At 32.4% G+C, this 72,089-nt stretch overlaps 5 protein-coding genes and 3 non-coding genes across 12 annotated transcripts; 4 read left to right on the top strand and 4 right to left on the bottom strand.

Moving 5' to 3' along the window:
- Positions 1–230: 230 nt before the first annotated feature.
- On the top strand, positions 231–14,334 carry LOC134256285 (ATP-dependent RNA helicase DHX58-like). The gene is made up of 16 exons (XM_062738945.1): positions 231–440; positions 1,914–2,048; positions 2,276–2,614; positions 2,692–2,751; positions 2,869–3,153; positions 3,240–3,394; positions 3,629–3,810; positions 3,925–4,129; positions 4,225–4,387; positions 4,576–4,671; positions 10,258–10,409; positions 10,530–10,662; positions 11,067–11,312; positions 11,464–11,631; positions 11,849–12,107; positions 13,369–14,334. Exons 1-16 carry the CDS (start codon positions 245–247, stop codon positions 13,754–13,756), a joined length of 3,162 nt encoding a protein of 1,053 aa, XP_062594929.1. The 5' UTR covers positions 231–244; the 3' UTR covers positions 13,757–14,334.
- A 5,722-nt stretch (positions 14,335–20,056) lies between these two features.
- LOC134256276 (secreted frizzled-related protein 3-like) lies at positions 20,057–26,700 on the top strand. Its single transcript, XM_062738932.1, has 6 exons — positions 20,057–20,836; positions 22,481–22,537; positions 23,042–23,110; positions 23,958–24,232; positions 24,361–24,452; positions 25,079–26,700. The coding sequence occupies exons 1-6, from the start codon at positions 20,338–20,340 to the stop codon at positions 25,092–25,094; spliced, it is 1,008 nt and encodes a 335-aa protein (XP_062594916.1). The 5' UTR covers positions 20,057–20,337; the 3' UTR covers positions 25,095–26,700.
- A 14,444-nt stretch (positions 26,701–41,144) lies between these two features.
- Positions 41,145–53,424, bottom strand: LOC134256281 (nucleosome assembly protein 1-like 1). 4 transcript variants are annotated; one of them, XM_062738940.1, is made up of 17 exons: positions 53,358–53,424; positions 50,248–50,285; positions 49,447–49,496; positions 48,886–49,006; positions 48,596–48,737; positions 47,952–48,056; positions 46,142–46,202; positions 45,723–45,799; positions 45,372–45,440; positions 44,987–45,126; positions 44,364–44,509; positions 44,133–44,158; positions 43,878–43,997; positions 43,740–43,763; positions 43,511–43,567; positions 43,163–43,182; positions 41,145–41,790 (listed from the first exon to the last, which is right to left on the bottom strand). In XM_062738940.1, exons 2-16 carry the CDS (start codon positions 50,268–50,270, stop codon positions 43,177–43,179), a joined length of 1,167 nt encoding a protein of 388 aa, XP_062594924.1. In that variant the 5' UTR covers positions 50,271–50,285; positions 53,358–53,424; the 3' UTR covers positions 41,145–41,790; positions 43,163–43,176. The 4 variants fall into 4 exon arrangements, with proteins under 4 accessions (XP_062594924.1, XP_062594923.1, XP_062594921.1 ...); XM_062738939.1 differs by having other exon boundaries at positions 43,170–43,182; XM_062738937.1 differs by lacking the exon at positions 43,163–43,182.
- Positions 45,574–45,678, bottom strand: LOC134256288 (small nucleolar RNA SNORD16). Its single transcript, XR_009989698.1, has one exon. It is a non-coding gene; the product is annotated as a small nucleolar RNA SNORD16 (small nucleolar RNA).
- Positions 45,923–46,025, bottom strand: LOC134256287 (small nucleolar RNA SNORD16). Its single transcript, XR_009989697.1, has one exon. It is a non-coding gene; the product is annotated as a small nucleolar RNA SNORD16 (small nucleolar RNA).
- Positions 48,334–48,436, bottom strand: LOC134256286 (small nucleolar RNA SNORD16). The gene has a single exon (XR_009989696.1). It is a non-coding gene; the product is annotated as a small nucleolar RNA SNORD16 (small nucleolar RNA).
- Positions 53,425–56,202: 2,778 nt separating the features above from the next.
- On the top strand, positions 56,203–57,530 carry LOC134256284 (large ribosomal subunit protein eL15-like). The gene is made up of 4 exons (XM_062738943.1): positions 56,203–56,289; positions 56,558–56,734; positions 56,870–57,006; positions 57,104–57,530. The coding sequence occupies exons 2-4, from the start codon at positions 56,563–56,565 to the stop codon at positions 57,407–57,409; spliced, it is 615 nt and encodes a 204-aa protein (XP_062594927.1). The 5' UTR covers positions 56,203–56,289; positions 56,558–56,562; the 3' UTR covers positions 57,410–57,530.
- A 4,472-nt stretch (positions 57,531–62,002) lies between these two features.
- Positions 62,003–70,094, top strand: LOC134256277 (centriolar satellite-associated tubulin polyglutamylase complex regulator 1-like). 2 transcript variants are annotated; one of them, XM_062738933.1, is made up of 11 exons: positions 62,003–62,266; positions 63,014–63,116; positions 63,365–63,495; positions 63,988–64,072; positions 64,203–64,288; positions 64,769–64,961; positions 65,114–65,223; positions 65,596–65,650; positions 66,337–66,366; positions 69,317–69,887; positions 69,918–70,094. In XM_062738933.1, exons 1-10 carry the CDS (start codon positions 62,221–62,223, stop codon positions 69,576–69,578), a joined length of 1,101 nt encoding a protein of 366 aa, XP_062594917.1. In that variant the 5' UTR covers positions 62,003–62,220; the 3' UTR covers positions 69,579–69,887; positions 69,918–70,094. The 2 variants fall into 2 exon arrangements, with proteins under 2 accessions (XP_062594917.1, XP_062594918.1); XM_062738934.1 differs by lacking the exon at positions 66,337–66,366 and having other exon boundaries at positions 62,004–62,266.
- Positions 70,095–72,089: the final 1,995 nt, after the last annotated feature.

Genomic DNA, 72,089 nt, shown 5'->3' with positions numbered 1-72,089 from the left:
GCTCAATAAAGAAGCCATTCTATACAAAACACAAATGATTTTTACCGATATTCAATTTTAGCGATCTCGGCACCCTCACTAATAATGCCAATATTAAATAGGCCTAATCCATACATTTGAATGTAAAGAGGATAACCTATCTACAAAGAACTACTTATATACATGTATTTATATATTGCACTTGTGTCTCTGTGTAAAAACCTCTATTTCTTCTCTTTTCACAGAATCAGAAGACATATATACAATGGAGGAGACGACTACAGCAGGACAGGAAAATTCGGCTTCTGGACCAGAGAGTTCTATAGATTACATGCCTAGCATCAAGTGTCGACTTGATTGTCCTGAAATACCCACACTGGTTAATCTGTACAAACCACTCATTGTTCGGGCTTTGAAAGTCAACGATTTCGTACATTATCTGCATGGCGTTATCAAAACACGTATGATAATACAATTTATCATTTTTTTCGTATTTGCTGTGATCCTAATATGCATTGTTTTAATGGACTTTTGAGCTTGAATAGTGTTCGTTATCTTTATATATTTCATTGTAATTCTTTATGGAAACTTAAATAGGGAAAACTCGATTGTGTATGAAAAACATCTCTTGTCGACGTAATAAGATGACATAAAAAGTACTTTCTAACCCCGTTTCTTAATCAGAGTTTTGTCCCCTGCTTTCACTGAAAGTGAGGGATATTCATTGAAGTTTTTCTCTCCGTCAGTCCTTCCGTCTGTCTTTCTGTCTGTGACACTTTCGTTTCTGCTTGATATCTGAAGAAGCCTAAAAGCTTCGCAAAGGAAATTTTATATCAACTCCTTATGGCCTAAAGAAGCCCCCTATTTTTATTTTTTTAGATCAAATGTCATAATTCCTCACATTCAGTTTTTCTGTAAAACTTGTTTTCGTGTGCAATTTATCTCAAAAATATTTTGAGCTATTGCAATAACACCTTATTCCAAAACTCCCTATTGCCCAGCCCGTCCATCTTAAAGTCCCCCCACCCCACCATCCCCATCTCATGCTCTTCTTTTTCCCTGGAGCGGGGGACAGATTCCCTAGGTAAGGTTGTTAAATATAGTATTTTACCCACTTTTATATATACATTTAGCTACATTATCTCCATTTGAAAGCAGGCATCATTATAATACCACTGCCTTTATACATCAAAGCTAGGTTTTCTAGGACATTCTATCTTTCCATCCTCCATATTGTTGATAAAATTCTTGATGACAATTTCTACTGCTCTGTCAAGATTAATCATGCAAACACATGAGAAAAAAAACTTTCTGATCATACAAGTAATTATATTAGAAATGTTCACGCAAATACTTGTATATATGATTTTTTTTCACACCACTATTCTTTTTAGTGTAATTTTCATCTCTGCTTTACAGAATTTATTTTGGAAAACATTCTGTGATTTCCGTAAATTTCGCCTTCCTCACTAATTTTTAGATGTTGATGACACTCTTTATTCATAAAACATTTTGTTGTTGACTTTTAAAAACAAACTTCAAAAGATATTATAAAGTAATGAAATTTGCAAACCAAGTGATTCTTTGTAACGTATGACATTTAAAATTGCAATTTTATTTAAAATTAATTAAAGTTAAGGTGACCCCCCCCCCCAAGTGTTCATCACAGATAGAGTAATAAATATAAATACCTATTTATGATTATTGTTTAATTCATGTGTGTTTATATGTAACATTATCTTTTTTTATCCAGTGGGTGAATTATGATTATTTACCATACTGGTTCTACATAATACATTATAGATCATTGTAACATCTACATTTCAGATAAATTGTAACCTATGATTGTCGAATAATAATATCCATTACACCTGTCTCTCTATTTTGTAAAATTTTCGATTTGAAGATCAAAGAAATATACATTTTTAACTTAGGACAAAAAGAAAGAATAATTCAACAGGGAGAAAATGTAGGGTCTACGACTGCCATGGGAGATCTGCTGTGTGCCATACATGCAAGCGACAATATAAATAAGTGGACGATATTTGTTAACATTGTAGAGAAAATGGGTATTTCATTTTTTTTCATTGTTGTTGTTCTTTATTTAACAATATATATTTATAAACTACTATATTTTCTTGATTCGTATATAATCTGTTCAGAAATCAAAAACTAAAAGAACACTGTAATGTTTATACATTGTATATTTCAAGAAAATGTTCGACAAAATCAATTTTCAACCATCAATTTTATGATCTATTTTATATTTACATTATTATTTTCGTTTGCTTTTAAGGTTATGAATATGTAGCCAAAGCTTTACGAGGGGAAGAAGTGAAAAGAGATGCTTATGAGAAGTTTCGAAAAATTCTGCAACCATATACAATGAAGCTTGTTGAAAACCTGGATCCTTCTGATTTGTTGCCAGACCTGGTATCCCAAGGGATCATAACGTTTTCAGATAGAGAACATATAAATACTGAATCAAATAGAAATGGAAATATGGCGGCAATAATTGTCCTTCTAGACAGGATATGGAGAAAAAAAGAAAATTGGTACCACTCATTCTTAGGTGTGCTGTGCAAACAAAACTACAAGAATATTGCAGAAGAGATTGACGAAGAGTTTGTGAAAGGTAAATGAGTTCTAATATGATGATATGCACCCGTAATATCTTTAAGGTATCAAGTTTTCCATTATTTTTTTTTACAGAATGGGAGAAAACGAAGGGGATAAGAGAAAGCACTGAAACCAGCCAACACTGTCCATTTGGTAAATAATAAATCATTGCATCCTTTTTAATAAAGAATTTACTTTATAAATTCTAACTAATTACAATATTAAAACAATAACAACCTATCGTTGCGTATATATGTTTAATTTGAACAGGTATTCCAGCACAGAGAGAGAAATACACTAAACCAGTTCAATGCGTCTCTGACAATGAAGAATATAAACTCCCACCATCGCTCGGCTTGAGCTCGCTGTTGTATGCTAGAGATTCAAAATCCATTGAAGAAATAACATCCACTGATAAAATACAAGAAAAAAATGATACAGAGGAAACAAAGGAAAAATATATTGAAATACACAATATAACGAACATCAGTAGTGAGAACGAGACCGATTTGAAAACTGTTTGTTCAAGTAAATCAGAGGCAGAGAGCACGCTAGGTAAGACTTTTTGTAGGTGAATTTGAACAAAGTTATTAATTTAAAAACCCATTTAAAAACAACCATTTGTTTTAATTTTTGTGTAGAATCGGCGTCCTTAGAAGATAAAGTAACTCTGGAGTCTTATGAAGATCGAAAGTATCAGAATGAATTAGCGGAACCTGCGCAGAAAGGAAAAAACTGCATTATCATAGCCCCAACTGGTAGTGGGAAAACTATTGTAGCAGTAAAAATTATCCAGGTACACACAGTTAACATTAACTCTACTGTTTATGTTATTCTCAGATAATTTCAACCTGTTAGAAAATACTAGTAAGCAAGATATAACATGAAATATCGTTTAATGTAATAATTTTAGAGTCATTTTACAGTAAAACTTCCTTTTGTGTTAATGAAGCGTTAGCCTATTCGACTTGTTGTTGTAATATATTGTGATTTTAAAACATTCAAATCTCATATATCATTATGGTCTTAGCATCATCTCCAAGCAACCCTGAAGCATAAAGTCAAAAAAATTGCTTTTGTTGTGGACAAAAACAACTTAGCCAAGCAACAGTCCGATGCAATTAAACGCTACGTCGCCTGCAGGTTGAAGGTTATATCAGGGGACACAATGCGTGATGAAGAATTTACAAAGCTGTCTGCCCTTCTTCCACAGTAAACTATTACATTCATATATAAATGATTATAAATCAAATGATTTTTTAAAGGTAGCGAGTGTATGCTAATAAGCCCTTATATACTTTTCTACAAGCTTTATTTATCTTTAAGGTATGACATCTTCGTGGTAACAGCTCAGATGCTCGTCAATGCAATGGATAAAGAAGATCTTAGCATTGAGTCATTTACACTTATTATTTTCGACGAATGTCACCATTGTTACGGTGGTCATGCTTTTTACAAGACTATGGTTCCTTACTTTGATAAAATGCTAGGTGGCTTGGATAACAGTAATGAACAGAAAATTCTCCCGCAGGTTCAATTTCAGTTATTTTTCTTCATATTTGATGCTATTTGTATACTTTAAACTGTAGAAAAAAAATAATATGTAATAAGAATATATTTCCACAGATCGTTGGCTTAACTGCTTCCATTGGAGTTGGCAATGCTAAAACGACCGAACAAACTGTAAATCATGTAAAATCTATGATGGCTAATTTGGACGCCGATGTCCTCGTATCTGTCCAAATATTCAAAGACGAATTGGCAGCAAAAATCAATTCTCCAGATCAGTGTAAGTGTTTGATGTTTAATTCAACATTTAAGCTGTATACATGGACAGCAAAAATTTAATGTTTCTGTTATCAGAATTACATCATAAAAAATGAACTGGATTTGTCATTTATCAGCATCAGTTTCAAATTATCTCAAATCTTTCACATTTCGATCAATGTATTCAAAATGGATCAAATTCTTTTCCAGCTATTGTTAGAGTTCCAACACGAAAGAAAGATGACTTTGGAGTAAGGATCATTTCCTTGATGACCAATACTGAGAATTATTTGAGAGAAGTGGAGGGTAATGTTACAGATTTATCATACATTGTGAATGTGCCCTCACACACACTCACCCTCTCTCTCAAACACACCCCTCACACACACACTCTCTCTCTTTCTCTCTCTCTCTCTCTCACACACACACACACCCTCTCACTCACACACACACACACACCCTCACACACACAAACACAAACACAGAGAGAGAGCTTACCGATCATTTGCCTATTGCAAATATTTCTTCATAAAATAAATCCGTCTCATACGACAAAATTATAATTAAAAATACCCAAAGGGAGTGAGAGAAATTGAGAGTAAAATGAAATAAAACGAAGGAAAACGTTGTATGTTTAAACATGTTGACTCAGGGTAGGCAAAATTTAGCTGAGAAAGTACCAAGCATTAGAGAGTTTTGTGAAAATGTAAATCTCTATAAAAGGAATGCTAGTATAAACCCGATTATAGCCCTTTTATACACTGAATGTCCGTTACAATGTATAAAAGAGAAAAGGGTTTGGAAGAACCAAACTTAAAATAAACTATCCCTTGGAAATATCCGAATAACGAAAGTGGGTTAAACTAACTGATGTGTACAAAATCAATGGCTGCGAAAAAATGAGGACAACCTTCGCCGGTGTAAAGACGAATAATGACCCCCATCGAATAATGACCGGGGGTCATTTTTCGACAGCGAAAAATGACCCCCGGTCATTATTCGACGTAGAAAAATGACCCTTTTGCCCGTAGAAAATGTGTCACTTCCCTCAAAATTTGCAGAACCCAAGTGAAGAAAAATGACCCCCGTAGAAAAATGACTCCCTGTTGATTAAAGCTGAAATTTTTAGGGGGCCAAAAAATTAGATAAAGAAGCATATTGGCCAAAATGCTCACCTGGGCTTATTTGGATTAAAATGATATGTTGATCTCATAGCATACGATAAAGGCTATATTTTAAGGTCAATGCGATGATTCAGAATCTAAAGGAGTAAAGATTTATCTAGCCTAAAGGGTTGGGTAAACATTGTTTTTCGATGATGGAAATCATCGTAGGCTCCTGTCATATATTATTATATCCTCCGCTTGAAAAGCGGGAGGGTATATAGTGATTGGGATGTCTGTCCGTCTGTTACGCTTTGGGGTATCCATCTGTTATTCGCAACTTCTCTTATAGTAATATATAAAAAGATGTATTAATTTTGTAAAACAGCTAGCGCTATGCCCCTGTATGGCAACATAGAGGGAAGATTAAACTTTTCTTAAGGTATACCTTTACTCAGATGACCAAAAATTCCACTGATAAGAACGAAAAACCACCTATTTCACATTGCACACCTTCGATTCTTGTATTAAATTTAAATTTCAAATAAATCGGGCAATGACCTACTTTTCATGCCAGTGGCCCCTGAGTATTTCTCGGGAAATACCTCAATTTTTCACGTTAAGCCCAATTTTTTTCTATACACACAAAATATTACAAGCAACTAAACTCTCTAAACAATGAAATATTATAGCAATGGAACAGCGGTGCTTCATATAATGAAACGATCGGAGTTTGGGCCATTAATGTGATAATGATTACATTCCGAATTTCCTCTGTCATATTTATATTTTTTCCCATTTTTAATCGAATATTACAAAAATCTGACTGATAAGAACTCTAAACTATTTATAGCCTCAAATTACTTTTGTTGCCCTAATTGTCATGGTATTAATATTATATGGGGTCAATGATCAAATTATTGAGATATGTTGTCTTGAATGGTTTATGTATGTATTTTTGAATTTCTTTATTTCACAGCATTTAACTATTTGAAATAATTTATGAGCTTTAACACATATAAGATTTGCAAAATGATATTAAAAAATATATTTAATCTTTACTTTGTGATTAATATTGCAAGAAATAAAATTTTTGACGTCAAAAATGAAAAATGAAAAATTTAGTCCGAAATTCATCATTATCATACATTGACTTTTGTTCCTGTGTATTTTCTTTAAATAATAAAATATTTAATTTTTAAATTGATACTGATTTAAAACTTGCTTATTTTATCCATTTAGAACAAATTTTGATTTAACATATCATACTTTAGAAATAAAATTTCCTTTTTGTTTTCTGAAACCTGAGTAAACGTCATCCTTAAAGGGAATTTGAATATAATGGTACCCAAAGTAGGGTTTTCTCACAAGAAATACAATTGCAAAATAGGAAAGCCCTAGCACCACTTGTTCAAAATTAATGGCTAAGGATAAATGTTTGAAAGGTAGGTCAACTCAAAGGTCAAAGGATCAAAGTTGATGGTTCCTGAAGAAAGGTTTAATGTAACAAGGATTACATTTGTGAAGTATGAGAGTACTAGTATCTACCGTGTAAAATTTATAGCCAAAGTAAATTAAAAATTTGGCATTTTTGTGTAAAATGGGACAAACTCCAAGGTGAAGGTCAAAAGGTCAAATTTGGTGGTACCCAAAGTAAGGTCTTGTCACAAGGAATGTACACATATTGAATATTAAAGACATAGCTACAATAAATGAAAAGATATGGTAAAGATTAAAGTTTTTGCAGAGAAACAGACCGCCAGATAGACAGACAGACATACAGACGGACACGATAAAACTATATACCCCCGAATCTTCGATTACAGGGACATAAAAAGAAATGATCTTCAATTAACTTTTCATATTATGATACAGTATAAAGAAGACGTTACAAAAAAGAAAATGTTTGTTCTGATTTTCATATTTTCTTGTCGAGAGGTTGTTGTGTATAAAAAGGGGACTAGACAGTCCCGATCTCGATTTCTTTGAATATTACCAGCATAGATAAATGACTTTAAAACCTGAATTAATCAATGAAAGCATTTTATGATTTTTTTTTCAGTCCGTTACGAATATTTAAAGCCGCTTCATCCGAAACAGGCACATATTATCTTAAACAATTAAAGTATGTCATTACATAGATAATATATAAAAATTAATTATAAAATTGATTTAATAGTTTATTACAACAATCTTTACATGGAAAACATAGACGAAAAACCTTGTTGACAAACAGCAGTTCCTGATGGGAAGTTAAGGTCTGTTTTGAAGTCACCTTTGAAAAAAATACTTTTATCGGTTACATCTAATTATGAAGAGAATTCAAACCCGAGTATTTGTTTTCCATTTGTAGAATCCTAAGGTATGATATATCTTTTAAAAATTCAGAAATTAACTGAATAAAATCCATAGTAATTTTTATATTAATATGCATATTTACAGAATAAAGGAAAAATCAGATATTTTTAAAGTTTTTTTAAAAAAGGAGTTTAGTATCGAGGGCTAGAATATTGCTAGTGTACACTTTGTTGTTGAAAAAATGCTCGGGTTTGTTCTTCAAGGGTTATACATGTAAGCGATAAATTTACTTTTTGAAGGTGATTTCACGCAATGTAAACAAAGGATAATTTTTTGTGTGACCTAACAATTTTTTTTTTTAACTTTTGAATTTTGATATCTTTAAAAAGAAAAAGACTTTGGGGATATAATTTTACAAACATTGAAATAATTTATGGATAATTATTTTTCAAGAAGAAAAACGAATATATTTTTTAGCGATAAGAATCGGACCAAGCGGCTTTAAATTGGTCGACTATTTCATTCTATTGCAAACTTTATCTTTGCATATTTGCGTACATGTATAAAAATCATTCAGTGCGTAAGTCATTGATCACTGCATTTATTAGTTACGCGTATCAATCCAAGCCATGCATTCTGAGATTATTGCAATTTAGTACAAAATACTGCTGAAAAATAGAGCCCCCTCTCTATGCATATATTCGAAAGAAATGGTAAAGAGGGAAGGCTGGGGGAAACGCTCAAATTTTATTGATTAAAAAATGCATATAATATAAGTAATGCTCTTTTTCAACTGTTTAATAAGATTTGTGCTGTCTGTCCCCTTCTGTAAACCGTTTAACGTTGGCGATGTGTATGTTGCAGCTGACCGACTTTAGCTTGGGAGAGAAGCGATCTCGGCTACTTTCTTTGATGTGTTGACAATGTGACGTAGTATTTAAACCTCTCGACAAGCAAAGCGTTAGCACGTCACAAACAGCGCAATCCGTTAGGTCTATTGAAATCAGCTTTAAATTTTCTGAAAAATATATTCAGAACTGGGTAAAATCGTGGAGTAAAACAAAAATTAAGAAATGTAATGAATAATGTGTGCTAAATCAAAAGGTTATGTCTACATGTATAGTTTTTGCATTTAAATGTGTATTTTACACTAGCCCATAGCTTTACAGAGCATATTTTTAGGTGTTATATATACCCACCCCTAGCCCTTACTTATTTAGAAGGAAGTCGATTATCAACAAAAGCAACCAAAAAAAACTACCCTACCTTTTTTTCTATAAGGAGGGACTAAAAATAAGCTGAAAATAATATACTATTCTACTAATTTTCAACTGTTACTTTGCCACAATACTTTCAAGTATACCCACACCAACATTTAAAGTATGCTTTAATCATGGCGAAGTAAATTATGATATGATAGAACTTGTGTGAAGGCTTAACTTCATTTCAATATTTTATCTAGAGCCTCTTTCAGTATTATTGAAAGGTATAGAGTTTAATTTATATTTTTGCTTTTCATTTATTTATTTTTTTTTGTTTTGTTTTGTTTTGTTTTGATTTAACGTTTTTTTTTTGTTTTTTTTTTTTTTTGGGGGGGGGGGGGTCAAAATTTCCTCCTCTTTCATTGTCAAATAGGATTTGCCAAACTTTTACAAGCTAAAAGTTGAAATGAAGGAAAAAATAATTTTTCTATTAAAGAGTATTGGAACCTGATTGTTGCATGGTTTGATTTCTAAAAACAAGTGGAATATCATTCTTTAAGCACACACTATAAGGAGGAATATTAAAAAGAAATTTTATTTACTTGACAATCAAAGAATCTCTTTTCACTTTAAAGGGTGTCATTTTTCAATGGGGGTCAATTTTTTTATAGGACTAACATATAAAATAATGACCCCTAGAACACTTTTTCTACAAAAAATGATTTTTTTCTACGGGTAGGGGGTCATTTTTTGTCGTTGAAAAATGACCCCCGGTCATTATTCGATGAGGGTCATTATTCGTCTTTACACCGGCAACAATATGTGTCTACAATACCATAACTACCTATACTATTCATTGACGACAGCAATATGTCAGGAGCACTTTGTAACTCATTCTGCAAGGGTAATGTGGCTCATATCGGCACATATAAACATTTTGTCAAAATGTAACCGACAGCCGACCATATACGCAGTGAGAGTAGGTGTGACGAAGAGGAGATGGAGGAAAATCACACAGTCACATTCTGGCAAATTTAAAAAAAAAATCTTATCAGATTTGTTGCGGACGTGATTTGACCTCACGACCTACTAATTACACAAGCTGTCTACCAGATAATCTAATGTACAATAAGAAACCATTGTTTCTAAGGAACAATTCAACTTCGTCTAAATACAAGAGGTACACATACGAAGTGTGTACAATCATTGTGCAAGTGGTATATGGTTAGAAGTCAAGAGAGAGAGAGAGAGTTATTTCTTTTTCTTTTCTCTTTATGTTTTAAATACAGATATTGAAGATAGAAATGCACTGGATCCTCCAAGAAAGAAGGGTAGTGAACAATATACCCAGTGGCTTCAAAATGTTCTTTTTAAAGCTGTGGCACAAATAACAGATACTACCCTGAGCCGTTCGCTTTACACAGCTCGGAAATACTTGGAGGTTACATTTTATCGTACTCCAAAAATATTTTACATATCAAGAAGTAATTCAAAATCCTCGTACATTGTATATGTTGTTTTATCGTTTGAATAAAATGTTTTAAATGTTGACATTTCTCAGATTTACAATAATGGCTTGATAATGCACTCGTATGTCAGGGCAAGTGATTCCCTGGATACTATCACAGGAAAAATTGAGGAATTACCAAATCCATCTTGTGAAATAGAACAACATCTCAAAGAATTATTTGAAAGTAAGCTGCTGATTTTTCATTCTTTCTGATGTAAATAAAATAAAGCCTAAATGTTTTGCCATTTTTACGATAGTCAAACTCTTTAAAGATTTTTTTAAATTCACGCAGTAGCCTTATCAGGTTAAAGTAAAAGTTTGAAATCGAAGATTAAATGGATAGTTTCGAAAACATTTTCATCAAGTGTAAAACAGTATAATACAGTCTCTTTCGAAGCAGAGGTATAAAAGTATTAAGTTTCATTTAAGATTATATTTTATATATTATTATGTAAAAAAAATTGTTAAAATGATTTTTGCTTGTAATTGATTCCATGTTTTACAGTTATGTAATCATTGTATCTTAAATGAGTATTTATAATTTATAAAGCGTCTTTGTTATAATTATGATCAGTACTTCAATTGTAGATGAAAAAAGCGACCTACAGGTAATCGCAAAAGATAGAAGAAAGACTGAAGAAAATCCCCTTTTATTGACGTTGAAAGACATCATAATAGACACATATCGGACTGAACCAAATATGAGGGGGATAATATTTGTTCGCACACGTCAGCTGTCAGAAATCCTCGTATCCTGGATGAGCACTGATGATGAACTGAAAAATATAAAGGCAAAAACATGCACAGGATCTAACGCAAAAAGGTCTGAAGGAGGTGAGATCTCATTATAGAGATTCAGTTTCAGAGATCCCAGTCATAAATATATCAAAATATACATAATCATCGTAATATTGGGAACCATAACTCTTTTCATTGAAAATCCTTAGATCTTTTACTAAAATTCAAATGAACAAATTTGGTTTAGGAATGACGAAAAATAAGCAGAAAGATACCATTGAGTTGTTCAGGAAAGGTGATTTCAAATTGATCGTGGCCACAACAATTGCTGAAGAGGGATTGGACATCAAGGAATGTAACCTTGTTGTAAGATATGATTACGCTGGAAATCCAATCTCGCAGATTCAAGCCAAAGGTATTATAGAAATCATTTGAAAATGCAAATCATAAATATTATTCGTTTTTGCCTTTTGTATTGTAGTACATTATAACTCAAAATTAGATTAAAATAATTTCATGATTGATCCACACAGATATCTGTGCTTTAGTCATTATATATTAATAGACACTTTTGATTCATAAAACTTATGATCGTTATAATTTATTCCTACTTTACTTTCACACTATCTTAGGACGCGGGCGTGCTGATAACAGCAGATTTTTTATTCTGGCCTCGGAGGATAAATGTGTCGCGGAGAGGGAGTGGGTTAATTCTGAGAAAGGACCAATGATGGATGAGGCAATGGCAATAGTTCAGAAGGAAACAGAGGCCAATAATGAAGGATTTCAACGAGGGAAAAGAGAGCTACAACGTCGGGCAAAGATGCAACGAGAAGCTGCTGCTTCCAACAACGACATAAGAGAAACCCCTAGCGGACAGCATGCACTCAGGTAGTAAGCCAATAAATTGAATATCAAAGATACTGAAAATAAGAAATTGTCCAGTCTATGTACTGAACTCCATCCTCTTAAGATCTTTGCATAGATAAACTTCTAAGACTAGTATTAGGATTAAATCCTTAGTAATACTTGTATATATGTTAATGTATTCGTCGCCCGCGTGCGCAGTGGTTAGAGGGTCTGCTCTAGAGTCTCGCAGTAAGGAGTTTATCCTTACGTCACGGGTTCGAATCCCACTGTGGGACCTGGAGACCGGTCCTTCGAGTGAGAACGTGAAAACCGAGGTCCCGTGTCGCAGTAGGTGCTGGTACGAAAAAGATTCCTCCCTGCTCAATGACCCTGAGTGCCGAGTATAGGACAAAATTTGCAGGTCTCCATCGGCAAGTGGTGGCGTCTCCATATGAGTGAATAATTCTTGAGAGGGACGTTAAACAATATAGAATCAATCAATCAATGTATAACGGCCAGATTTTGCACCTAATAAACGAATGATACGATATTTGTAATCATGGTAGCATTTTGAGGATGTTATCAAATAAAAATGCTCCACCAAAGGAATTTACAAAATGTTGATTATTGTTCAATTAATGCACCTTAAATTTTACATTGAAGTCTATGGGCAGTGCATGTTTTTATCAGATATTGTATAAAGTAATTTGAATTTTATACAAATCTCTTGGTGAAAATATGTAAAAACTCCCTCTTTATTAAAGTATGAAATAAAATAAATTATTTACCGTAGAAATTTTGAGAAATCAAAAATTTTCTTCTCTTCATTAATGGCAGATAACTCTTTAAAAAACTTTAAACTTGCAAAATGACTGTCTCCTTACATGCCATTAGTCTTGTGAATTTTGTTCATTTCACTTTTATTGCTGTCTAGCAATGCGTTTTTGACTAGTTTAAAATTATATAAAATCGTTCAAAATCCCTTCATTATACATTGAATACCTTAAGAGTGAAAACAAAAGAATGCTCTTTAAATTTGGTTTAAATCGTGATCTAACAAAATCCCTTTGCTAGCCGTTCATGAACAAAATGGAATTAAAAGTTTTTATTTATTGTCATTTTCTGTTAAATAATTATCTAATTCTATCGCAATCTTGATATCTGTTGATATTTTGTCATTGCTATTTGAACTTTAATGCTAGGAAAAAGGAGCTGATCACCATATCTATATAGCGGGAGAAACGTGCGCTTCCTCAATATATGATAAAAATTCACTTGAGTATAACTATACATTTATTTTCAGATGCATGAAATGCAAGACGTTTCTATGTCTGTCCAGCGAAATGAGAAAATTGGGTAGTCATTATGCATGCATAAATGGGGACTTCAAAAATCGAGTTTTCTGCAAGAAAAATAAAAAGGTTGGATATAAAGGAGACGATATTCAAATGGGCCTCGGAACATTGGAATGCAAGGATTGTAGGGAGAAACTTGGAGTAATTGCTCTTTACAATGAGGTGTACTTTCCCATTTTGCAAATCAAGTCCTTGAAAATTGAGGATGATATGAAGCGAGGAGACACCGTTAAAAAGTGGAAAACAGTGGAAGAAAGGTATTTCAAAGTACCTTCTATTTCTTCAGATGATTTACAGAAAATCTCAGAAAAGGGAAAGTTACTCAATTTTGAATGACATTTTGCTGAAAAACCATGACAGTTTATCATTATTAAAATAACTTATTTTTAAAATAAATGCCAGCTTCAAGTAAATGAAGAAAGATATTTCATTTATTTGTGTTAAAGAAAAATTTTAATCAACTTTAAAACATTCACCTTTATTTGTACTGGATGTCCAAATCGTTGGTTGTTGGAGCCCATGTATTGCCAGTAATACAAAACATTCTTTTTAAAAAGATATTCAGTTGCAGTTTATTTTTTCTTACTTATGGGATTATTTCTGATGCTTTTGAGCATTTACATGATTACGTTTGAAGATAGGTCTGTTACATTTTTTTTTAAATTGCATAATTTATATTGGGCACATGATCCAACATATGATGTTTGCTTTGCTCCTGATCTGTATTGTTTGAATGAATTTATAAGCTTGAATATTTTTCGTGATCTCCATTTTTCATTTGATATATAGTGTCAGACATGACTTATTTATCCAGAAGCATAAATTCGAGATAAAGCAAAATATACTTATACCTGATATTTGATTATATATTTGACTTTATTAAGAATTTAAATGTTGAGCAATTCTTTAGCTTTGGCGTGAAAGTGAAAGAGAGGGGAAAGTTATTGATGAATTGTACAATATCATTTGGACAATATAATTTCATATTAACTCAATGTTTTCGTTAAAATTGCACATTATATTAAATTCAAGAAGTAATTATACAAAAGTCAAACTGTAAGTTTTAAGATATAAACATAATATGAAGGATAAAAATACTAATATTCATATTTTCCCTCTTTGACTTGCTGCAATGTTCACATATCTTGCAAATATGATTATATCTATTTAAATATTTATATATTTATATTTGAAATGTAAATTTAAAGTATGTTTAATGTGTATATCAGTTACTTTTACTAAAATATATGTTACTGTTATGTATACGTTTAATTTGTTAAGCTGTTATTGATTTTGTTTTTGTTCAAAATTGTTTTAAAAAATCTATTTATTGTTTGATAATTTACCTTTTTTACGTACATACTTTTATCCAATGGTTTATGCTGTACGTCTTTCATGAAAGAAGAAGGTACAGTTTCAATACAAATCTTGCCCTGTGATTTTCTTAAAAATGAAAATGGTGAAAAAATGAAAACTTATGTATTCTGAATCATTGAAATTCCATGCATAAAAATTATACAAATTATTTTTCTCACATGCATTTCTAAATGCTTATTGTGACGTAATAAACATGTGCATTTTCCCTATTTTCTTAAAATGTTGTAGAAGACACCGATTTTCAATGGAATTTACTTTCAGAAAATATTGTACACAGGCATCGCCTACAAAGATTTTGAGATATGTGATTTTTCATTGTAATTGTATTTTGCACAAGATATACATATATTAAAGTGGGCGACGGCTGTGGACACTATTTTTTTTAAGGAAAATTCCCCTTGAAATGGGTCATTTTGAGGCTTTTTTCTGCACAGGTACTTGTTTCGTATTCGGGATACCCCTACTTATATTTACCACAAGTTACCTAACTCATTTTCAGGCACTCCCACTTCAAACTCGTATTTTGTTAATAAATCAATCATTAACCTACTTTAAAATGACATCGTTCGCTTCAAGGGACTTTTTACTTGTCAATAACAACGTTTTAGAAGTCTAGCTAGATCTCTGATCGAGTTTCTTTATTATAAACTACGTATTAATTCCTCCAGTTGATTTTAAGACTTTCCTTGAGGTTACTTCTAGTTCAGGTTGGGGTTACAGTTTAAGGATTCAACCAGAGACCTCGGATTGGAATACTCGGAAGCCTCTGGTCTTATCCTACATCCATAACTCCAATAGGAAATAGATGTATCTTATAAGTTGTGGATAAAGACTACCAATTGTTTTGCTATACATTCCTTCATATATAAAAAATGATTTAAAAAATTACACCAGCTCAACTCACCTGTAGCTTGGCACAGAGTAAGAAGAATCCAAGTCCAAAAATTTTTCGGACTCTCGGGAAAATTCATCGCATGAAGTTCTTGCTAAGGAATCGCAAATAACCCCTACCCTGTTTTTTTCACTTTCTCCTCGGGGAAAGGGTAAATCTTGGCCTCTTTACATCCTTTGTACTACGTGCATAAGTGCAAAATTTCACATATTATCAATTTTATATTTTACAAACCCTCTCCTTTCCAGCTATGCCCAAAAATAACATCATTCCACCCCCTAAACACCCCAAAGAATTTTTAAAAAAACCCTCTATTTTTAAACTAGAACTACTTGAGAGGTCAATGAAATAGGGGTAAAATTAGTAGTCTGTAACTTTGTCTTACTTTCTATCGAGGTACCGGTAATTTTTGAATAGAATAGAGTCTTTAGAAGCGAACGATGTAATTTTAAAGTAGATTAATGATTAATTCATGTATATTCACAAAATACGAACTTGGAGCGGGGGTGCCTGAAATTGAGTTAGGTACCTCGTGGTAAATGTAAGTAGGGGGTATCCCGTATACGAAACAAGTGCCTGTGTTTTTCTGTCTGAAATAGAGAAATGCAGCAAATTAATGACATCATATTTCCAGAATGGTACTTTTTCATGTCATATTCTTTCCCGATCTTTCACAGTAAAAAACCTCAACTAATAATACACAAGTTTAAGAACTTTTTGAAAACATAAAATTTTTAGAACACAATAAAGCCAAAATCATACCTTCTTTAATTTTTTTCATTTTCACTTATTGAAAATTTGAAAATATTACTTTTTTAACTATTCAAAGGAAAAAATATTCATGATGTTGAATTAATAAAACTGCTCATATATAACGGGCTTTTTTGTCTTTTAATTAGATTATACGTCAATTTATAAGTGAAATGGACAATTTATTTCATTGTTTGATAAGGTTTATAAGAAAACCATAGATTGGTATTTATACAAGTGAAACGTATGGAGATAACGAACAGTATTCAAGATCAAAAATCCATTAGGCTAAACCATAGAAATTGGGAGAAGAGCAAACACAGACCTCCAAAACATCAGAGGTGGTATCAAGTGAGGAGTGAGCAACCGCCGTGTGCTCCTTCTCATGATCGGGAAATAACGGGGAAAAAATCCGTCGTCAGTTCAGTGTATTAATAATGGACTAACAATTAGCATATAATTAGTATGAAAAACGTCAGTCAGCATTTGACCCAATGATAAATTGTATTTGCTGACAATGTCATTGTATCGACCATAGAATTTACGAAATGATGAATTTAAACGAGACTGTTGATATTCTTGTTTCATCAACTTGTTTGCCAATAATTTGCCTCGTTTTAGGAGTTGTTCATACGTAGAGCATGCTCTTGCGCATCGAATCAAATGAGATATATAAACTCCGTATGCCAGTGATGAAGGTATATTGATGCATAAGTAAGGGAAGTTGACTACTAAAAAGTAAAAGTTATCACGTTTACCATAGAGCTTAGTTGTTAGATTACCATAAACGTCTTTTTCATGTAAAATATCCAAATATGCAACAAATGTGTCAGACTCTGTGGTATCTTTTATCTGCTAAAACTAATATCGAAGATGTATTTTGACATTTTTTTCATAAATCAGAAAAGGGCTGCAAACATAACTGTTTCATTTTAAACAATTTTTTTAATGAGTTATCACATCAAGATTGATATCTACATTTCTTGAATTGATAACCTTACTTCATGATTTTAATTCATTATAAATGCTTATAATTTTTCATTAATTTAATACTCACTACATAGATAACATTGGCCAATTTCAAATTATGTGATTTTGATTTATAAGCTTGTCATATCTTAATGCAATATGATACAATAATCTTATGAGTTTCACATGCCATTCTAATGATCTATTTACCAAAAACTGCACAAGGCAAAAATATGTTTTACCGCCGAATCTTTTGCCGCTCTGTCAACTATTTGTTGTGCAACTCAGATTTTAAAAAAATATGTAGCATGTCAAATATACATTAAATTTATATAATTGTAATTAACATAATGTATAGTCGTAATTTGGAAAAGATATATATGATAAAGTAACCTGTATAAAGGAAAGACTACTTAAAGAATTGCTAAATACAAGAATTGTGCGTTTTAGTTATCGCTCTTTTGTTAATGTACGTCAGATCTTGCATTCCAACCTGGATGGTTTAATCACTCTATCATGGTTATTAAGTCCAAACATGGTCTTTCACAAAGTTTACTCTCAAAAAGGGATATTTTTTTTAACTCCATTATATATCATTATAATTTCTTAAAGGGAAACAAATAATAAGATACTTTATCATGAAAATTTACAATAAATTGAATAGTTTGTTGCTAAAATACAAAGTGAAATTTTATTTTTCGTTAATTTTTCAATATTTGAAGACTAGTTTGGTTTAATTTTTTGTACACAATTTGTATTAAACAGATTTTGGCTAAACACAGCTTTTGTCTTTTTGTAATAAATTACATTATGATTTCAATTAAACTTTTAGAAATTTAAATGAAATAAAAAAAAAGTGCATTATATTTTTCTCAGTTCTTGTATGAACGAACAAAACACTTGCTCCATTAAATGAAATATTTCTTGATAGGAGAAAGATATATACAGACTGCTCCCGATGTACTGGGTTCAACTCGGATCATTTGTATACTTCATTCATGTTTTTCAAGTGCGACTTAAATACCTGTGTGTAATCTACAGCCCAAGTTGATACTTTGCGGGTATCCCCAATTATCCCTTAAACTCAACACTGTAGGGATCCTGCTGAGGGTAAAATTAGGTCCATTATGGATACTGCAGGTGAAGAAAGATGACATTCAATCGCGCGGTTTCGGAGCTGGGTTTGAATAAAGCAGTAAATGTTTAGGAGACTTCAAAGGAAGGGCTTACAAAAGGACCAAAAATTGTGGCCGCACTGCACATGGTAAATACTGCTAGGTGAGCTTTAAATGTATATGAATGGAAATTTATCTGTGAGAAAATTTTCACACCTACTGTTGTTTTCTTTTTTTTTTTTTTTTTTTTTTTTTTTTTTTTGGCTGGATTTTGTTCATAACTGCTACGTATTTTTCTGAATAAAAATTTTCATTTTGATCAAGCCAGGAAAGGCTTTAAAAGTTATAGTTTTTCTGAAGTGACAGTTATTCAAGGATTGTGTTCTTGTTTTACCATTGAAAATCTTTAAGTCAAAATAGGTCATATATTCATAATCACTATGCACTATTACATTTAGTTCTCCATCTCCTACAATGATCTTGTTAATATCTTCAGCACCACTTTCACCTGACCTTTCAAAAATTGTTCTCGTTTTCCAAATTTATCTATTTATTTAGTAAGTTCTAAATTTCAATCGACAGTTCAGAAAACACATAATTCTTTCATAACTTTTGTTCATAACAGAAAAAATAACCCAGAACATTATCTTCTATTTTTAAAAGAAAACTGAAATTCTTCAAATGAATATTTCACGTGTTTTAATGCACGTTTTTTCTTAATGTACATAGCACGCCAACAATCGTTCAAAAGGTAATCAAGTTAATTTTTGTTTATGTCGGAAATACTTTGAAAGATGATAAAGGCTCGTGATTCAGAATTTTTTGAACAGATTAAGAAAATTTAATTTATTCGTTGTAAAGCTGTAAAACAAAGTTTCGTCTTTATATATATATATAGTGTTTATTTTAAATTTTCTATTTTTCTGGTTTATAAAGTTTCACTACATACCTCGACAACGTTCAAATAAGAGTAAAACAAGTCATGTGTTTTCTGAAAAAGAAAATAAAGTATTTATTGTAGAAACTAGTACACGTTTTTTGGAGAATGCTATGGAGATATAAAATGATGAGGAAAATTGATGAAGAGATCATATATGATAATTTTATAAAGAAAAGAAATATTAAAAGAATATTGTCAAAATCTCAAATTCCTCAATACAAGTTTTTATGAATTTTCTTTTAATTTTTTGACTCAATATATCACGGTCTTAACTATCTAAATTACAAAGGAATTTTAAACATATACCGGTATTGAAAAACATAAATGCAATATACTATATTCAATAAATGTATATATTTGATTTCCCTTGCTTTTTAAAACAGTTTATTTTGAGATATATAATAGATAATTTTTTTTATTAATATTATCTAGGTTAAAATAAACTTCTTTTCTCTTCGTGTTTTGTTTATTCGCTGATATTTTTGTGATAACACGAATTTCTCATTTGTTGTAAAAGTGAGCGACTGGAAGATAACACGCCAAAGGTAGTTAGCACCGCCCCCTGATTTTTTCCTTACCTGATTGCATTGTGTAGTCATAATTTACAATAAACTGACGGCTACGAACAACCAACTTCTATAATTTAAGTGCAGCCCTTTAATTAAAGTTCCATTACATTTCATTTGATTGAATATACCATGCACGCTTGGTTTCGGAGTATTTAAACATCATGTGTCGCTGATCCAAAGCCAGAACGCTATTTGACCGGGACATATATTTCATACATGAGTCTACAAATTCTCAGAGGAAGATGTAATTTTGGATCATCTTTATTTTAATTTGGGGAAAATATATCTTTTTTTATTTTTCAAAAATGAAGAAAAATAAAGAAAAAATTGGAATGTGTTGGAAGGTGTGGTTGCTGAGTATTTTAACTCCTACCCTGTGTTATAAATTTAACAGTCGTTCAACAGATACCTGTGAACCCATAGAGATACCCATGTGTCAACACATGCCGTACAATATGACTCGTATGCCCAATTTATTACATCACAGTTCTCAAGAAAACGCTAAACTCGCCATAGAACAGTTTCAGCAGCTAGTAGACAAAAATTGTAGTGACGTCATTTTGTTTTTTCTATGTGCCATGTATGCACCAATTTGTACTGTTAACTTTCAACATGCACCTATTCCTCCGTGCAGGAGCGTGTGTGAGCGCGCACGTGCAGGGTGTGAGCGAATTGTAAATTATCACAATATTTCGTGGCCGGAATATTTAGACTGTTCACGTCTTCCGCGATATGATCGGGGAGTGTGTGTTTCTCCAGCAGCTATTGTTCAATCTACCAAAATCACAAGTAACGGGACCGGAAGTGAGTATAATTAATTCAATAAAACAGTTAATAAGACAATTCAATCCATTGCTTATTTCCCTAAATCATTCCATAGATCATGGAAATATGCAGTCTGGTTAATACAGATATATGTTTTTCATAATTTTCCTTCAATAATAGCAGTTGTCATGTTTTCTTCCATCGAATATTGGAGATTATGTATCTGTATAAATATCTTATTTTGTTAAACAATCTTAAGTACTTATATTTCAATCCTTCCAACCTATACATTCAATTACCTTAATCTAACTAACATTTTTAACATCATTTCTTTCCAAATATTTACTTTATGACTTCATATATTTGTCCGTCAAATAGAATGTCAACGGCTGCAAAAGAAAAACGACTAAAAGTTAAAACCATGCCTGTTTGTGTATGTGAGAAGTGTTTTAATCGGGCCTTTGATCGCAGTTATTAAATATTCCATAAAACTGATAATCCCTTGATTGAAGCCTACATTATCGATAGAGTCACTCCAAATAAAACACTAGGACGGACATCAATCTCTCTTGACGACCTCAAACACTGCGCCTGTCTAAATATTGACCGTTCCTCTGAAGTTTTTAGAACCGACAGTCTTCGTGCGCCATCCGATCAACAATTTAGTCCCCATCGGGTTCGTTTCTGTGCCTTCCCATTGTTGCGGGGGAATAAATTCGGGGTATCTTTGAAGTTCAAATTTTCACTCCTATCAATTTCATTCGTTCACACTTTAAAGAATTCTCTCTGAGGTTTTTAAGACTTATGGGGTTTATTTTCTTCGCTGGGGCTGTCATTGAGTTTTAACGACCCAATGTTTCCTTCATGCTTAACCTGATGATTATCTCGATACCCCGTTATTAAGAGCACCAAAGTGACTAATTATGCCACTTTACAAGTTTAATGCCTTGCTTATATTCCATGCATATTTCAGCTAAAAGTATTTGTCCACATAAACTTCTGCCTTAGATGTCACTTAAACTTCATATCTTGCAATCTTCCGTTAGAAAAGATTTAGTTAGAAACTAAATAATCTTCGAACTCTATATAATCTTTAAAAACAGATATCGTTTCATCTTTCCTAAAACTGTTGCGACACTTGTTCTCCAGAACTTATTATTATTAATCTTACACCCAAGTTCATGCTGCTTTGAGCATCAATTTTTGCATTCATATCACTTGATATCTTCCTGTGCCTTTGAAATATATCTGTCGTAATTTGGAACCCAACTGAGCAAAAATTTCAACAAAATTGTGGAAAAGAGAAATTTAGATTTGTTCCCTTTTCATCATTATCCTTTTCCTTTGATAAAGATATATGCGGCATCTTTTTAAATTACAAACTTCAAAACTTAAGCTTTAGCCGAGGTATATTCGATACCTGTAAAACAAATAGTTTTTACCGACCCCTTTAATATTTTGAAAGTTCAGTGGAATTCATTACAAATAATCATTCTCTGCGAACACATCACAGCAATGTATTTCTTTGAAGACACAGATAGCCCAAAATATATTTGTTTAACAGCGGAATCTGCTTTCATCCCTTTTCTTCTTTCGAATGTTTTGCTTTCATGTTTCATTGATTCTGCGTTGAAAGTAAAAGTAGATAAGATTGTAAATTAATTAATATTCCTTTTTATGTAGACAGAGCTAATCCTGATATACAGAATCCTCGCCCGCCCACTGGGATTGGACCAAAAGGTAGGATTTATATATGGTATATATGTACAGAGAAAATGTGGATCCAACAATGTCAAAACACAAAACAAAAAAGTGAAAATGACTATAAATGTTGTAAACTTAATTCATTCTAAAGACTTAATACTTAATTTCCCTGATTCTAGTATGATTTCTATATCTAGTATGAAATATTCATATAAAATATGCATCCAAACTTTCATTGTAAGAATCCTTTAATTTTTTTATTCTTTTTATTTATTAATTGAATAATCCGGTAAGGATTGGGCAACAGGCAAAGTCTACGCACTCCTTCTCCTTGTATAAGAGATCAAGATATAGATAATAATACTTGTACATGATAATCAGTAAGCTTATAATAAAAAATAAAGATTCACAATCAAGTATTATTCATTTTCTTTAAAAAAGTTGACGTTAGACAACAAAAATTATTAAATGGTGTTGATACCTTTACCATAATTACTAGTGCCCTTATAATAAAATTAAACGTCTTCCTTGCGATTTCAGTTTGCAGATGTAATCGTAAAGCATCGAAACCAAAACGGAAGAAATTCAAACAAGGGCGCTTTCATTTTGGTAAGTTTAGCATATTCATGTATGGTATTTTTCTTATGTAAATGAAACAATAATTTTAGACAATTTTAGAACCATTGATATATATATTGAAGCCAAGTAAAAATGACTTTCAAATTTTACTTTCTATTGATAGAAAATTTGTAAGAAAACATCTTAATCTGTTTAAGGTCATTTAATATAACATAAATGCGATAGCATGTATTTTAATAAACATGCCTCACATGACAAAATAAGATGCATATCAAAGGCAATTCTCAAATACCTGCCGGATTTAAAAGGTAATGTTTTTTTATTCTCATAATGAAAAATGTCAAAATAAGGTTTACAGTCACAATGGCTCTTTCTCTAATTCACATTTTTGATGTATTTGAGTTTAGCCAAGTCACACAAATATTTAACATCAACATTGTCCTTAAACCGCTTTCCCTTTTCTGAAAAGACATTATGAACCAATGATCAATAATGATTAGAGATACGCAATGTTTTCTCCCCACGATAAAATCAGAGGGAATTTAGTGGAATCCCAATGCTCGTGTGAACGCGACCCCTTGAGAGACCTGGGAAATAATCATCAATATGATTTTAACACTAGGGATTTAAATTCAAGAGTTTTAGCGAAAAATTGACAAATAAGCTTTAAAGTCTAGCCACCAACTATCAATTGTTTTAAAATCTTCAAGATTATGCGGCTGAGGAGGTCTTACTTTTCTTTTGATCTTACTGCTTTAGTACTTACCCCACTGTGCATATAATGATTATATTTCAATATCAAAATGCACATACATGTATATTTTTCCTGCCTAACAAAACTTTTCACATTTTTATCTGTATTATTGTTTTCTTTTAGCAATTCAAGGGAAAATCAAACAACAAGGTGTCATCAACAATGCTAACACTGTCACTAGAATCGAAGTCCTGAAAGTACTGAAGGAGAGCAAAGTCCACATCAAGGTGAATACTACAGTCGATCTATGGACCAATTCCACGTGTGTCTGCCCAAGGCTGGTCAGAGATCGTACATATCTGCTCATTGGATATGAAGACACTGTTACGCAAAGGTTTTTGTTCTTGGATAACTGTCTGGCTGCGAAATGGCAAAAGCGATGGGTAAAAAGAATTAAGGTTTGTGTTGTTTTTTATGTGTATTTGGTCCAGTTTTTTATGTATATTTGGTCCAGAAATGATGCACACGATTCAATTAAATATTAAAATAAAGTATCAATGACATAATGACATTCACTTTTCACTAGAAATGGGACAGGAGAAAAGGAAGAAAATGTAGAAAATCGAGGGGTAAAAGATGTCGAAAAGGCCGAAAAAGAAAAAATAAGATAAGAAAAAGGTACATATTTTTGTATTCTTAATAAATTGCGGTAGAATTTGACTAGTGCAATTGCCAGTTAACCCTGGTATTTAGGATAACCAGCACTATAAAAGCAAACATAACAAACCATAAGTTTATTATAACAAATTTGTTAGAAGTTTAACTGGGACTTTAAACATTTTTTGAAAATTTTAACATGAATTCTATATCTTTTTCTAATGAACCTCTAATGAATTTCTCTAACATGGACTTCTCTTGTATAATATTTTCTATTCTGCTTTTCATTTCAAATTTATATATTTTATGTGCCAAATATGATATTATAGTATTATATTATAAAAGAGAATTCTTGAATTTATTTCCAAGTAGAATCCTATAACGGTATCTTTCCATTGCAAAACATAGTTCATAACAATATTCAACTTTTTCCATACACGTTTTACATTATCCCGATCAAAAATAAGATGCTTGATATCTTTATTTTCATTTCCACAAAACTCACATTTTGCATTTTCTCTTTATTTACATTTTTGTAAAAAAGAATTACAACATAGAATATTATTCAGCAATTTATAATTATATTCACTAACATCTGTTTGTCAACGAAATATAATTTCTAATTCTGATGATGTTCCTTTCTACAGAAAACAGAAAACTTGAGAAAAAAAACCATAGTAGGTAATAGCAGTATTGAGACACAAACAGTTTATATGTATTAAAGGCAACATTGTGGATTATCCAACTTATCCAACAAGAAGGAACCGAAAGTTTTCAACTGATGTTGATGTCAGCATTAATATTGCAAACACGTTGAAGATATGGATATTCTTCTAAAAGTTAATAAAATATTAATTTTTTAGTTATAGTTATATTGGTTTGCCCTGTTGAAAAATATTCATGAAATGTGCTTTTGTTTGTATATAAGGAATTTCATTCCAAGAGTCGGCGATTATGTCAATAATTTTTCGTCAATTCTGTATATTTATTATTATTTGTTATTTAATTTTCTGAGTTTTCATGTTTTTATTGAAAATGTATATATATCAGACATTTCTAAACTAAATTAAAACCTTTTTTTAAATAATATTAATCATCGTTTTGCAATCAATATTGTATCACATCATTTCATACGTTCTTTTTAAATAAATTAAACATTTAATGTTACTAAGTAACATACAGTAGAGAGGTTACTGAGTGAGGAAAAGTGGATTTGAAAAAGTCTCTCCAAAAATAACTCAAGCAGAAGTAAATAAAGAAATTGAAAAGTCTTTTCATGACACCAGATCCCACCTCTGATGGATTGGAGGTCCGTGTTTGCTCCGCTTCTAAATTGTATCGTTTAATGGATTTTCTTCAGCTCGAATCTGTTTGTGATCTCTACATATTTAATTCTTTCTCAGTGCATTATTTTTCTAAGCATCCTCTGACTAAATTGACAATACATGGGCAGTTTTAAAAGACCAAATAAAACACGCTTTATACTTTTTTAAATGAACATCATTCATTGCTCAATTTCACTATGGGATATACTTATGCAAACTCTGACTTTAAATTTTGATTGTCAAAAATGTGTCTCGTAAATGAAATTCTGAATATAAATTGTGTGCATGCATTTGCTTGTTATTACATAAACATAAATATGACAATATCAGGAAAATCAACTGTTACACATATTTGATATGATGTGCAATATTTGTAAACCGTATACATAAAATGTAGACGGGTAATGTACATGCATGCTTTAAAATTCTCTGTACATATGTTATATATAAATATGTAATTTTTATGCCAATTTAATCTATGATTGATAAACTTCCATTGTTTGTTTATATTTGATTTTTATGTCAAATGTAGATTTTTTTTTATCTGAGAGAAAATTAACAATCATCATGAGTTTGTACTATTATATGTGAAATAAATATCATAAAGTGTACTTTTATTATGAAATCGATGAGTTAAAATGTACTCTCCCATTTCTTTATATGTGGATTAAGTATCACTTTTTTCAGTCACTGATGATGTTTTAAATTTGCTATCTATATTAAAAGAAAATTTCATTTGAAATTTTTGAGATAGAAAATTATGCAATTTATTAAAATGCTATTATATTAGGTTCCCAAACTATCTCTTATCATGCAATACGTTCTCTACCGAATTCTTAAATGCTGGAAAATTAAGTGAAAAGTATCGTATGGCACCAAATATTGTACTTTGAAATGGATATGCTTGTTTGATAAATGAAAAATAAACTGTTGGAAAAATGAAACATCTATTATCCTCATTTCAAAGGGAACAAATTACTTTCATCAAGGTCCTTTCTCTGATATCCAATATGGAATTCTGGGTGCTTTGAGGTAAGAAGACGGCGCGCCCCGCTTAAAAGGGTAACCCTTGCTTTATATGGACGGCAAAAGTCCCCAACGCCTTGATATCTGAAGGGTGTTGTCCAAAACAAAATAATTATAAGGAATGTTTAAAATCAGTTCAAAAAATTATACTCTTTGTATTTCTCAGCCTTTAATGATTGTCTTTCACAATAATATGGTTGCAAAGATCAATTTTCGTTTACCTGGAATAAATGATTCGTTTATTTAAGGTAGGTCCGTACTTTCAGAATTTTCTGTCAAACTGTTTATTTTTCAATTTGAAAATCTTGAATAAGTCATAATCTAACAAAAACACCCATAAAAAACATATCTTTTCAGGTTAATTTTCATGCAACATGTCTCGGAGTATATACCTCTAAGAATTCAACAGCCAAAATTCAACATATAGAAGTGTAACATCATATTCTATTTAGCTATGTACCAAATCCCATCCAATTATGGTTAAAACTAAGGAAAATCATAAATATTCATTTGTCAAGAAAATATTTGAAATTTCTATTTGAAAACACTAAAAAATTGATGTTGATTCTGTCAAAATCTTTCAGAGAAAAAGCTAAAAATATCTTTAATTTAAATATTCCTCAAAATCTTGTATGTTTATATGCTATTTTTTCTTTACAATTATTTAGAATTATATCTAAGGTTAGCAAAAAAACATACTTTATTATGGTTGACCAGAAAAATTTTACAAAACAGCCTTTTGAACACCTATACCCCCATTTTTGGAATATCTATTTTTTTTCAATCGTTCTTCGCAAAACTTATAAAAAAGTAAATTTAAAAAGATGATATAGGCTAAAAATTAAAGATAAATAGATCTCAAGTAAGTTTGTTAGTGAAAAATTAATGACATTTTTAAAAAATCTTCTTCTCAAGAACCACTTTAAAAAAAAATTAAAATGCTTTAGGTCCATAACGGCAATTAAGAATTCTCTGTCTGTGTATGTACTAAATTACATATAGATCTTATGGACAGAGTGCAAAGTGGTTATTCCTATAAATAATGTACATTAAATGCTTTGTGTGCACAGTGACACTAACATAAACAAATATATACTTGTTACATTTTTTTTAATCATCAAAAAAGATTTTATTTCAATAGACAAGGATAATCAAATTTTATATTGGTGTGTAAAATTAAAACCGGATCCGTAAAAGTATGGACCTGCCTTAACTTTATAAAGGACTCAGGAGTATTATTGTGTTCATAATTTGATTCATATTTTTGCTTTACATGTTCACGTGTAGCATTTGACATATGAAAAAGGATTATCTGAAATAATCAAATTACAGAGGAAAATAACCTAATCATTATCAAAATCCATTTATCAATACGTTGGGAAAAAAGGGTAGTTAGGTGGGTTTTTTTCCCATTTTTAATTCAGCAATAGAATTTATTTGGCGACAATTCTGAGCGAAGATAGTGGCTTAAAGTCTTTCCACCCTCACAATTCTAATGGTTCAAAGTACAAACACTGCATTCATTTTCATGTAATATAATATAATTCTTTTTTTTCAATCATTGCAAAAAATATATAGGTCGCATATTATTTAAGATGGGAGACATAAATAAACGAAGTATATGTCAACAAAAAAATCGCACATTTTTTGTAAACAGTAATAGGAAAAATATGTTAAAACTGGTTAAAATGCATAATTCTGAAGCTAAATGTTCTTAAATACTTCCTACTTTTAAGATACTTTTGAACTGTGATTATCAGGGAAACTATTTTACATTAGAAGTACAATAAAGCAAATGCAAACCTGAGAAGGAGTCATTGCCCTTGTCAGCATTTTTTAAAGATTGAATAATTGACTAAATAAAGAAAATATGCATTTTAAAAACTCTTTTACTTTCCAATATTTATCAGTACACCTATTGAAAAACATTCCTCCAAAAGATATTGTTGTATCAGGTATTAATTTAAACTAAAAACAGTTTTTGCAAACACCTATGACATCATAGGTGAGTGGATATACCTTAATCTCATAGAGAAAATCGAGAAAACCAACTTGATTATATTTCAATGACAGATTTAGGAATTAAGTCAGGGCATAGACCCAATAACTGCCTTAATATATATTTTTCTTTAGTTTTAGGAAACGGTTTCCTTTTTATAATTTATCATTGGGTTGTGTTTTAACTGACTTGTTTCATACCAATTACTTGGCCGTTGTTCTTAAACTAAATATGACTACAAAATGTTTTATCTACCTGATCTACGAATATATCGTATATATAGAACTGACTGAGAGTGTGAACCGTAACAGTCAACAGGGGATGCTTTCTACTACTAGGAATCTGATCCCACCTCTGGAATCTCCATGGCCCCAAGGTTTATGCCCTCTTACAGAGTTACATTTGCTTTACTGTGAAACTTTAGTATGTTATTGATGTTTTTTTTTTCAAAAATGTACATTGTACTTTATGCTAATTTTATAGAAATGTTTAGAAATAAGTACTAAATGCTGTTCCAGATAAAACTGCAAAGTGTCAATTCGGCGCCCTATAAACTCATATTTTGTATAGAAGTAATGTAGAAACTTAACCTTTGATCTAACAAAAATGTTTAATTAATAAAGCAAAAAGAGGTATTTTGAAAGACTGAACTCAAATAATTTTAAATTAATTTTATCACAATTACGATTTCATTGCGTGTAACAAAACTTAACTTCAGATGTCACAAATGAAATATATGTAGATAACGAACAGTATTCAAGTCCAAAAGTCAATCAAACAATACAAAATCCATGGGAGCAGAGAAAACACGGACCTCCAAAACATCAGAGTCAGGTACCATGGAGGAGTGAGCATCCCCTGCCGACCGGTCACACCGCCGTGTGCTCCGTGTCATGATCGGGAAATAATGGAAAATCCGTCGACAATTCAGTGTTTATATGATAGCCCAACAATTGGTATGTCGGAAAGACGTCAGTTAGCATTTGACTTAATGATAAATTGTATTTGCTGAGGTCATTGTATCTACCATAGAACTTACGAAATGATTACTTTATATGAAACTGCTGATATTCTTGTTTTCAGCATCTTGTTTGTCAATAACTTACCTCGTTTTAAAAATTGTTCATACGTAAAGAATACTCTTTCGTATCGAATCAACTGAGAGCTATCTAACCGAATGCAGTTAGTTTCAACTGTGACAAGACATTCTTTTCAAATAAACGTATATCAATTTGAATATCTGAAGCGATGAGTGGAGAAAACAATAGCTACTACATTGCAGCTATTTAGTGAATGCACTTACTGAGTGTTCGAACTATCATACACTGTATCAGGCGTCAGCTTTTTCTCCTCGGTGCATTTCATGTTACCGGCGGTATTATCTAGTTTTTTTCTATATATAATTTTTTTTTTCAAAAATAATATAACTTTGACTATATTTGACTTTTCGTTTCTACAAATGTATATTCTTTCATTGGCTCCTAGCATTTTTTTTTCGTTAATAAGGTGCACTTTTGGCTTTCTATCCTGGTTATTAATAAACATTTGATCGTGATTACGAGAGAAAAAGTTTCTAAATAAAACGGATTAATGAAGGAAGCAGATAATATCTCAAAGAAAGAAATTAGAAAAGGAAGTGTAAGCAATTTACATGTTGGAGATGCACATCAAAACATCAACTAGGCTTAATACTAAAAGTTCCAGGCATGATAAAAACATATAATCAAGGAAGAAACCGGAGACACACTTTTTAAAAAATCCACTTGAAAGTGGGCCATTTTATTGCGCAGGTTAAATCAATCAACACAACTCTAAATTTGCAAAATGCGAGGGAGGCAATTAATTCTCTGGGTTGTGGAGGTTTCTTATTTCCGAATGTGATTAATATCTCAAATCACAGATTACCGAAAAACAAGTTACTTCAGTTTTCAACCTCACAAAAAACTTCAAAAAGGCATGATTTTAAACTTTGATTCTTGACTTAATCCTCAATACTATTTCAGGAATCCTCTACCATTGTTAACGTTCTTGCATATTTTCGTTAAACTTATGTCGAGTACAACAAACAATAGTCTTAAGAATTCTAAGACGAAAAAAACTGTCAGCAATTGACTTACATTAATGATAGATTGTATTTGCTGACAATACCATTGCATGGACCATAGAACTTACAAAATGATGACATTGATGATGTTTGTGTTTCATCAACTTCTTTTTTCAATAATTTACCTCATTTTAGAAATAATTCATACGTAAAACACGCTCAGTTGAGAGATAATCTAGTAAAAATGCATGTGATGAGGATATAATGCTACATAATCAAGGGAAGTTGACGATTGAAGATAAAGACATCACTTTTATCACAAGGTTTGGCGGCTGTTGTGTCAGACTCTGTGGATCTTTTATTTCAAACTCAAGAATTTAGATTGTTCTGGTCCCCAGGGGATCAAGAATATGAAATTCAAAATATTTGCATCTCTATGTCTCCTTAGATGAGACCTCAAAACAGAGGCCCTGTGTTGCGGTAGGCGTTTGGCACAATAAAAATCTCTCAGTGCTTAATAGCCCTAAATGCCTACTAAATTCTATAAATCTAAAGACTTCCACGGTAAAATGATGAAGTCTTGTACATGAGTGAAAATTCTCCGATAGGACGTAAAACAACATACAATCGATCAATCCTTTTTGTCTATAATAATTGATCTAAACTAAGCTGAGTAAAAGATAAAAATTTAAAATGTTACAACGTTTATTAACGACGAAAATTTGACGACTGCAGATGAGAACATCATTATAGCTAAAGGTTGTGTAAGCTACAGAGGGGATCCTATCCAAGTCGTTGTGTTATATTGGATAAAATGCACTTTTACACCCTTCCAGAAAATTTAAATCCACAATCCACCTACCCACCACCAACCCGAAAATTAGAAAACTATAGAATAAGAAAAGTAGATCAAGCAATATGGAATAGTTGCTTAGAGAGTAACTTTAAAATATAGTAAGGAATTGAATTGAATTTTTTCAAACAAGCAATTCATTTCCTCCATGGCACCTGATCCCACCTCTGATATTTCAGATGTCCGTGTTTGCTCTGCTCCTATTTTGTATTGTTTTATGGACTTTTGATCTTGAATACCGTCCGTTATCTCCATATGTTTCATTCCGATAACTAATTCTCAGAAGGTATAGGATATCCTCAACTTTTCCACGTTACATTACGTGACGAGAAGCTTTTCTATGTTTTATACTCCGTTAGATATTACATATGTATCAATTACATTATATATCTTTCAAAGTGTGTTACTCTTCGAAAGTCGGCTTGTCACCAAACCTATTATAACGGTGTAATACTTTGTATGGGGTGGATTTGTGTGTTTAACCTACTGCATGGCCTGTTTTGTTGACTTCTAACAAGTCATGGTTCTAAATTGAGTAATAAAATGTTGTAAAGAAATTCGATATAGAGGTGGGTAGATGATGGAGCTCCAATATTAATCACGTAATCATTCTGTATGCTCGATTCTCTTTGATACCGCCACCAATTTGATTCCAGAATTGTCAACTTTTGAAAGAGAATTCCTTTTGTAGTAGACACAAAGTAAAGATAAGCAACGGATATTTGTTTTGTGTTTATGTTTTAATCAAAGCGGATTAACATATTAAAATTGAGATGAAAATATTTCTGAACAATGGGCCTTTATTGACAAAAAGTTTTTGCAATATTGTAATTAAATTTTTCCATCAATTTGTTAACAGGCGACTTATATTTTCTTGGCGGGAGTTCTTCCGAAGGAAAATACCCCCGTTGACAATATCTTTCATGAAAAACGCCGTCATCAAATTTCTTAATTTCGGTAGAGAGTACATTACCGTACCCCTAAGATCAAAGTGTAGGATGGAAGCGTAATGCGGAGAGATAAAGAGAAATGAGCCGGGGGAATCATTAAAATATGACCCACACGAGCTGAAAATTAACGACAAAAGTCATTTATAACGGACAACTTCGGCGACAGGTACGCGTTTAATGGTTTTGGTAAAGATGAATGTTCCAACCGTCCGTTTTTCGCCAAAAAAATCTGCATCGTGACTTGACAAATACCGAACAAAAATTGGGGACGGCTTGTGGTCTTATTTAGAAATCTGATTTTTGTATTCATTTATTGTATGGTTACAAGAATTGTACTTGATTGCATGAAGCAAAAAAAATTGCCATACGTGAAATTGAATGGAGATTTTTTCCGTAGTTTACTAAGTATTGTGAATGGAATGCAAAACCACAGCCTTCAATTAATTAATTTACTTGTGGGCCAAATATTTTAGCACTCCCTGTTAATAAATCGCACCAGAAAAATGAACGAAAATATACATTTCTTACTTGTTTTCTTTAATTGATTCATTCCGCATGTTTAACATTTAATGAGGATAAAGATTTCGGGTTTCATTTTTTCAGAATAGAAAAAGGGGCTCTAATATTTTTCGCCTTTTTTCATCGCGATGTCGTTGGGCTTAATCAATTAAATCTGGCTAAAAGATATTAATCTCTATGCATCAAAGGCAAATAAAAATTAACTTTCATATCTCAAAATCGGTTGTCAATCTAATTCAAATTACATATTTAGATAATCTGATAAACACGACTGGAAATAGAACCAGTTGTTTTGTTTGCATAAACTGTAAAAGATTTATGATCCATTCAATATAACTGAGGGCTTCCTTTACATTATGGACAAATATATATCATTGTAAAAATATAATCGACAAAATTGCTCATAACAACCATATAATGTCAACGTTTTACTGCAACCCTTATTTAATAAATATGTGTTATTTCTTTCTTGAAACTTGGATGAAATGTACTTCTTACCATTTATTAATAAAGAAAATTCAAAAGTCATTATTACTTTTTGCGTGCAAGTCGATAAACAATTTCCTTTTCAATTTTAACTAAAGTTGGGTTTTAGAACTTTGTGAATAAGCTGTGTTTGTTATAATCAGTTTTGAGATGTTTGACAAATTTTATCATTAAATTAGTGTAAATAGCCAGATGAATATATGATAATGACTGCACGGAATTTACGTAACCAATATATTGTACACTGCGGATTGGTACGATATTTTTGTACTCTTCAAGAACAGTTGTTGGTACGGGGGTGTATTTAAGTAGGTTGCAAAGTCCTTTTTTGTAAAATTTAATTTCAAATTATACATCAATATTTTTATTTTAATAAGTAACACATACAAGCAGTCACTTGTGTTACATGTATATAAATTATATAAAATTATAGAAGCTTTAGTCATTAAAACAAGTATTATTATACATCAATTTTATATACATGTATACTGACAACATATTTTTAATCAAAGGAATACGTTAAGAGGACTAAAGGTTTTAATATACATGTACTCGGTATAACTAAAGTGTTTGCTCGAAGCAGTCGTTACGATGAATTATAATAAATCATATAATCTAAAGTGTTTGCTCAAAAATTTACATTAAATGAAATATTTGTTCGTTCGTTTCCTTTGTTTTGTGCAAAAAGTTCTAAATACACGTATATGTATTAAGAAGTGTACAAAACCTTGAAATTTCTAATTTGGTTACGGCAATAGGAAGTTGTTCTTTTTTTCAAAACATATTTTTAAATAATAAATCATCATTGAACCTATGAATAATTAGAGCGACATTCTCATATTTTTTTCAGTATTTAACGACTAAATTGAAGGGATTTATGCTTATAGACATCAAAAATTTACATTCAAATGAGCAATTATTATATTTGTTTGCTCGTTTCCTTTGTTTTGTGCAATTTTTATGTTCTGTTTTGTTACTATTTTGGACTAGGTTCAAAATTGGGTTATTTGGAGGAATACATCACATCTAAATATAAATTATATACTAGTAAATATTCCTCTAGAACAATATATTTGAAGCAGATAAATCCAATTTTTTACACAAAAAATGAAAGTTTCTCTTAAATTTGAGGAATACCCCTGGTAAGTAGAACAACCACGGTCATCACGTAGTCAAAAGATTTTTTTTCTGTTTTTCTATCGACACTGTAATTTATATTTGGTAAACCTCATGTGATTGGTATCGGTAAATTATTGCCAAATTACCGTAATTTACAAATTACTACTATAGACCACGACCATGACCTACAATTGTTCCCACAATGATAAATGTAAAAAAAATAATAATTGAAAATAAAAAAGATGCCCACCAAGAATGAAATTTCTAGGTGTGTGGCGCAGTAACTGTATTCTCATTTTTTAAAAAGGTGTTTCCACAGCAGGATTTACTTACGGAACTTTTGATTGAAAAACAAAGGCTACGTGACAGCGAAGAGCTCGGATTTTTGAGGGATGTTCGTTTCTGTAGTTTCGGGTTGAAAAAGTGGGCGGAAGTATAACAGATATGTTATCCAAAACAATGACTTTTAAGTGCAGTACAGTACAATTTATCCCAACACGATCCACTCAGACAGTTGGCTAAGATAGTAGTCGATATACGAGCTAGGCATGACTAATTATAAATGGAAGGGATAATTTGCCAAAACAGGACTTGTATCTATTTCTTGTTTGAAGTTCCAACCTTTATTGTCGCGTTATGAATAGGTCAATGATATTTTAAATTATTACATATTTGATAAGTAAGTATTTATAAACAATACTCCTCTTCATAAGTTATTTTAATCAGTCCTGATGCACGCCGTGACGTTTTAAATTAAAGATTAGATTTTTGAAGAATTATTTTTGGAAGCCATGGGATTCAAAATATGCGTGTTTGGGTCTTTTTCATGGGTTAAATATTACGGTCTTTGTGTTTCTTCTTCTCTAAAAAAAAATGTAATTAATGATGAAAAAAATATTTACCATTATATATCACGTCAAGAAGCACGCTTACACGGGTATGCGATTAATCAAATGAAATCATGGTGGGACCTATTTAACATTTAAGTCGAATTCTTTTGCGGTTTCTTATTTAAAAGTTGAAGTTCGCTTATTGATATCATCTGTAAGATAGAATCCTGATATCATTGTATGACTTAGGTGGTCCCTTAAAGTATTATTTGCCTTCACGCAATAAAAAATTAACGTCAATCTAAGCGTTTAATAAACCATTTCAAAAATTTGAAAAGATTGAAAAGCGAAACTTATTTTAACTTATTATTTACTCTATAAAATTGTACTTTTAACTTGATTACGAAATGTTACGAAATTTAATTCGTTCTTTTGTTTTCATCGGCAATACTTTTCTCTTATAACGAACAGTATTCAAGATCAAAAGTCCATAAAACAATACCAAATGGGAGCAGAGCAAACACGGACCTCCAAAACATCAGAGGTGGGATCAGGTGGCATGGAGGAGTAAGCATCCCCTGCCTACCGGTCACACCCGCCGTGTGCTCCGTGTCATGATCGGGAAATACTAGTAACGGTAAAATCCGTCGTCAATTCAGTGTATAAGTAATGGACTTACATAAAGTATGAAAAACGTCAGTCAGCATTTGACTCTATGATAAATTGTATTTACTTACAAGGTCATTGTATCGACCATAAAACTTACGAAATGTTGACTTTAAGCGAGACTGCTGATATTCTTGTTTCATCAACTTGTTTGTCAATAATTTACCTCGTTTTAGAAATTGTTACGTAGAGCTTTCTCTTGCGTATCGGATGAACGAGATACTAGTATATAAACTCAGTATGCAAGTGATGAAGGTATATTGCTGCAAAAGTAAGGGAAGATGATGATTGTAAAGTTAAAGTCATCACGTTTATCATAGAGCTTGGTTGTTAGATTAATGTTCTATATGATTACTAGAAAAACAAACAAACAACAAATAATAATAATAAATCAAAAAATAAAACAAAACTTATCTCATACTTCATGCAAGTGCTGATTAATTTACACTAAATTAATGTCATATGCTAATTATAATTGTTATCTCGGTAAAGTGACCTGCGTTGCATGAGTAACCCTGTGTTCCTAATAAAATTTTTTTTACCACAATCGATGACAAATTTCTCAGCTATCTCCTGTCTAATTCCGGAACTTTTGGTACCCGTCGACCAAAACTATTATCATTTGTCATCCTCCAAATAAAGGTAATTGTCTGCATAATTCCTATATACAACAACAAAAAAAAAAAAGAATTTAAGAACCGATATGTAAAAATCCACAGTTCAATCATCTTATTCAATAATATTTTATTGTGTGTATGTCCATAGCTGGATTTACGCTTTGTTAAATTATCAACACGTTACATTTCTTACATAATGTTAATTTTTCTAAAAATAATTTTACATGAGAAAATCACAAAATCATATCAGTATACATTGGAAAATTCTATTTGAAAAGCAGCATATAAGATGTAACTCTTTTTTGTTCGTCATATAAACTGTCAAAGGACAAAAAACAAATAGGACGATCAAAGAAAGTTATGTCAACAGACGCTAAACGTGCGAAAATTTGCACGGTAAAGTGATCTTAGCAATGTAGGACAAAACACTTACAAGTGTACAAGGTCAAAGGGTCATGACCTTTGGTCACATTCCGATTCCTAGGAAGATGAAGGTGTCAAGCATTTCCGTGGCTTTGCCAAAGACTGTGCTAAAGACTTTTTGGGTCTTCTTTTTCTGTGATCTTTGCCCACATCAAAGTAAAAACAGATAATCCTCCATTTTGGTGACGAGTATTCCTACTGCTCGATGTCCGCTGCAAAACACAATTAACGTTGATTAATTTCGGAGAAACTCAGCTGGAAATATTTAGAAAATGTCAAAAAGTGAGAACAATAATTCAACTGAATAAAAACTTCTCCAGCGACCAAAACTGAACACGTTTTGCATTCTTAGTCTAATGATATAGAATTTGAAGTGGTAAATGTAACTTGCTATGGCGAGAGTCAGGTTCGAGTGTTAGGGGTCGGGCGCTAAGGTTTGAAAGAAACCAGAAGTCTCTGTCGAGACTGAAGCTCTACTGGTTTGTACTTATAGCAAAAGAAGAGAAAAGTACTTAGGCAGTTGGGAATTGAAACTTTTCAACAGCAATTAATAGAAAAATGATCCTTGATTAAGTCTCTTTATGTTTTAGTGTAGTCTACTTGCATGCCACATTACATTATAATCAGACTAAAACTGTATTTGGAGTAGCATTTTGAGAGTATTAAACAGAAATTTCTATTTTTAGTAACCGTGGCAACAACACCGTTCACTGAAGTGAAAAACTATACACAGAATTATGTACCTTAGTGTAGTCTACTTGTGTGCCAAGTTATATTGAAATCAGACCAAAACTGTAGGAGGTGTAGCATTTTGAAATAATTTCACAGAAATTTCTATTTCTAGTAACCACAGCAACACCGTTCATCGAAATCAAAAACCGATATACAGAATTATATCTTAGTGTAGTCTACTTGTGTGCCAAGTTACATTGAAATCAGACCAAAACTGTAGGAGGAGTAGCATTTTGAAAGAATTTCACAGAAATTTCTATTTTTAGAACCACGTCAACACAGTTCATCGAAATCAAAAAATGATAAATAGATTTATGTACCTTAGTGTGTTCTACTTGTGTGTCAAGTTATATTGAAATCAGACCAAAACTGTAGGAGGAGTAGCATTTTGAAAGAATTTCACAGAAATTTCTATTTTTAGTAACCACGGCAACACCGTTCATCGAAATCAAAAACCGATACACAGAATTATGTATCTTAGTGTAGTCTACTTGTGTGCCAAGTTATATTGAAATCAGACCAAAACTGCAGGAGGAGTAGCATTTTGAAAGAATTTCACAGAAATTTCTATTTTTAGTAACCACAGCAACACCGTTCATCGAAATTAAAAACCGATACAGAGAAACATGTAGGTTAGTGTAGTTTACTTGTTGCCAAGTTACATTGAAATCAGACCAAATCCGTAGCATGAGTAGCATTTTAAAAGTATTTCACAGAAATTTCTCTTTATAGTAACCACGACAACACCGTTCATCGAAATCAAAAACCGATACACAGATTTATGTATCTTAGTGTAGTCTACTTGTGTGCCAAGTTATATTGAAATCAGACCAAAACTGTAGGAGGAGTAGTATTTTGAATGAATTTCACAGAAATTTCTATTTTTAGTAACCACGACAACACCGTTCATCGAAATCAAAAACCGATACACAGAATTATGTATCTTAGTGTAGTCTACTTGTGTGCCAAGTTATATTGAAATCAGACCAAAACTGTAGGAGAAGTAGCATTTTGAAAGAATTTCACAGAAATTTCTATTTTTAGTAACCACGGCAACACCGTTCATCGAAATCAAAAACCGATATACAGATTTATGTATCTTAGTGTAGTCTACTTGTGTGCCAAGTTATACTGAAATCAGACCAAAACTGTAGGAGGAGTAGCATTTTGAAAAATTGTTTACAGACGGACAGACAGACAGACGGACGGACGACGGACGCATTACTATCGCATAAGCTCTTCTGGTCTCTGACCAGTAGAGCTAAAAAAACGAATAAGGAAATAAAACTGCCCCAACACCAGCGGAAATATTCCCGATACCAGCGGACCAGTGGCAGAGGCGCTTGGGAATTTTCAAAGAATCTCACGTTTTGGTGTTTTTCATGACAGGTTTCTGATTAAGACCCCAAAGTAGAAATTTCACGAAGTCTACATCTCAAGTATGAAACATCTACTCAATTAATATAATTTTAAAAAGAGATACTTAAATTTATCATTATATAACTTCTGCAGATAGACAAACGGTCTCTGTCTTCAACAAGAAGCCAATATACCCGGAAAAACATGAGAATCTAAATAGAATTCTTTTTCTCTCTCATATTAATGCCAAAATGATGTTTAAATTCTTCTTTATGAAGTAGAGAATGTGACACAAACTTATAAATATATATGTGGAAATATATGTGTGCATTGTGGAAGAGTGAAAATACATTACTTAGACTAGAGTATATGAATTTTATCTGATGCCTGGGGCATGCTTAAGGCATTAGTATATCCAACTACCTTGAGATTCCAATTTGAAACAAAAAATATATATGAGCAATCTCTCATTCAGGAAATAACTTAATGAAACATTTAGTAGCTGACAAGATATGAGGAAAAGGAACAATTGCACCTTACAGACATAACAAATTGCACAACTTCCTCGGTATTTCTTATCGCGATCACTCATCATCTTATTCCGATGGTCAAGGAGGGGGTCACACCGGTTTTTCATGTTTCCCCTTTATAATCGAAAACACGAGAATTTATTAAACGGGTCCTAGTCAACGGGTGATCCTCGCATGCACGCAGCCATCTTCAAAAGACATGCTTAAGATAAAACAATTAAATTCGTATTGTTCAACTTTCAAGTATAACAAAATCCCCCCAGATCCGCCATTCCTGTCTGGGGTTGTCGTTTCGCGGCGAAGGGAGTGCGGTATTGGCATGGCGTCGTCAATTTTTGTCTATTAAACATAAGATATCGGGGTTCACTTAGGAACATCGTTTTGTTTCAGTTCAAGAGAACGGTATCGTCTGTGAGGAGCTTTGAAATTGGAAAGAAAGCTTCGTCCATTGAAAAAATACAGTCATCGATAAAATATTTGTTGGGTTAATAAGTCATGTTGGACTCCGTTTAATTCATACCAACTCTTAGTAAGCTGACAAATTAGTATGCATTCAGTAAATTTCAAAGACCGAAATAAATGAACACCCACGCAATGTTTAATTAATAAAGACTTACAAGAAATCTGAAAATCATTTTTCAAAATCTTACAACATAATGAGGTGCATGACATCATCCCTCTCGGATTATAAGGTTCCGCCCAAAAATGAAGGGTAATATACTTTTCATACTACATGCATATGTTATAAATTAAATGACCAGGCCTAAATACTGATCAATACATTCACAATTTTATTCATTTATTATATCACTTATTATGAATCATTCATAGAGTGTCTTTTTTCCATCCAAAATTGTTCCCGGAGGTTTTTTTTCACTTCATTTGCATTATTGCAATGTTAGAATTTTCCGCACAGTGCTCAATATGAACCACTATCGTGCAGTCATAACATGGCACAATACCCTTACTGAAAAATGCAGTTTTTCATTAGACGTTCCATTCCAATTTTATTCCTAATTCGACATTACCATCAAGTATGTGACCCAAAATTATAATGCATCTGTAACTTTGATATTAATTCGTGGCATTATGAGATCTACAAGTTTTTCACCTTGAGAAGAATTTGTATATTTAGCTCCATTCAAATAACAAACGCACTTCAAAGTGAAATTATTTCAATTACTAGCATAAAATCCATATAAAACCCACTACGCAATATTCAAATTAACAACACATTATATTTACAAACAGTAGATTTTCTTTATTTTCTTAAGACAATAACATTAACATGCATCTTTGTGAAATAAGTTGACTAATTATGGAATCTGACGTTGATCATCACAGATTTATATTATCATACATTATATTCATACATGTATACATCCGGGGGATTTTAGAACTCATCATGAACAAAGCAGAAAAATATATATCAACATGTTTCACTCATTTGATGAAAAAAGCACAAACGTAAGGGGGAAAGAATGTTGTGCGTCTTTGTGCTATAAAATTTCTTCCTGACAAACATGGAAGGTAAGCGCTACTAGCATTTGACATCTTGAGCATGTAAGAGTTAAGGTTCCTGATGGACCTAAATTTCACCTGAATTACAGCAATATATCTACAGCATTTTTAATTTAAAACAAAAACAAAACTTAGCATTAACTGGAAATACATAACAGGTTTATCTTTTTTAATTTCCCTGACTGAAATATAATTTATCCAATTGCACTAGATCTAAATGGGGTAGAGATTCTCGCACAGTAACTCTCTGCCTTGCTTCCACAAATAACCCAAGAAGCCTTCAGAAAATGGTAAAAATAAATTGTCACTAGTAAGAATTTATCATTGTTGCTTGCATTCAGCTGGTTTGTTGGGATCACTCTGGAAAAAAAAAGAAAAAAATAGAATTTATATCTATTATTATTATCTATTAAATACCTTAGCACCACAAAACATCACAATAATTGAACATTAGGAGAAAAGTATTCCTCAACTCAATAACAACCAACACCTTAACATTGAGGGAATTGCATTTACTGAAGTTACTGTAAAGCTCACATCAATGCACATCCTTTCTTTCTTGGCATTTTCATGCATCTCTCTTTTTTAAAATCTATTTATTGTTACTTATCTTTACACTTATTTATCATATTCATGTTTATGAAAAATTTCTCTGTTTCCTCTACAAACATGCTACACAATTAAAATATTCATGAAAGAAGTTGCTACAAACAAAACCAGAAATCATCCAAACCAAAGTAACTGAAGCAGTGGTACATAAAATTCTACACATCATTGAAGTCCATTATCATTTTGATACTTTTTTTCAATTCATACACCTTGACTCCACATGCAATTCATTCTTCAGACCATGCAAAATACAGACTTATCAACATGGGACACAACTTGTCTGGATATACACTACCATCTCCACTAAAATAATTTCCATCACTTTATACAAAACCAAATCCACTGTATTTGCATGTCAAAAATTATGAATACATGACCAAGAGATCTCATTCAACAGCAATCCCACCCCTAATTTCCACGTTATTCATGATGGCCATATTACCAGACAAGTTGGTCTCTATCACACAAACCCTGCTAGGGATCATTAGATACAATGTAGGCATATCATGTTCTTAAAACAGGAAAGCAATCTGTCATAAATACATGACCAACTTTCAGAACTCTCTTAGAAGTATCTTTTATACTCTTTCATCCCAATATAATGTTTCTGGTTGTTGTTTTTTTCCTACCTAAAAAATTGTAAAATTCTGCCCATTATCTTTCATATTTCATCAACCCTCTGTTCACCCTGATTAAAACTTTGCTCCAAAACTAATGATTTTCCAAAAGATATCCAATATGTAATGAAAAATTCAGAATCATTTGCGGGACAAAATTGGCAGAAGTAGCCCATTACCTTAACGATGTAGTCATTTAAGCAAGTGAGAGTTACCTCTCTTAACAAAGGGTCATTAGACCTTAAAACACGCTCTGAGGGCATTTCGTTTCCAAGAGAGTGATACTAATTGCCAAATGTCAAATTCTTATCTAACCCGTCAAATTCTAATCTACTCCATCCTGATATATAATCACAATTCTTTTATCAAATCAGAATTCTAAGTCATGGACTTCATATTACAACTGAATTATTATTGTCCACCTTTCCCTTTTACCGAGTAATTCATGTATTCCAGAATATGTTTTGCCTAGTTTCAAGAACAATATATGCCCTTTATGCACTAACCCATTACCCTTCATTCAAGCCTGCATTAAAAGAGAAAAAGTATTTGCTAGATAATTCATTGTACAATCTACTGGTTTCATAACTAAATGCAATGCAGGTTTTTAGAAATCTCTTGATCTTGTATATCTAGAAAACAATGTTAAATTCCTTTACCAATAACTCATTCTAACGTTTATATCTCCTCTTTCCTTTTGTCAAGTATTTTACCAACTCCTTACATAAACTACTAATAAAATTCATTTCTTAACAGGGAGCACAATGAATGCAATCCCCATGCTGCTGTCAATAACTACTGGTCATGCTTGGCTAGGTTATTGGGGGGGCCATAGAAATGACCTTTGAACTTACCGCGGGGTTATAGTCGGGGTCGGCGTCCTCATCATAATCGCCCTCCTCTCCCTCACCCTACAACATCAACACAAGTCAAACAATCAGTGCCAACTCAAAGGTCAAAAGGTCATAACCAAACAGAAAGTAAATCAATAGGACCAGTCATTCAAAAGTGAAAGTAAAACTAAAATCTAATACAAAAGAAGAATAAAATGGATGCAGGTAATTTTCTACTGTATTATCTTACCTCTTCTTCGCCCTCTTCATCAAACTGAAAAAAAAAATTCAAATTTATTTAAAAGTTGGAAGTTTTGTATTAAAAAAAAAATACATCATGGATTTAACTTCTTTTTACAAACATCATCATTAATTTTTTTTTACTTACATCATCTTCTGTTTCCAGTGCCTCTCCTGTGAAATATAACACTGCTCGGGGAACGATCCTTTCCCTTATAAAATGTCCAATTTCAAAATCTGCTGCTAACAGTGCTTCAAGATCTTCATCCTGTGAAGACATCAGAAAATTTTACAAATTTTCTTGTTGACATACAGTTATGAAAATTTGATGGTCGACAGTATTTTCATGTAATTTCCAGTTGTGTCTCTGCCAATGTTACAACTGCAGCTAATTTTAACTTACCATGTCTCCTTCTTCTTCTTCTGGCACTAAAAACATAAAAATACATCATCTCAATTAGGATCACCAAACATGTGCCTTGTACAATGAAAATTGTTGCCAATCAAAAACAGGGCTTCTTGTAAAACAGGGCATTCTTTATGCAAGCTTCATATTGACATATACTCTTTTGGTAAGGAAATAACTGGATTCAAAATCCCTGGATAAAATTCATTAATCTTCTTAATAGCTTACCTTGTGGAGGGTTGAAGAAATTGAAGAAGGAATCGTTTTGTACTGTCTTTGTCACTGTCCGAGTTGTTCCCCTACCCTTGTGTTTCTGTTTCTTTTTTATTGTTTTTACTGTCACATTTTTACCTTTCTTCCAATCTATTTCACAACTGAAAAAGAACAACAAATTTCATAGCAATTTTCTGATGAATTCTACTGCCTTTCAACATCAATGTCTTCAACAATTATTGAACACAATGATTTCACTTACAGAAAGTTTGAAATAAGTTTGCAAACTTTGAAATGTCATGTATTAAGTAATAAGGCATAAACCTCATTTCACAACTGATTCCAAAAATATTTCGGCCTTACCCTACCCTTTGCACTTGACAATTTCTAGGCCTTACCCTTTGCACTTGACAATTTCTGGGCCTTACCCTTTGCACTTGACAATTTCTGGGCCTTACCCTTTGCACTTGACAATTTCTGGGCCTTACCCTTTGCACTTGACAATTTCTGGGCCTTACCCTTTGCACTTGACGATTTCTGGGTCTTACCCTTTGCACTTGACAATTTCTGGGCCTTACCCTTTGCACTTGACAATTTCTGGGCCTTACCCTTTGCACTTGATGATTTCTGGACCTTACCCTTTGCACTTGACGATTTCTGGGCCTTCAAAAGAGAATGGATCTTCCTCATCTGGCTCTGATCTCATTGAGTAGTGCTTTGTTAAAACAGTGTTTGAGAAATAGTCATTGGGTTCAAAGTGAAATTCTAGTGTAAATCCCTGAAAAATAGAGAGAAAAAAAAATCATTTTCAACAAGGTCAACAAATATTCATTTTTCCTTTACCCTTGACCTAAATTTTCTAAATCCTGAATTACATCAAATGAAAGATTTCTGATTAAAAGATGGAGGATAAATGCATGTTAAGGCATGTACACATTTTAGCATTCCAGGAAATTTATCTTGATAACAAAGCGAAGTGACCTGGAAAAAAAATTTCTTATGTAGTAGGAGTAGTGATCTTACCATAGAGTCTGTGTCAGAAAATTTGACCTGAACATCCTGTAGATGTTGTAAAATAGGTTCATCATGCTCCTGTAATGGACAAAACATAGTAGATTGACCATGCAGCATCATGTAAAAAAAATTCTCAGAAAGCACAGACTTATTTTGACAGAAATCATTTCTTTCAGATATACAAAATAACGGCCTTTGGTTGCATGTGTGAAGCAGTCAGATGATTACTTTGTCTACAGTTCGGTAGTCTGACATGGTGACAGCAGGCAACTGTCGTCATGACTACCAGTCAGACGCAAATTACAACATCATAGCTTCATTTCCCGTCATTACTATTTAGGGATCAATTTATTCACTTACCTGAACCATTTCTGACAACATATCTACATTTTTGAACACTGTCAACCAAAAGTGTGGAATTCCTTTTACATTCTCTCCTGCAAAAGTATAAGTAAATCGATCATGACAAATTGGTGAACAATTCAGATCCGTTTACATTTATTGAGGCAATGGGGTGTCATTCTTTTTATTCTGCATCATTCATTTTTGTACTTAGTTGAAGCAGTCAGAAAGAAGTTGTCTACAGTTCAGTAGTCTGACATGGTGACAGCAGGCAACTGTCGTCATGACTACCAATCAGACGCAAATTACAACATCATAGCTTCACTGTCAACCAACCAAAAAATATTAAATATTAAGGTTCCTTCCCATTCCATGAAAATTTATTTCAAAGTTTTTCTTTTTCCTTCTTCATCATCAAAGTGACACATGTATATTACCTTCCTTCTTTTCTTCCTCTTTTTCTTTTTCTTCTACGTTTGCTTTATTTTTCATATCTTCCTACAATTTTAACAACAAATGAAATAATTATTTGAAAGTCATCTTTTCTCCCTTAACATCAAATTCAACAGTGTAACAATTAATTATCTTTAATATATTTATAGATAAATGTATTTTGGCTATTAATACTTAAGAACTGAAGAGAACTGGGACCCATTTTACAAGACATACAATAAGATCAAAATCGTCACTGCACATTTCTTTACATGCCTCTAGGACATAAAGATACAGATAGAACGTTTGATTTTCAAGTTTTAAAGCAAAAAAGATGTGAAATTAAATACAATCTCATTTAAACTAGAAAACTGACCAGTCAGCAAGGGCCCCGCCATGGGGCAGAATTAAAAGGGTGCAGCTTAGAGAATGATTAATAAATGTACAAAGAAAAAGCAACAGCAACTGTAATCTTAAAATTTCAAGATAATTCCTGAATATTCAAAAACCTGAAAATAATATCCTTGTATTTACATTAGGCAGTAAAGAACACCTTAACATTGAATGTATATTTAAACAATTATGAATCTTGTGTTATATAAAATGCCAGCCTTCAATGAATGCAAATATCATGAAGGCTATGACCTTAACTTCATTAATTCAAACAGAAACAGCAGTTGCAGACAAAGGTTTTCATTAATCTTAAAGTGACAGATAAAGAAAAGCCTACTACATTTTCTGCAGCAGGCTAGATAATTAAGCCCAAGGGATTAATTGTACCTCTCTCATCATTTTCTTCTAAATTTACAATAGAACTTTTTCAGTATTTAATGATAGAATGGGGTTTTTATACAACTACATTATAAAAATTAAAAATATTCTTGAATTAATATATTTTTTTTAAAAAGTGGAAAAAAAAGTACCCTGGTAAATCAAAAAATCTTCTTTAATCTATTTCTTTTTTTTTTTTTTTTTTTAGAATTCAATGAAATCATCACTATCAAACAAAAATAAATAATAAAAATTTATATCTAAATCCACATTTCAGAATGTTCATAGCATTCCAAATTGATTTAACTTCAAAACAAACTTCATTTGCAGACAGAGGTGGTAATTAATCTCAATGTGACAGATAAAGATAATGCTCTGGATTTTCTTCAGGAGAAAAGCTAATTAATCTCATGGGACTCCTAGCAGCATTCAGTTTACTGAATGGGAACATCTTCAGCAGTTATCTCTCTTTGCCAATGCATTCTTATAAAAAGTTAAGGAATCTACCCCACCACCCCAGTTCCAAACCAAGGGACATAGAGAACCAAACTTAGCATCAAAATATGTATTTTTGCCTACTGAACTACCATACCAAATTTGATCTTAATTGGGCAACCATTAAAAAAGTTGCCCATTCATTCTTATGCATAGTTAAGGAATCTACCCCACCACCCCAGCTTCAAACTAGAAGACTTAGAGAATTAAACTTAGCATCAAAATATGTATTTCTGCCTATTGAACTACCATACCAAATTTAAACTTGATTGGGCAACCATAAAAAAAGTTATTACAAAAAAACAGAAAATTTGCGGATGGAAGAGTGACAGACGGACAGACAGACAGACAGACAGACGGACGGACGGACAGAGTGATTACTATAGGGCACCCGCAAATCCTTGCGGGGCCCTAATTATATGTTTGAGAAGTGGAAAAAGATTCACAACATCTAATTCTAAATAGATAGAACTAAATATTGACATGGATCCCAATTTTGATCCTATTATATATTTTGTACAACAGACCCTGGTTGTGTAATGTGTTTACCGCTGGATTCTTTACCGATAATTGTTCATCATCCTTTTCATCATCACTCGGCCAATCACATTCTTCATCTGTTGGTTCTACACTACCCGTAATCACAGTTTTTCTCTGTTAATGAAATCAATGCATTATTTTTTTGAAGGAGGGGTGCCAAGTTGTGGTTCAAAGGTTATTCAAATAAAAAAAATCTTACTGCCCATCACTTTCTGCCTACATTTAGAAAGAAAAAAAATTGCAATACTATCATGCCAAAAATAATTCTCCTCTTTCAACCATAAGTAATTTACATTTTTTCAGCAGCTAAGTTTATATTCTACTACAGGTCAGACTCATTCATCGTGATATATTTTTGTATTTTTGTAACCTTCTACATGTATGTAGTTGAAGCAGTCAGAAAGAAGTTGTCTACAGTTCAGTAGTCTGACATGGTGACAGCAGGCAACTGTCGTCATGACTACCAGTCAGACGCAAATTACAACATCATAGCTTCATTTTGATTTCCAAATATAAAAAACATGGTTCTCACTAGTTTCAAAACAGTAGAAAACTTCTATGAAAAAATACAATGAAGGTCGTAATGTTTAAACAAACTGCAGGAAAACTTGTTTTTATACTTGCATGTACTAAACTTCTGATATTTTACTAACCTTTTCAAACAGTGGTGTATATTTGCCTGCGTATTTACATTCTAACTCATGAACTTCTTTGTAAAAGTCAGCTTCAATCTTTGCTGCCTCATACTGCCATTTTTTCAAGGCCTTGATTCGACGCTTAACTGACTTTGGCAAGCTGTAATTCAAAGTATCAATATAACCACAACTTCCTCATAGCTATATATCTATCACCCAAAGGCAATATCTAAAAGTTTTATTTTATTATTCCAAGCTATTTCTCACAGATTAAGAAATACCAGCATTACTTTAACATTTTTGGTTACCTCTGTATATAGCCAGAGCTTGCCCCCACCATTCTCCCCAGGCGGTGCTGTAGATCGGCCAAAACCTGGGGGTTCTGCATCAGCTGACTGGCCAGTTCTGCTGGGGCATTTCCATGCTCCTCTATTAATAAACATGGATATTTCAATTACATGTATCATGACAGATCTCCATGCTATTTGAACTCTAGGCAAAAGTAATCAAGCTATTATAATATTTTTTTATTTCTAACTCCAGAATAATATTTGACACAAATCAACCTGCATCAAATTTGAAAACTTAGGTTATTGTATACCACTTTATATACCCAAGTCATTGGATTTTAATACTGTAATTTCCTAAAATAGCTATAACAAAAGTGATTTCTTCCATATGACAACTTATATCAACTTAGACAACATACGATTTTCTAAGAAACAACAACCTTACTATGCTGTAGGTTTATAAAACTCAGTGCATGTACAACCAAAGAAAATTTTTATTGATCTATCATTCAGTAAATGAAGACAATCTTGACCCTTGAGTTGTGGGAGTTTCTTCCCTTGATCTGCTAGTCAACCTACCTTCTTCTTCCTCGACTTCTTCAACTTCCTCGGGATTTTCTGTTGCTTTTCTACAACGAGATAAACAGCTGGTTACAGGTGTAAATAACACTCCATACACCTAGCATGTTAATACATTCTGATCAATAGAAATGTATTGATTTAATACATAGGATACACCACTAACTGTGCCAACACCTCACACCTCCTCTAAGTCTACTCATGTTCAAACATTCAAGTAATACTAGTATGGCTCATAAACATGTGTACAATTCAACATATAGCAATCCCAGACAAAAAGTTGTTTTCCCCGTACATTGTTATGGTGACTTTGAGAATCTACAAACTTAAAACACATTATCTTGTTTGGGAAAAGGGCCCATTAAGTTCATCTTTAGAGTTTTCATATTCATGACATTCACATGACTAACATTTTTCTTGAAATTCTCTGTCTATACATCATCACTTGCCACCTTCTCAGGTCTCAACTTAGGAGTATGCTTAAAGCTCCATACATGACCATGCTAACAGTTTCTGCAGCAAAGAAAAAAAACTTTCGAAAAACTGATCCTTTTCAAAATTAGCCCCAACAATCAGCATCAGTTGAAAGACAAAGTTCCAAAGATAATGTTTCCAGTGAATTTATTTTTAATATTGACCTAATAAAGATAATAAAGTCAAATTTCAACTTTAAAATTCCTACCTCAAATACAGGACACAGATTTCCCTTAAAATGAATTGCTTAAAGATGGATAACATAACACCACATGTCTTGTACGTTCAGATAAAAAAAATTACAAGATGTACTTGAAATAGACTTACTGAGGTTCTGAAGGATCTGCCATGGCTGTGTCTTGTTCCTGCAAGAAGAAAAATAATCAACAGATGAATTATTCCATTAAAGGAAGCGATGTCTGCTGCTTTCTGATCTATAAATATCTTTCACATTAACCTTGTCAAAATGATCAATGGGTAACACTGTCTACATCCCATTTGCCAGATTGATATATTTAATTCTCATGCCCAAATGTCTGAGGTTATATGGCCAAATCATTCATAAAGGAATGAACAGTGACTGCTCTTTTCTTCTGAAAATCAGTGACTGCAAATTGAACCTTCAAATAAATGACAAACACCATGGAGGATATTCCTTCAACTAATCCTGTATTTTCTAATGTTTTCACTGTCTGTACTCAGTATCTTGATTAGCACAGTCTATTTTTCAAGATTTTTCTGGAATATGAACTTCAGATTATCAACCAACACTGATAGATCTATGCTATAACAAAGTTGACAAGTTAACCATTTCTCCTACAGGAAGAGGGTACACAGTAGATATGACTAAACATTTAATAAACAGTCTTCAAAACTTACTTCCGAAGACCGAGGCCAGTAAAAAATGCTAATAAAAATCATACACAGTCAAAATTGATTAATTTCATTAATATATAAGAATGATCATCCTATTAAACATGTTATTACAATGCAGTAACTATTAACTAGTACGTAAAATGTGCCAACGCACAAAGGACAACAATATCCAAAGAGAGTAAACATGTATAAATTTACAGTTATGAAAACGTTAACATTGGTGGGCCAGTATATTTTGAAAATTCACTGGTCCGACTGGCCAGATAGTTTGAAAAGTTTTCGTAAAGACTTTAAAAATACTAGACAATGAATTAATTAATGAATGACTCCTTCAATGCAGTTAGACAACCAACCAGCAACAATATCCAAAGAGAGTACTAAGCTTAACATTTGTGGGTATATGAAATACTGTAAATGTGTTGAATTTAGCAGAGTATTCCATTTACTAGCCATTTTTTGGCAGAAAGCAAAATCTGCTAAATCAAGTACACCCCTAAAATGTAATGTCTTGTATATATATCATGTGTTATTTAGCACATTTAGATAGTGCTTAATAAAATTACACTTACTCGTTGAAAAATTCTCTTTTTCTAAATATCATACACACCAAATAAGTCTATGAATGCAGGTGGGTTTTTTTTAAAGTTATTTGGTAATAGCATTTAACAGACTGGTTATTTTTGTTGTTTCCCAATCATGACTTTGACAAGGAGCAAACAGCTGGTGTGACTGGTCTGCATTGGATGCTCATTCCTCCATGGCATCTGATCCCACTCCTGATGTTTTAGAGGTCCATGGTTGCTTTTCTTCCTAATTTGTACCGCTTTATGGACTTTTGAGCTTAAATAGTGTTCATTATTGCCATATATTTCACTAAAACTACCGGTAGTTATAGACTCTAATACTTGATGACTTAGATATATATTTGATTCTCCACATTCATGACACAGTCCAAGTGATCTCATGTCACCAGAATTTATTTCTCAACATTTCCCAGATTATTCAGTCAGAAAAGCTCACACTAACTCTTCTATACCATTTTACACATTTCTCTACATAAATGTGCATACATCTAAATGTAAAGGGTTAAAAAATCAGATTTTTTGTGGTTTTATAAGGAAAGATTAAACTTCATGTTAAATGAACTATGTTTTAACAAGAGATGTTTGTAAAACACTTAATCCCCGTCCCCCAAATTGGAATTTTTCCAAGTCCAAGGGGCATAATTGGAATTTTTCCAAGTCCAAGGGGCATAACTCTGATTTCATATCTTCATCTGATAAATCTGTATACCAAATTTCATTTCAGTATGTGCAACGGTTGTGAAGAAAATGAACAGTAACTAAGTGGACTGACAGAATCGAGAGCCCTGAAACTGACGTCAACAGTATAAAAGAAATATTTCCTTTACTACGATTGGATATTGAAAGGTCGCGATAAAGTTCATCATCCGACTATGCTTTACTCGCATTGGTCAATATTTTAATGAGCTATGAAGAATTCTCTCCTCGTTCAACCACAGCCAGATGGGAGAGGAGCGTAAATTTTGGCCGTGGTTTGTGACGATGTGCGATATCGGACGTATTCTAACTGTGGTGAGGGCTTGTACCAAGACACTGTGAGTTGGATTATTCTATTAAAATGTATTATAATTAAATAGGGCTGGGCAATAATATCGATATTTCAATATATTGCAATACAATGACAAAAAATATCGTATCGCAATACGATTTTGTAATATCGATATATTGGCATATCCTTAATTACAATTTTGTCATTAAAATGATTAGATATAAAAATGGACTTATGAAAGTTTGTTATTAAGCCAAACAGTAAGACAGAAGTTGTTTTGTGGGAACATTTTAAAAGAGCATAATTTAAACGAAATCAAGATTTTTTTTTCCCGTGTTGGCATTCTGCATGTAAATTAAAGTAAATATAGTAAGAAAATGCCATTTTTATTACATTGAAAATATTGCAATACATATCGCAATACAGTTAAAAATATCACAATATATCGCAATACGAAATCTCGGGCCAATACCCAGCCCTATAATTAAAGCTAAATATGTAATTCAGCAGCAAATGACACTACAAAAACATATATTGCACTCTGTACTACATAGTCTCTAAAAAAAAATGATCATTTCTTATAAATTATAATCCATAAGTATTAAGTTATGACACAACAGAGCTTTCACTGAGACAGGCCTGCAGTAAAATTTAATCATCTTTACATACATTTCAATAATTAATGAAGGGTTATTTTATTCAGCTTGAGATTTGTTGAATTAGCAAATTCTTTAATTGAGAACAATGCGTTCAATTCACTTTGTACAGTAGTACTGTACAGTAAATCGGACCATTACCACTGCACGTGTTATCATCAATCTGCATCACTGCATTGTTTCACCTTTTATTATAGGCCTGTCATGAAAGTATTGAATTAATCTAACTGAATATGATGACCAAGTAAAAGTCTTAAAATTCAGTCTAGGATACACTTTATTAAAAATTACGTAAAATTATCTCAATACTTGTAAAGTCTTCTAATTACTCACCCTGTAACAATTTGTTACAAACACGAGGGAAATAATGGTGGAGAAAAGGACAGATATATAACATCAATTTTGATTGGTTAAAAAAAATATCAGTATAATAATAAAGCGAAATTTTAACCAATCAAAACAATCGTATCATCAAATAAAGGTAGTCATTGGCGGGTAATTTCGCCTGCGCGAGCATGTAAGGCCAATGAATACAAATTTTTAGTTTCCATATACAGCGACTTCATCAGGATCCCCATCCAGGACCTTGCCCCACACCATGAATGTTTGTTTTAAGTAATTCGAATTGTTGGAAAAGATTATATAAAAAAAAATTCATTGAAAGATAATTTATGGGAAAAGGAAAAGGCAGAGGGTCTTTTCTCGGGGGAAGGGGGGGGGGGGGGTAAGAAAAAATATTCATACTGGCGTAACACTCCTTATCGAAGTATTTGCTGATTATTTGATTCATAAATCTTCATGATTTCTGTCTATCTGATTGTCATTTTGTTCGCAAAAACTTTAACCTTTCCCGTACTTAGATCTAGTGGAGCTATGACTTCATATTTCATATGTGCATTCCTTGTGACAAGACCTTTCTTTGAGTACCACCAAAATTTGAACTTTTGACCTTGGAGTTTGACACACTTTTACAAAAAAAAAAATCCAAACTTTTACTTTGGTCATAACTTTTGAACGGTAGAATATATACTAGGACTTCAGTACTTCACATATGAATTCTTTGTGACGAGATCTTCCTTTGGATATCAACAACTTTCACCCTTTGACCTTGACTTTGGAATTCGACCTACTTTTAAAAAACAAACATTGACCATAACTTTTCCAGGGTTATGCGGACTTCAAAATCATTAAATAAAAAGATTCATAAAAAAAAACTGTAACTTTTGAACTGTTATCGGTAATATTTCACATATGCAATCCTTGTAACACTTTGAAAACCATTTGACCCATTGAACTTTTCCCTTTTCAAAAACTTTATATATGCATAAACAGGTAGTGCTATATTTCACAAATGTATATCTGTCATCCATATTTAATTTGCATTTAGGAAAAGTTTAACCTTCGCAATGTTGCCATACGGGGGCATCAGTGTTTCACAAACACATTTTAATTGTTCTCAATATCTATAACAATAATATAGACCTATGCTATAATAACAATACATGGTTCTTTAGTTTGTACAGCAATAATTAGATATATCTACATTCTGAACATTTTAAGACAGAAATTAAGAAAATAGATTTGTGATACGAATCTGAATGATTTATTAAATTAAATCGCATTCGTCTGTCCGTCTTTCAGAAAAACTTTATAACATTGGTCATATCTTTTGAATGAGAAGGGACAAGGCTTTCATATTACATACAAAACAACACATTTCAAAATACACTATAATTCATTACCTCGTTACCTTGACCTTGAAGTTTGACCTACTTTTCCAAAATTTTAATTTTCCCATATAACTTATTTTTGAGAAGAGATGGGGCTTTTATATTTGACATACATGTATGCATTACCTGTGGCAAGACATTTCCGAACAATAGTGAGCATGCTATGGTTTCTGTATAATAGGGCGTTCATATTTGATACAATATGTCATAAAAAATTACATCTCACCCACAAAGGCGGGGGAACACAATGCTTTGAATTTGCTTTTTTGTAAAACAAAAAAAAAAAAAATGTATTTTTGAAAACAGAAAAAAAATGTGTTGCAAAAATCTACTTTAATACCATTAAATAAAAAGATTCCTGAAAAAAAACAAAACTGTAAACAAGTTATCCGTAAAATTATTTAATTCACTTTGAAATTTCCAATTTTCCCTTCAAAATATAATATAAGCAACTTTAAATTGTTTTTGACAACGATGAGATGACTTAAGCCCCACCTCTTTGCCATAATTAATTGTATCTAAATGTCTTATTTTCATAATTTTTGTGTGTTATATATATAATTTAATTACACAAAAATTCCTTAAAATCTTTCTTTCATACAATTTTCAAAAAGGTCTTCGTTGTAATCCCTGTTTATTTAATATAAAGTTTAATAATTATGTGTGTTATATATAGTTCATAATATTAATTTTTACGTGTGCAAAAATTCCACCGACCTATTCCCACATAAAATCTTTCATTTTCGGAGGAGATGAAAACAAGCTGATACACACACTTTTATCTCTTTTATCCCATTTTAATCACTAATTTTTACCGCTGGCGCCGCTCAAAAAGTGGGATGTATTAGAACAATCATTGAAAGATAAAATGTATAATTTTAAACTTAAGTCATTTCCCCCCAACAATGGGGAGGTTTTATGTATTAGTCTTTGGTCAAAGACTAATAAATAAAAATATAACGCAACAGTTCTGAAACTATTAAATACGTAGATTTCAAAAATTTTAAATTAGGCCATTCTTAATTAAAATAATGTTTGCCTGTCCTCTCCCGACTCAGTTTAAAAAAAAATGGTAGGTAGCTATAGGTAGGTGGGAACTTTTTTTCAATATGATACATGTACCAGCTGTTAATAACCAGTTTATGTATAGGGGAGATTTAAAAAAGTTTTGCTCCGGATCAGCATTGAATCATCTAATAAAACAATTACTGTTGGAATTTTTAGAACAACTAAAGTTAATCTTTAAAAAGTCCCAATAAATATGACTCAGTTTTTATTTATTATATTTTTTAAATCTTAATACTACTTTTCCCAATGCATTTGGCTAGCAGTTCAGCAAATCTAAACAAGTAAATTGGCACGAACATTTTTGAAGTCCTTGTGTTTTAAATGACATTAAAACAGTAGTAATTGCATCATATATATCCCTGGCAAAAATTATATTTGTTTGGCCTCAAATTAATTGTATCGGGTTTGGCGTTCTGCAATCTCGCGAGAAGTCGGTCTTTTTGACGAGAATCGGGTCGCGGAAACAGGTGCGAAATCGAATATGAAATGTTTACATTGAATCTATAGTCATCTCATGTCATCTGTTTGTTTAATGATTAAAAGACTTTGTTGATCATTAAATTAGAAGAAAAGTCATGAAAACATATACTTATTTGTAAGAAGAAGTGCATCAGAAGCATTAAATTTTGTCAAAGATATGTAGAGAAAATTCGAACTTTGATCGACGTGGATTAGATTGAAGAAATAAATCGGAGGAAATATTGTACAATGACTAGCAATTATTTTCTATTTTAGGAACAATGGGTGCGTACAAATACATGCAGGAAATTTACAGGAAGAAGCAGAGTGATATTTTGAGATTCCTCTTGCGTGTGCGCAGCTGGCAGTATCGCCAGTTATCATCATGCCACCGTGCACCACGACCAACTCGCCCCGAGAAAGCCCGAAAGCTGGGATACAAAGCTAAGCAAGGTACAATCTATACAGTCAGAAAGATAATTAAAAAATAAAACACAGGGTTAACTTCAAGTTAGAGGTTTTCTAAATCAGTGGTCATGCAATGCAGCTGAGAGGGTAAATTAATATTGTATTGAATGTTTGTTGAAGGTTTTGTCATCTACCGAGTCCGTGTTCGCCGTGGTGGCAGAAAGGTCCCAGTGCCAAAGGGAATCACCTATGGTAAACCCACAACTAGTGGTGTGAACCAAAAGAAATTCCAGCGATCTCACAGATCTATTGCTGAGGTATGGTGTCAGTTAGGTGATCTTTTACTTGCTTATCAAGAATTTACCCGCTGCTGTAAAAAAGGAAAAATGATTGTTGGGTATTTTTACTTTGCAGGAACGTGTTGGAAAAAAATGTGGTGGATTGCGTGTACTGAGCTCTTATTGGGTGGCACAGGATTCGTCATACAAATTCTTTGAAATCATTTTGGTTGATCCCTTCCATAAGACCATCCGTCGTGACCCCAAGCTTCAATGGATCTGCAATCCAGTACACAAGCACAGGGAACTACGTGGTCTCACCTCTGCTGGCAAGATGTCTCGAGGACTTGGCAAGGGACACAGATTCACCAAGACCATCGGAGGCTCGCGTCGTGCTGCATGGAAGAGGAACAATTTGACAAAAATGCGCAGAAAGCGTTAAAGTTTTCTTTCACATTTTTTTCCTTTTCCTCATTTTCTCATCCCTGAGTCTCTCAGGATGGGCAAATCTCCTTGTGAGTTTTATTGTCTTTTGACTACGGAATAAACTTGGAGAATATCAACTTCAGGGGTTTTTTCTTGTCAATCAACAATATTTGAAGAATGTCATCAAAATGGAGGAGTTAGCCATTTCATAGCTAGCCTACTTGCTAATCCTCTGACAAAGGCATTTTCATGATTCTGTGCATGAAAATGTAAGAAAAGGAGGTACAGAAACGGATGGCCTTTCTTTATCTTTGCTAGTATTGGCTGGTGAATCTGAAAAGGCTCTCTAACATCCTGAAATTTTCAGTGAAATAAAAAAGGACTCTTTGGTCAAGATTTTGAAATATATCGTTATGCCATCTATTGAGATGGTGAGGGATATGTCTGTCTGAACACCGATTTTCTAAAGGATACAACAAAAATCTTGTTCAGGCTTTTTCTTAGATTGCATTTTGGTAAAGTTGATCAACCCTTGGCCTTTAAACAAGAGTGGCTAAGATTTTTTAAAAAATCTGTTTTAGTAAGGCTAACTGTCCTCTGTTTCTATTAAGTAACATTCAAACTGGAAGTGTATATTGTATGATGCACACCCTAGTTGCTTTGGATGCAGGATTTGACTTTAACCAGTATCAATTTGGAAAGCATAGGGGTTATTGATAAGTCGCTTTAAAAACAAGAGGCCCACGGGCCTTATAGGTCACCTGAGCATTATGCAACAACTTTCCAGTTATTGAATTTGATTCCTGTTTTAAGCCAGATGCTATATGGAATTCACAATTTTGAAAGAGGCACCATTGATCATCATAACAATAGACTTAGCAGTTGCTTAGCTTGGTTACTGAATACCAGTACGCAGGGTAGGGGAACAAAAATGCATTCCAACTAATCAGTATTAATATTCAGCAATAATCAGTAGTGCCCCTAACACTGTGACATAAACCCCTGACCCTAGGTCCACATATTACACAAATTTTAAAAAGGCACCCTTAAAATTGCCTATCAAAAAATAAATAAATGTTTTATAAATACAAAGGAGCAGATTTCAAACAATTAAGTTATTTTCAGTATATAAGATCCTTGACCCTGGGGCCTTGAAATTCACAATTCTGCAAGATTAGGGCCCTTGCTCATCATAACTATATAGGTAGTACATCTGCTTCATACCCAGAGACAGAGAAGAAAATTTTCAAAGATTTAATGTATTTTCACTATATAATCAATAGAGACCTGCCCTAACACCAGAATAACCATAAAGTTCATAATTTTAGAAGAGGCATTCTTGTTCATAACTATGTACTTAGTATATTTAATTCCTAGGAGCAGAGAAGATTTTCAAAGAATTCATGTATTTTCAATATATAATCAAACGAGCCCTGCCCTAACACCAGAACCCCTGACCCTGGGACCATAAAATTCACAATTTTGGTTGAGGCACTCTTGCTCATCATAACTATGCACTTATTTAATTTATTCAATACAAAAACTTTTCATGTATTTTCACTACATAATCAATAGAGCCCCCCACCCCACACCAGAACCCTTGACCCTGGGGCCATAAAATTCACAATTTTGGTAGAGGCATCTTGGATCATAACAATGCAGAGAAGAAGATTTTCATTCATGTATTTTCAATATAATCAATGGAGCCCCCCCCCCTCCCCAACACCAGAACCCTTGAGGGGCCATAAAATTCACAATTTTGGTAGAGGCACTCTTGCTTATCATAACTATGTACTTAGTTGGTTTATTTAATACCCAGGAGCAGAGAAGAAGATTTTCAAAGAAATAATGCATTTTTACTATATACTTATTTAGCCCCGCCCTAGCACTAGAACCCCTGACCCCAGGGCCATGAATTTCACAATTTCTATAGAGGACTTAAGGTAGGTCGCGGGTTTACTGCATAAAAATTCTTACGAGAAAACATATCCTGAAAATTTGATAAAATGTTCCTTAGAATTAAAAGCGTATCATCTGCAATTTTTATTAAATTTGCCTAAGTAGTTTTAATGTTATAGTACTGTAAACGCGGTATAGTTTTTAATCCTTTTTGACGCTTTTACCGTTGAAATATATGGGAAAATGACGTAAAGCCAATTTTGTGAAAATAGTTTCTTTTAAAAAGGCTGGATAACTTTTTAAAGACGTAGACGAATTTCATCAAGATGAGGTAAAATCAAAACCATTAATATAAAAAATCAATATGTCTAGATTTTTTGCTAAATAATTTCAAAGTTTTCTTTTAAAATGCTAAAATTTGGCGTTTATGGCGTTATTAATATCTACAATGTCATTTGTTGAACGTAGTCACGTTTACAGTACGAGTATAAATATATTGACCTATGGAATATGCAAGAATTAAAAGGTGATATCATACAAAATTTAATTTTATTCATCATTTAATTTATTGCGGAGCTTTTATTTTCACTAGTATTGTGAAATTCATATCACAAAGTCAGAATGAACGGTTTACCTGCAGCGACATTAACATGCAGCGACAATGTTCACCGCGAGTGAAAAAATATTAGTACCTGTATTTTAAGGAAATGCATGGTCAATAGATAGGATTTCAGGCATAAAATAAAAATTTGATCACTTTATTTGAAAACGGTAGGAAAAACATCCCTATAATGAGGAAATAAGTGGGCAAGGGGGGGGGGGGGGGGGTACCTGCAATGTTCTTTCTATATTAGTCGAAGCTATAGTATATGGCTCTAAATCTCAAGCATTTTTTGATTTCGAATTTTCTGAATTAAATTTCAATACGCATAAATGTAAAACACTTGCATTTAGCTTTTACACGTTGAGCTTTTGTCAAAAAAAATATATAGAAAAAATTATACTTGTAAATTGTTTACAGTGTTTTGTAAGTCTTAAAATCCAGGTGTTTGAATAAATTTGATTTTTAAATGCATTTCACATTTTATTAGCAAGCAAAACAAGGCGAGTGCACAAGATGGAAAATACTTGTAATTAAATATAACTCGTTTTTTGTGATGAGGATTACATCCTGAAAAGTATACGCATATTTTCGTGATTTGAAGTAATTTCAAATAACGTGCGCACATCAATCCCTCAATATTTTTTATTCATGATCACTTTCTTTCTGCAAGCCATAACAATTTCGCTGATTTATTCTGAATTTTAGCAGGTTAGTTACACTTCAAATATGATTTATTGCTTTCATTTGGTATTGTATTTAATTAGTCCGAAGACATTACATGTAATCACACCAGAATTCAGACTGAAATTTAATTATAAAACATGTACGAGGTTTACGTACAAAAGCATGCACTTTGTGTTAAATCTCTTTTAAATTCGTACAGACTTGAAGTCATTTGCAGAGAATTAAACGGGAAACAACGTGAAGTTTTTTAACTGACGGTATATACAAAATTGTGTATTGATGACAAAAGCAAACCCGCGACCTACCTTAATGCTGATTACAATCATGCAAACAGTTTGAATGCTTGATGTCCAGGAGTAAAGAAGAAGATTTTTAAAGATTGCATTAATTTTAGTGGTTTTGACCCCACCCCTCAGGCCCCAAGGGGGCAGGGATCATGAAATTCACAATTTTTGTTCCCCTTCACCCATAGATGCTTTGTGCCAAATTTGGTTGAAATTGGTTCAGTGTCTCTCTGTGTGTGTGTGTGTGTGTGTGTCACCTGAGTTTACTCAGGTGACCTAAAAAGAAACTGATCCAAAAACTTTACTAGTATCTGAATGTTCATCTGGAAAATGTAGGTCAAAAGCAAGTCCAGGAATGCATGCACAAGTGGCTAATAGTTTAGAATGAACCACCATAAAAAAACAACTGAATATTCATCTGGAAAAAATGTAGGTCATATCCAGCATTCTAAGCAAGCATGAAAGTGTAGTACATGTTTAGATATGTAATCCCAGCAAAGTTGCTCCTAAAGCTTTCACTGGCTCCAAAAATATTTACCTGACCATTCTTCATATATTCTTTACAGTAAAACTCTTTCAGTACAAACACAGATATAGCGAAGTTATCATAGATCCCCAGCTACATAAATTTAAACAATTCCCTACATGGTTTTAACGAATTACAGATAGTGAAGTAATTTCATATGTCTCAATATATCCGAGTTTTACTGAATTGTGGAATCTGAAAACCTTGACTTGTATAATGCACGAGAATTTTTTAAAGGTATATACATGTATGTAAAGGGGAAAAATGAAATATGACTCATTTATGGCTTAGATACTCGCAAAAGAACGTCTCTCTGTGAGTGTGTGTTTTATTTTAGGAGAAAAAACGTAAAGCGTGTATTTCTCGAACCGAAACACTACACGAACGATTTAACTTTTTTTCTGGTGAACCCGATGGAAATAAATCAAAAATGTGATTTTTATTTTATTTTAGAATATTAACCGTGGAATAAAACAAGATAAGTACTAAAATTCTCTTTAAGACAATTTTTGTATTTGGGAGAATAATAGATTTTTACATCTGATTAAAAAAAGGTTACTCAATTCCTTTATCTTTGCGTTAATTAGCCATGTTTGAAACTAAGGGCGCTCTGCAAGCCCAAGTTGGGACAAGCAATTATGTTCGTTCTTATCAATGTAACAGTGGTTCTAACTGAGGTCAGGCCTATCCAATACTGTTGACAAGCTGCATGACTATGATTAATGACACCCACTAAAATGTATCATTGCAAAACTGTAATGTCACTAAAAGTGGAGATAATTTTGAACTAAATAGAACGTTCCTGGCTTATAGTCCAATATTTATTGAAAATGACATCAGACGACCGTTTTTCGATGACAACAGAAAAATACCTATGTAAGTAACTTTATATACTTATGACAGACATACTGCTGTCGAAACCGTTTATAATTAAATTATATTAAAACTTGAAATGTATCAAGATGCAGATTGTAATCTCAGTGAGATGTCGTAAGGACTAAAATTTTTGTCTGGTGTCCACTATTATGCAGATTGTAGATCAAAGATTATTTATGTTGACATATTCTTCATTCAGCAGAAGTTTTACAACAATTGCAACTGTTACATGTACATATGCATGACACATAGAATTATTAAAAAGTGTATTAGAATCAGGAGACAATAGAGACAAACAAGACCAGGATTCGATTCAATGCCCCCCTGGCCCTGAATCTTCAGATAGGTGCTCAACCAACAGAGAAAAAAAATCCACCTGTCTTTCATATTTCTGTTTCCATGGAGGAAGGTCTTATGTACCTGAAAACACCAATCAAGGCTCTTCCCTGGCAGATCTTTTACCTCAGTCCTGTTAAGTCTTGATCAAGTGTAAAATGTGGTGGTCAGACGAGTTCCATCACTGGTGGCCAGCTGACTCAGTTGGTAGAGTACCTGGAGATTCAGGGGGCCCAGGTTCAAGTCCTGGGTGATTTGTATATTCCTCCTCTCCTGTTATTCATTTATGAATTCTATTTATTACAGGTGTAAGTTGAATGTCATTGTGAAATAATGAGGTTTATTAAAGAATGTGACTTTTCATTTTTTTTTCCCCAAAAGAATGAATTATTTATACTTTTTGTCTTTTAGCAAAGCATCATGTTCTTGTGTATATGGAGGATGCTGTAGCTCAACTGTTAGAACACAGGGAGGAAAACTCCAAAATCAACCCAATCAAGTTTTTATGTGAATAGTATGTAGTTCATCCTAGCTTTAAAAAAAAACATTATAATCATTAAAAACATTTCACTTTTGATTTTAAGCTAAATTTTAATTCATCTTATCATATGATACAAATCATATTGTGCAAATGATTTAAGGCTAGATCTACATAGAAAATAATTAATTCTAACCTCAAAATTAAAAATTTAATTATGTCATATTGATTAGCTGAAAAATTATCGCTTTTTTGCAACTTTTAATCTAGATTTTTAATTTCAGTTTTAACAGTGTTCGAGATGGGAATCATACCATGTTTCGAGAGTACAGCTATATCCACGCTACACAACACAACAGGGCATCTTTTGTCCGACTGTTCTGGAAGTGTTATAGGCAAATAGGCAAGAAGGGAGGTAATTATCACAATTTATATAGAGATCTAAAGTCAAACCTTGTAAATCAAGCAGTCAATATGAAATCATTAGGTAGAGAAAAAAGTGAGATGTTTGTGGATTCAAGATACATGTACGGTACATGTATAATTTTTTTTTTTTTCCAGTTTTGTATATTTATAGAAAAATGGTGGTTTGACTTTCAGCTCACTTTGACATTCAAAATTAAGTTCAACATATACATGTTTTTTTCACACATATAATTTTACTTTTTAAAAAGTCTCAAAATGATAGATAAAATTACGTCATAGGCTCATAGCTGCCAAAGAATACATGCATTTAAAATTGTATAAGTGATTTTCAAGAGGGATGATGCCTGCACGGGCATCCACTTCCTTTGAGGTAATGTTTTGGTAGACCTATGGGCTAATTGTCATCAGTTTGCATTTAAATGACATGGGGACAAGTTTATTGTTAAGCACAATGAATCAAATTGGACATTGCTAATTCCAGATTTGCTGAGCATCCAGGAATATCACTCCCTCTTGTCTCTCCTGTGCTCTGACTTTCCATTTGAACCAGTTCAGAAAACTGCAAAGTAAGTCAAATGGATCTTACTTTTAGTTTATTTATGTTGTTTAGTGTCAATTGCATATTTGATTTATATATGTTGAAAAATTCTTCAGCGAAGATACATGTATTACTGTTCTCTGTTTTATCACTTGCAGGATAATACTTCTAGATGATGCCCTGGACTGCTTGATCTCTTTTTCTGACTTTATTTATGCATTCCAAGTACAATTTTATTTTGAAGGTATGCAAACTGAAAGCTTTCATTTATTGAATGGACACTTTAATTGTTAATGTCATGATTCAGAACCTTTTGTGATTTATATGTATACACATATGAGTCTGTATTTTTGATTGTTCAAGCCACTGTATTGTTTACATCTCCTTAGTCTGTTTAATTATTTCATTGCAATAATCCAGTTCTTAAATTTTTGTTTTCAGTCTTAATGAGAGACAACAAACAGAGTCATTTTTGTCCTATGCTATTTTCATCTTATCCCACTTTCAAACTATATAGCCCCATTTTTAATTTGCAAAAACACAGTTCCTTTTTAGGAAATAAATGTTTTCAGTTGAATTCCTTCCATTTTAAATTTGACAACTTATGTCTCAGGCAGAGGAATATCTAAAAAAAGAAAAGGGGGGCAGGCATTTAAGATTTCTCTGTATGCCTTTTTGTTTTATTTTATTAAAATTAAGATTTTCATTTTATTTTTGGTTACAGAGTTCATAGAAAAGAGCCATGAGATGTACCTATCCTTACTACAGACCCAGCGGAGCCCCCGGGACCCCGTGGTGGTCCCCTCGGGGAGTGATGATGCCAAAGTCCATCAGAACAGTCACCACCCAGCAGACGGCGTGGACGCCAACCAGTATTTCCGTGCAATATACCCTCTCTGTGATAGATCTAACTTTAGGTATTTGGGCTGTAGTGTTAAGTTTATTCTATATACAAGATCAACAGGAAGGAAGATTTAATTTTATTTACATGTCTGTGAATAGACTATTTTATGTCTGTTTGTCTTTGAATGTCTGTGAGTTGTCTACTCTGTTTTTTTTTTTTTTGCAGTACTCCTCCTGTAAATGCATTGAAGGAAATCTTGTTCAATGTTCCACGAGTGTCTTTCTATGGCTTTCTGATGTCCATAGCGAAAAGTGAAACAATTAATGAATACATTGGTATGGATCCTTTTGCAAATAACTTAAACCGATTCAAGTGTTTTATATCTGAATTAAGTGTTTTAATGTTTTATTGTTAATGTTTGAGTGCAATAAAGGGGGAATAACTTCAGAGGAATACTTGTACATCTGTAGTTTATATTTCTCTTAGGTGTAATGTCTTTGTCTCCAATTTACTTTTTGTCGAGGGAGAGGGAGGAGCTTTCTTTTAAAAAAAACATCAGAGAAAAGAAAATCAAAGAGGGCTGAATTATTGATGCTAGAAAAATAATAATCATAAGATTGTTAGCTTTCCCTCTTGAACTTTGTCATTATGTCCTCACCAGGAGGTCTTCTGTTCTATTTTTAGGAGGTCTATTGTTCTATTTTTAGGTCGACTACCTTCGAAGGCGGAGCTACTGGAGGGGGCGGATGCTGACTTGACTGTGTAAGCTTTCTCTAATCTTCACTAACCCTCTAACCTCTGCACAGAACAATTTAGTCTCCATAATCTGGATGGGTAGAGCCATTGTATGCATCTCACAGCTCACAATTTACTGTCAGTCACACAGTGTGTAGGGATCTCAAGATGTGTATACTAACAAATGACTTAACAGTTTAAAAAAAAATTATAAACAATATGATACTCTATATGTGTAAATTTGAAGTGATGAATTAGAGTAAAACCCTTGTGCTGGGTTGCAAAGTTAACTCTTGAAAGCAAATTTAGCTGAATAGTTGTGTGGAAAAAAATGTTGATAGTTCTAGTATCTATTAATTTGTATATGTACATTGCTTGTAATATTAATGATTAGTAAAAAAAATCTAAAACACACTGCATGTCAATTGTCTAACTAATTTTATTTGTCCAAGGCTGAATTTGAAATGATGTCTCAAGAATGCACCTTTTAAAAAACACTGCATGTTCAGATATTGCCCCTATCTACCACTGCATGCTTGCATGTGTTGATGTGTTTTGTCCATTCAAAAATCAACAATATATTGCATGCTGTTGCACAAAAACCTTGTTCTTGCAGTGGAAATTTGATGTGGTTTTATAATACTGATGAGTTTTTCCGTTTAGATTGTGTTGAAAATTTATATTGTGCTGATAATTTTGCTGACTGTTTTCAGACAAGAGGCGGCCATTCAAAATCATGCCAGGTAAATTCGTGCAAACACAAGTTCCTTTTGCACATCTGCAGTTAAATGATCATACTAAAACTAAAAAAAGCCACGGTTACTTGAATTTTGTGTTATGTTCTTATTAACATTTTTTTCTTGAAAAAGTTGGAAGAATTAGTTTGGAAAATGTTTTAGATTGTGATTGCATTCTAAGCCTCTTTTTAAAAGACGGAGCTTCATAGTTCTTGAGTTTAAATGGAACATCTATGCATATTCTGCAAATCCAGGAAATTCAGATAACTGTATGAAAGATTTATGTCCCCTTACTAGAGAGAAATTAATCAACAAAAGTAATGCATTTATAACAAAATACTATTAAGATTTCTCAACACAGTAGTTTATTTAACAACTTTAGAGCTAGAGAATAAAATATCTTAGATGAATTAAACTAACAAAAATATAGATCATTTTGCTATTCAAAGTGTATAAATGTACACTGTATTCCCACTTTATCCCATATATATTTATTTAACCTGTCATTGAAATGTTGTACTGTTTTTAAGTGAGTTGATGAAGAGCACAGAATCACAAGCTTTTATAAGTATACCTGTCTACCCTTTCAATGTTGTTGAAGGAGTCTTTTTTGTATTAAATGGATCTTCCAAATAATTTCAACATATTCATGGTATTTAGAGATATCAGTGTGTTCCAGTCTCCAAGATTTTAACTGTGTTTATTTCACAAGTACATTTATCAGAGTTAAAACTTGACCTTTATATTTAAACTTAAGGTAAGAATGATCATGTGACTTCTGTAACCAATCAAACACTCTTGTCCATTTTCACAGTGAGGCCACTGAGGATAATAGTAATGGTAATGATATTAGGGTACTAATGGTTATGATTTTTGATGAGAGAGGGGTAAATGATTGTAGTTTGACATAATCACATCAATTTCTGAAATGCACATTTCCCATTGTTGATTGAAAACTTAATTCTTGTGTCGAAGATTAATGAAAAATGGATTTGATTTCCCCACACATTTGTATGTGTTATCCACCAATTAGCCCCTCCCCCTTAATTCTCTCCTCCCTCTTTTCTTCCCTTCTCCCCCCCCCCCCTTCCCCTTTTAATCCTTACAAACTGAGTTTATACCTGAAGCTAGCTCCATGAATAAATGTTTAACACTATCATTTCTTGAAACCTGGCCCTTAAGGAACACCAAATTCTTATCCATTACTGAGGTAGGTAAGAAAAATTTGTACAGATTATGAACTAGTATCTAATGCATTGTGATCACTTTGTCTCTCTCTCTCTCTCTCTCCATTTAAGTACATTTTTACACTTCAAAGCAACATAATATGGCAATTTGTCTTAAGAATCCGAAGTTAGTAGGTGAAAGTTGTTCAAAGGAATTTCGAGGTTCTTTAAGTCAATAATCAATCAAGGATGATAGGTGTGAATGTACATAGAAATCCTTGGATGAATTCTCACAATTTTTAAATTTTGCCCAATATATATTGTATTTTGTGATAATTTTTTTTTATACTAAACCTATTCAGTACCCACCCACCCCCTTTTCCCAAATAAAATCACATTTATAATCTTGTATACTATCATATAGTATGTCATGAACCATAACAAATGTTGTACTGTGTGCTCATGCGGCATTGGGGACAAACTTGTACAGGTCAGAAAAGGTGCCAAAAAGCAAAAAACAAAAGGCCTTTTTTAAAGTAGGGATGATGAGAAACCAGACTGGCCTGAATGCTACCTGCCGTAGGATTGAAATTTGGAGATTTTTGTTACTTTTGGAAAATTAATGCAATTAAGTCTTGTACAGGTCAGAAATATTACCGACATAATACATTAATTTCAGCTTCCTCTCCAGTTTGCTTCAATCAACTTTATGAATACTGGAAGCAACTTGTGTTTATATATTAATTATAATAAGTGACTTAATGATTTTCCAACTGTATTTAAGCATTATACATAGCATCCATCTTTAATCAAGATGATGGCCAGAGTGGAAGCTTGATATTAGGTCAAGGTCATAAATATCTGTCAAGGTTAAATATGATAAATGGGTTACTATGGGTCAAAATGTTTCATAATGTTTAACATAACATATGTAACATAGTTACAGTAGAGGTTTAATTCCTTTTACAATGCATTACAATGCATGTTCCTTTTAAATTACATGATAATCAGTAAATAAATAACTTAATATAAAACATAGTTTTTACAGAACTTTGCAGTGATGAAGACTTATTTGAATATTAATTTAAATTTAATTTAAATTGCTTCAGTTCTGCTTTGAAGGTATTGGTGGAGGGGCAACATGCTGTTAATTTAGTTTTTAGTTAATTATTACTTGCATCAATTAGTTAGCATCTGTATTAGTTATATAATTATTTAGCTTTTATTAATCAAATATTTAAACTTTTTTTAAAAAACAGTTTTTCTTCTGTTGTACAAGTACATGTATATATTTATAAATGTTGTCTTTGTCTACTCTTTTTTTTTCAAATATATATGTATTGGGCTTTATTGTATATAACAATGTTATATTTTTTCTGGCACCATGCAACAAAAACGTTCACTCAACCTACATGAACTATTCCTTTGTGAATTCATTCAAATTCCTTTTTCAGATGCTATGTGATTAAGATTTTTTTAAAAAGGTCAAGGTCAAATATTCTAACAAATTGATTTATTTGACCTTGACAAAAGCATTCTTATGCATTCATTATCACAATGCATGAACTTAATGATACCAAGTGGTAATATGTTCTACCGATATTAAATGATTCATTCATTCATTTATTAAATTAACTATTTTAAGGCATAAGTGTTCATCATATGGAATGCTTCCAATAATTTAATGTTTAATTATTAAGCAGCTTAATTGATGTCAAATTCTAAGTACATGTATTGAAACTCGAAAGTCTTTTCATATGCTGAATCCACACCATTTCTTTTTTGTTTAGCCCAACAGTAAGATTAAGCAACAACAGCACTGCTGCCACATCCAAGTCTAAAGGTCGCCCCATTTCTGCCACCACTCCGACAGATGCCACTCAAAATGTTTACTCCACCCAGAGGCCTCCATCAGCCAGTCAAAGAAAAACTCCACCCACTCGAGCAGGGGCTGTCAACAACAGCATGAAAGTCAAACGGGGCACCGTTAAAAAAGACAGCACAGATGAAAGTAGTTCTGATGATACTGATGACACAACAGACACAAACTGATGAAACAATACAAATAACCTAATGACACAACACACAAAACATTATGACACAATAGATACAATCTTATAAAACCAACTGGAGTCTCATAAAACCATGACATCTAATTTTGTTTTGTTGTGGTAATTTAATTTGAAATATTTACATTTCTGTGCTAATATTGATGTATTTATTTGTTGCTAATTATGCAATATTCTTGGCATTTTCAAATGCTCATACATTTGTTGATGTTTAAAAATAAACCCTTGCATTGTTCCATACATGCACAGCTGCAATTTTGATTTTGTATGTATATATACATTGTAGGACATTGTATATATAGGACATTGTATATATATGTAGGAAAAATTTTATATGCAGCTATTAATCATTTTTGTATATTTCATTTTGAGTAATCCTCATACATTTCTTGACTAGTTCATAGTACATTGAATATACATGTATGTTAAACTTACATGTATCAATGATTTTATGAAGATGTGTGTGCTTAAGAAAGCAATAAAGAATAGTAAAAGGCCAGGGTTCGACGTATTATAATTGTATATGTGCACTCAAGTTTCAATGTGGAAAGAGCAGTATGAAAAGGATTTTGACATTGTGCTGAGTAATAGTTAAATGCATGGACTGATAATATACATTTTACTGAATGTGATCTTGCCCAAATGACCTAGTCAAAGTCATAAAACACCCTCTGGTCATTTAAAAGTAATGTGTATGAATTATGAACTTCCAATGTCTCACCATGAGACTTATTTTCTAACAGTCTTCTTGCTCTTATCAAATTACTGGATTTAAGGTCATGAAACACCCTCACCAGTTTTGAGTATGAGCTTGCAGATTTAATATCTGATAATGATTGTATGGACTAAAGGATATCTTTTTCATATCCATTTGGATTCTCATTTAATCCCTCCCCCAATTCTTCTGGGGGTGTGGAAGGGCATAATCAAAATTCAGCAGATTTCCAAAAATACAAGAAAAATTTGTTTTAAAATTTATTCACCTTTCATACAATGTACACTCATGTTTCATTTTTCACTATATACATGTATTAATGCATGTGCATTTCTAAACAAACAATTAAAGCTAATCAAATAGGTTAAGTATTGTGTGAAATATCCTTCAAATGAAGAACAAGTAGTTTCTTCTCCAACAAAATTGTTTGCATGCTTCAAATTTGAACCAGTGAAAACCCATTAATAAGGATTATCTTCCTTTATTTATTTACAGATAAAAGGGGAAAAAAATCCAATAAAATTAAACAACTATTTTTGATTGTGAAACTCGCATTTCCCATTGGATTTTTTCCACAGTTTTTGCATTCAAATTTCTCACATTCTTACAATTCTTTTTTTAAGCCTTGTTTATATCAATACTTGATCTCTTCAATCATTAAAAAAAAACTTGGTACAAGTATTCAGTTAGCATTTCCTTCTACACCTATTAACAGATACAACAGCTTGTAAGTAAAAAATGACAATCAATACAGAAAAAAAATGTGAACAAGAACAACCACAATTCATTTGTTGCACCTGTCTGAAGCTATTTATTTGATGTACAAAGACACTGCTTCTAAATTCACCTCACAATCATTTTTTTTAAGGGATAAACACAACTGTTTTACACATGCTGAATTTCTTAGAACATAATCCCTAAATGTACACCCGATTCTGCATTTAAACTCACTTGTAGGTAGCTGTATACCTGGCAAAAGATGTATGCATCTTTTAAATGTTTTCTTGATCAAAATTGCAATCATAACAACCAATGTATGAAACGATCATGATCCAACGATGACCTGAAAATGTCAACTTGACCAGAAGGCTGCAGGTTGTGTATCGGAACCATTAGAAAATTTCTTTATAATTGATATTGATTAGGATTTACTTTTAACTGTGATACACAACTTACAGCCTTCGTGATCTCTCATATCATATGTGGTCTCCATGATATTTTGTTTGAAAAAAAACTTGATATTCATTATCTCTGCATTATTTTTTAAATAAATGAAATATAGTAGAGTTAATGTGTGAAACGCAGAATAAAATGAATATTAAGTTTTTTTTGTCCTTCCGAGATTTCTGCAATTCTGATTGGCTGACTCGGCTGTCCATCACCATCTCTGGCCACGCCCTCTTCCCCGGAAATTTCCTCTTCTGTTGAATCGTCCTCTTCCTCCCTGGGCTTAAAATAATTTAAATGAAAGCTAGAAACGGCTACAAATAGAAATTATAACCTATCACAAATTGAAATCTCATATAATGGCAAATACTGATTATTTTTTTGGTTGTGCAAAGGATTCAGTAACACTTGTCATCCATTCGGTTACAAAAACAGTTCTGTATATCTTACGTGGTGTGAATGTGCCCGCTTTTTCGCTGAATTTCCCGCTGGGTGGATGGTACAGAGATCTCTCCTCTTTGTGATGTTTTTTGCCTCCAGCTCCATTGGATTCAAAAGTGATGGGTGTTCTTTTTTGGCTGTTAATAAATAAGGATGTACATGTAAATAGCA

Source organism: Saccostrea cucullata, unplaced genomic scaffold (genome assembly GCF_032062105.1).
Source record: "Saccostrea cucullata isolate Sc308-1 unplaced genomic scaffold, CSIRO_AGI_Scuc_v1 ctg910, whole genome shotgun sequence".
NCBI lineage: Eukaryota > Metazoa > Mollusca > Bivalvia > Ostreida > Ostreidae > Saccostrea > Saccostrea cuccullata.
The sequence above is the reverse complement of the archived record's forward strand: the minus strand, read 5'-3'. Positions and strand labels throughout refer to the sequence as shown.

Bases quoted from the DNA above. Each gene is read 5' to 3' on its own strand.
- LOC134256276 (XM_062738932.1), top strand. From the start codon at position 20,338: ATGAAGAAAAATAAAGAAAAAATTGGAATGTGTTGGAAGGTGTGGTTG. The intron at 20,837-22,480 runs GTGAGTATAATT...CTTTTTATGTAG, and splicing joins CACAAGTAACGGGACCGGAA to ACAGAGCTAATCCTGATATA. The intron at 23,111-23,957 runs GTAAGTTTAGCA...GTTTTCTTTTAG, and splicing joins ACAAGGGCGCTTTCATTTTG to CAATTCAAGGGAAAATCAAA.
- LOC134256285 (XM_062738945.1), top strand. From the start codon at position 245: ATGGAGGAGACGACTACAGCAGGACAGGAAAATTCGGCTTCTGGACCA. The intron at 441-1,913 runs GTATGATAATAC...TTTTTAACTTAG, and splicing joins GCATGGCGTTATCAAAACAC to GACAAAAAGAAAGAATAATT. The intron at 4,672-10,257 runs GTAATGTTACAG...TTTTAAATACAG, and splicing joins TTATTTGAGAGAAGTGGAGG to ATATTGAAGATAGAAATGCA.
- LOC134256284 (XM_062738943.1), top strand. From the start codon at position 56,563: ATGGGTGCGTACAAATACATGCAGGAAATTTACAGGAAGAAGCAGAGT. The intron at 56,735-56,869 runs GTACAATCTATA...TGTTTGTTGAAG, and splicing joins GGGATACAAAGCTAAGCAAG to GTTTTGTCATCTACCGAGTC. The intron at 57,007-57,103 runs GTATGGTGTCAG...TTTACTTTGCAG, and splicing joins CTCACAGATCTATTGCTGAG to GAACGTGTTGGAAAAAAATG.
- LOC134256277 (XM_062738933.1), top strand. From the start codon at position 62,221: ATGACATCAGACGACCGTTTTTCGATGACAACAGAAAAATACCTAT. The intron at 64,289-64,768 runs GTATGCAAACTG...TTTTGGTTACAG, and splicing joins AGTACAATTTTATTTTGAAG to AGTTCATAGAAAAGAGCCAT. The intron at 65,651-66,336 runs GTAAGCTTTCTC...GACTGTTTTCAG, and splicing joins GCGGATGCTGACTTGACTGT to ACAAGAGGCGGCCATTCAAA.
- LOC134256281 (XM_062738937.1), bottom strand. From the start codon at position 50,270: ATGGCAGATCCTTCAGAACCTCA. The intron at 45,127-45,371 runs GTAAGATCACTA...TCTATTTTTCAG, and splicing joins TTTCTGACACAGACTCTATG to GGATTTACACTAGAATTTCA. The intron at 43,568-43,739 runs GTAAGATAATAC...TTGATGTTGTAG, and splicing joins ATGAAGAGGGCGAAGAAGAG to GGTGAGGGAGAGGAGGGCGA.